The sequence below is a fragment of the Schistocerca cancellata genome, chromosome 5 (assembly GCF_023864275.1).
Source record: "Schistocerca cancellata isolate TAMUIC-IGC-003103 chromosome 5, iqSchCanc2.1, whole genome shotgun sequence".
NCBI lineage: Eukaryota > Metazoa > Arthropoda > Insecta > Orthoptera > Acrididae > Schistocerca > Schistocerca cancellata.
In genome coordinates, this window is record NC_064630.1 from 574,752,397 (window position 1) to 574,824,485 (window position 72,089).

Consider the following 72,089-nt stretch of genomic DNA (forward strand, 5'->3'; position numbering starts at 1 on the left):
GTATTTTGACAACGTAGCTTGTTGGCATCATCTGGTTCTGCCTGAAACACTGAAGCTTCAGGAGAACTGTTCTTATCTTTTATACGTGGCACGCATATGAAAGAAGAAGTAATCACCATGTATATAAAAATACGCGCCCCCCCATGAACCATGGACCTTGCCGTTGGTAGGGAGGATTGCGTGCCTCACCAATACAGATAGCCGTACCATAGGTGCAACCACAACGGAGGGGTATCTGTTGAGAGGCCAGACAAACGCGTGGTTCCTGAAGAGGGGCAGCAGCCTTTCAGTAGCTGCAAGGGCAACAGTCTGGATGATCGACTGATCTGGCCTTGTAACAATAACCAAAACGGCCTTGCTGTGCTGGTACTGCGAACGGTTGAAACCAAGGGGAAACTACAGCCGTAATTTTTCCCGAGGGCATGCAGCTCTACTGTATGGTTAATGATGATGGCGTCCTCTTGGGTAAAATATTCCGGAGGTAAAATAGTCCCCAATTCGGATCTCCGGGCGGGAACTACTCAAGAGGACGTCGTTATCAGGAGAAAGAAAACTGGCGTTCTATGGATCGGAGAGTGGAATGTCAGATCCCTTAATCGGGCAGGTAGGTTAGAAAATTTAAAAAGGGAAATGGATAGGTTAAAGTTAGATATAGTGGGAACTAGCGAAGTTCGGTGGCAGGAGGAAAAAGACTTTTGGTCAGGCGAATACAGGGTTATAAATACAAAGTCAAATAGGGGTAATGCAGGAGTAGGTTTAATAATGAATAAAAAAATAGGAATGCGGGTAAGCTACTACAAACAGCATAGTGAACGCATTCTTGTGGCCAAGATAGACACGAAGCCCACGCCTACTACGGTAGTACAAGTTTATATGCCAACTAGCTCTGCAGATGATGAAGAAATTGAAGAAATGTATGATGAAATAAAAGAAATTATTCAGATAGTGAAGGGAGACGAAAATTTAATAGTCATGGGTGACTGGAATTCGGTAGTAGGAAAAGGGAGAGAAGGAAACGTAGTAGGTGAATATGGATTGGGGGTAAGAAATGAAAGAGGATGCCGCCTGGTAGAATTTTGTACAGAGAACAACTTAATCATAGCTAACACTTGGTTCAAGAATCATAAAAGAAGGTTGTATACATGGAAGAAGCCTGGAGATACTGACGGATTTCAGATAGATTATATAATGGTAAGATAGAGATTTAGGAACCAGGTTTTAAATTGTAAGACATTTCCAGGGGCAGATGTGGACTCTGACCACAATCTGTTGGTTATAAACAGTAGATTAAAACTGAAGAAACTGCATAAAGGTCAGAATTTAAGGAGATGGGACCTGGATAAACTGAAAGAACCAGAGGTTGTACAGAGTTTCAGGGAGAGCGTAAGGGAACAAATGGCAGGAATGGGGGAAAGAAATACAGTAGAAGAAGAATGGGTAGCTTTGAGGGATGAAGTAGTGAAGGCAGCAGAGGATCAAGTAGGTAAAAAGACGAGGGCTGCTCGAAATCCTTGGGTAACAGAAGAAATATTGAATTTAATTGATGAAAGGAGAATATATAAAATGCAGTAAACGAAGCAGGCAAGAAGGAATACAAATGTCTCAAAAATGAGATCGACAGGAAGTGCAAAATGGCTAAGCAGGGATGGCTAGAGGATAAATGTAAGGATGTAGAGGCTTATCTCACTAGGGGTAAGATAGATACTGCCTACAGGAAAATTAAAGAGACCTTTGGAGAAAAGAGAACCACTTGTATGAATACCAAGAGCTCAGATGAAAAACCCAGTTCTAAGCAAAGAAGGGAAAGCAGAAAGGTGGAAGGAGTATACAGAGGGTCTATACAAGGGCGATGTACTTGAGGACAATATTATGGAAATGGAAGAGGATGTAGATGAAGATGAAATGGGAGATATGATACTGCGTGGAGAGTTTGACAGAGCACTGAAAGACCTAAGTCGAAACAAGGCCCCGGGAGTAGACAACATTCCATTAGAACTACTGACGGCCTGGGAGAGCCAGTCCTGACAAAACTCTACCATCTGGTGTGCAAGGTGTATGAGACAGGCGAAATACCCTCAGACTTCAAGAAGAATATAATAATCCCAATCCCAAAGAAAGCAGGTGTTGACAGATGTGAAAATTACCGAACTATCAGTTTAATAAGTCACGGCTGCAAAATACTAACGCGAATTCTTTACAGACGAATGGAAAAACTAGTAGAAGCCGACCTTGGGGAAGATCAGTTTGGATTCCGTAGAAATATTGGAACACGTGAGGCAATACTGACCCTACGGCTTATCTTAGAAGCAAGATTAAGGAAAGGCAAACCTACGTTTCTAGCATTTGTAGACTTAGAGAAAGCTTTTGACAATATTGTCTGGAATACTCTCTTTCAAATTCTGAAGGTGGCAGGGGTAAAATACAGGGAGCGAAAGGCTATTTACAATTTGTATAGAAACCAAATGGCAGTTATAAGAGTTCAGGGGCATGAAAGGGAAGCAGTGGGTGGGAAGGGAGTGAGACAGGGTTGTAGCCTCTCCCCGATGTTATTCAATCTGTATATTGAGCAAGCAGTGAAGGAAACAAAAGAAAAATTCGGCGTAGGTATTAAAATCCATGGAGAAGAAATAAAAACTTTGAGATTCGCCGATGACATTGTAATACTGTCAGAGACAGCAAAGGACTTGGAAGATCAGTTGAACGGAATGGATAGTGTCTTGAAGGAAGGATATAAGATGAACATCAACAAAAGCAAAACGAGGGTAATGGAATGAAGTCGAATGAAGTCGAGTTATGTTTAGGGTATTAGATTAGGAAATGAGACACTTAAAGTAGTAAAGCGGTTTTGCTATTTGGGGAGAAAAATAACTGATGATGGTCGAAGTGGAGAGGATATAAAATGTAGACTGGCAATGGGAAGGAAAGCGTTTCTGAAGAAGAGAAATTTGTTAACATCGAGTGTAGATTTAAGTGTCAGGAAGTCTTTTCTGAAAGTATTTGTATGGAGTGTAGCCATGTATGGAAGTGAAACATGGACGATAAATAGTTTAGACAAGAAGAGAATAGAAGCTTTCGAAATGTGGTGCTACAGAGGAATGCTGAAGATTAGACGGGTAGATCACATAACTAATGAGGAGGTATTGAATAGAATTGGTGGAAGAGGAGTTTGTGGCACAACTTGACTAGGTGAAGGGATCGCTTGGTAGGACATGTTCTGAGGCATCAAGGGATCACCAATTTCGTATTGGAGGGCAGTGTGGAGGGTAAAAATCATAGAGGGAGACCAAGAGATGAATACACTAAGCAGATTCAGAAAGATGTAGGTTGCTGGGAGATGAATAAGCGTGCGCAGGATAGAGTAGCATGGAGAGCTGCATGAAACCAGTCTCAGGACTGAAGACCACAACAACAACATAAAAATACGCAGCAACAAAAGACAACAATCTGGCAGCGTAGCTGCGAGAAAATTATACATCATCAGCGTCTTTGAAATGTAAGATCTTGGACTCAGTCACCACTAAGACACCGTAAACTGGGTATACTTTGACTGCTACAGTTACTTTGACCACCCACACACCAAACGCTTTACAGGTCTCTGGTGGCTCTCAATTGGGTGTTCAGTGCATGCTGTTTGGAGGTAAAGTTCCATCAACTTATGTTAGATGGCGCCATGTCTTGTGCAACGGTTGACGAACATGTTACGACTTATAATTGTATACGAAAAAGTGTGTTAAAACCTGGTTGTGCAAAATCCACCAATATTATTTAACTGCAAAGCCATCGCTGTTTTCAATTGTATCATGTGCGTTACTCGATTAATTCTGTAAACAGGCAATTGATTAGTTTTTGTTGACATGAATATATCTGCCACTATGAATGTAACTGCCAGTATATTATTATTTCTGAGGTAATGTGTATAATTTTTCTCTTTAGGGGTTACTTTGACCAGTGGTCATTGTGACATAGAGTTACAGATACACAATTTAGTAAACAGTGTTGACGCCATGACATTGTGGAACTAAGGAATACAAACGTTGATTATCAGTATATAGACGAAGGCTCATTTGTAATTATTAATGTGCATACAACTACAAGAATTAAATATTATTCACGTATTGCTCACTGCAAGCTGTTGTGGGTCAGGCAGTGATTGAGGTACAACATATAATGTCAGATATCTTTGTAAACAAGGAATGAAGTTTGTTAGGCCACAAGTGCCGCATACTGACTCAATAAATGAACAACAGATAACCTTAGTTCTGAGTGCAATGGACGTTTTGAAAAGAGGATTTAGGTTTAAGATGAATGAAACTGAAGGTATTATGCTGAACTAAATTTCGAGATATGTGTGTAGTACTCCATTCTAGAACCTTTCATTACATTTGTAATATTAATTGTGGATCACATAGGTCGATTTATGTACTACACTAGTTTTTTATTTTATGTGGGTTAATAAAGCACTTAAGAAAATTTTAGGTCAATGTATTTAATTTGTGGATGGTTCAAGTTTCATTGTGTTTTTGAAAGACTGACAACAAATGGAATGATAGTTGACAGTTGTGGTGTGAGTATAGGCTGGTTACTGTATCCCCAAATCCATGCTTTACCACCTACAATTTTTTTTATTACTTCCTCTGCATTTTATAAGATGTAATGTACTAATTAGTATTTAACCCTCTCATACGAGCCCATATGCCGGCCGGTGTGGCCGTGCGGTTCTAGGCGCTTCAGTCTGGAACCGCGTGACCGCTACGGTCGCAGGTTCGAATCCTGCCTCGGGCATGGATGTGTGTGATGTCCTTAGGTTAGTTGGGTTTAAGTAGTTCTAAGTTCTAGGGGACTGTTGACCACAGATGTTAAGTCCCATAGTGCTCTGAGCCATTTGAACCATTTTTTAGAGCCCATATGTTGACTGACTTAAATATCACAGAAGTTGAAGAAGAGTCAATCACAGTTGAATCTGAAAATCGGTCAAAGTGTGCCCAGTTTACGATGTCACAGTAAATTAGTAAGTGGTCTCATATTTCGAGCTTTGTAACCAAACAAGTGCCAATGACCGCAAGGTGAGGAGAATTAGATATTATCTTGTGCCATCGTCAGAACCGTCACAGAGTGGGAAATGGATTTTTTATTTATTTATTGTTGTGTCTATTAATCACTTGACTGCCATACGGGGACGAAAGGATCGAGAAGCGTTTTAAAGAGAGTGTTCGTCTTGTCCTACAGGTGAGGGAACTTTGGCCTACTTTGAGCTGCGCTCTTGTGCTGTGAAAACTCTTATCAAGATCTGTCCGCCAAGTGCCAGTTGAAAAGTAGTTTACTACAGGCATGACTTCGCGCTCCAGAGGAAATTAAAAAAATCAGTGGGGCTCCTGCTTAGACAGAAAAAGACATACAGAAACACTTCGACCAGTGAAAGGAAGAAATGTAGACTGGAGGTGGGTCGTTCATGGAGCAATGGATCGAAAGACATGGTTCACTAAACAGGACAGATGGATTGAGGAATTGCTGTCAAGGAGCGATTGTCTGTGGTTCCCTTTAGGTTGGTCTCATTCCTACTTCGATCTCGTTCAGTCCATATAGTTCTTTCCCGGATAGTCACTTGCTCGAGTTACACTGTCCCTCGTTCTCTTTCAGTCAATACCGTTCTTTTTCGGTCAGTCACTCATTCCAGTTCCTTCGTCCCTCGTTCCTGCCTTGGTCTTCTTCAGTCAGTGTCATTCTTCCTCAGGTGGTCAATCGCTCCATCTCCACCATCCCTAGTTCTCACTTCCGTCTTTTTCATTTAGTATTGATCTTTGTCGAGTGGTGATTCGTTCCTCTTCCATTGTCCCTCGTTCCCACCTCTGTCTCATTCAGCCAGTATCGTTTTTTTGTCTGGTGGTCACTTGTTCCAGTTCTACTGTCCCTCGTCCCCACCTCGGTTTCGTTTATTTGGTTTCGTTCTTTGTTAGGCAGTCACTTGTTCTAGTGTCACCAACACTCATTCAGTCAGTATCGTTCTTAACGTCAGTCGGTCACTCGCTCCAGTTCCATTGTCTCTCATTCCCAACCCAACCTCGTTCAGATGGTCTCATTCTCATTTCAGGTTCATGGTCTCTCGTCCTTGCCTCATCCTCGTTCTGTTGGCCTTACTTATCCCATTTCTGCATTAAGTACCTTGTGATTGGGAATGGCAGATGGAGGGGAGGGGGCGGGGGACACTATCCGCTCCCCACTAAGAAAACTGACCTTTACAAATCAGACTCGCATGAAGCCTCACCACACATGCTACAGACGTATAGTATTAATTGAGTATCTAATGTAAGGCAGAATATGTAATAAATACTGAGTAGTAGGAAGTGTACCCAGAAGTGTTTGTCATAAAATCTCAAATCTATATCGACGTTCATTGTAAACCTAATGTGTTGCCCCCTCTTAGCTCTGATCCCAGGCACTCTCTTGTTATTGTGTATAGTAGTTCTAGTTTCCATTTTGACTGTTTTAAATCCTGTACAGCATTCCAGCAATGGGATCCGAAAAGGACTAGCCATCAATGAAGTAGTCCACAAAGGTCAAAGAGTTTGCCCATTTCTAACGCAGATGTGTGTGGACTCAAATGGTTCCTAGTATCAAATATTCAAATTTTCAGTATCTATTTCATCCTATTTTTGTACAACCATTTGGTGGTGGACAGCTATAACTGGTCCTCTTCCTCTGTTTTGGTTGTTTTTGATGCAGATTGTCGCAGTGTAAGAGCACTATTCAAAACCAAAAATCAGTCTGCAAGTGCACACTACGACAAGTAATTCCTTAGGGACATTGTCAGTCCCACGTCTTTTTTGTAGAGTATTTAGTAACTTGCATATCTACATTGAACAGATAACCGACTGTTTAATACAACATGACATCACATACAGTAAATATCATATGAAACTTGAAATACTGACGTTACAAATATACACAGATCTTCAACAATTACAAAATTTAAATTAAGAAATTTGTAAAAAATGTATAAGTAATGTTAAAACTTATTTCAGAATAATAGTAAGACAATAATCGATATGTAAGATCAACATGCTGTTATTGGTTACACGAAAACATTTCATAAAATAAAATATTGTAATTATTAACATGTGTTACTTCCAGACAGAATGTGGAAGGAGCGCCGTTCATATTGTGTCCATGGAGCCTTTCATGATGGCATTCTAAGAAAAAAATCTTATTGGTTTACAATTCGCATCACTTAGAATAAAACACTCGAGATTTCGATAGCTGCTCCAACCATCGTCATCATGAGTAAAAAAAGAAAGGTCAGTGGTGTTGCTTTTTTTACTCCTGATAACAATGGTGGAGACAGTTACCGAAAGCAGCAGTGTTTTATTCAAAGTGACGTGGCTTGTAAGCTGAGAAGATTTTTTTTCACTGTGCACCTTCATTCTCAGTTTGCTAAACTACACATGAGAATGGAAGGCCATTGGAACCAGATTAAAATGGGCGAAAGAAGCAATGATGGAAATGTGAGAAAGGTTCGCTGATGACATTGCTATTCTCTTTGAAGCGAGAAGGAATTGCAAGGTTTGATAAATTGAATGATGGGAACATAGAATATGGAGTTAAAGTAAATCAATGCAAGGCGAAGATGAGAAGCAGAACAAATAGGATTAGTGACATATTGTCTGATTAACTCGACGTTGACAGAACATTGAGCCCTAGTTCTCTAATCCTGCAATTGATATGTTCACCTCAACATTTGAGCCACATAGCAGATGAGTGAAATCGTTCTGGTAGTTTGGAAGCAAATTAGTCCATGGCGGATGTAGCGAGGTGGATGCGAGAAGACTACCCACAGCAAAGATAATTTTAGTCGCCGAAAGAAAGCTGCTTGTAACAAACACAGGTCTTAATCTGAGATGATTTCTCAGAATTTATTTCTGGAACAGCGGTACTTAACCACTGACTGTGGGAACACCAGGAAAGGAGGGACTCGAAACGTTTGAGATGCTGAAAATTTTGGGTCTGGTTAGATAAGAAATGAAGACAATTGGCAAGAAAATAAATGCTGTTAATTAATCTGATGTAAATACAGGGCTATTACAAATGATTGAAGCGATTTCATAAATTCACTGTAGCTCCATTCATTGACATATGGTCACAACACACTACAGATACGTAGAAAAACTCATAAAGTTTTGTTCGGCTGAAGCCGCGCTTCTGGTTTCTTCCGCCAGAGCGCTCGAGAGCGCAGTGAGACAAAATGGCGACAGGAGCCAAGAAAGCGTATGTCGTGCTTGAAATGCACTCACATCAGTCAATCATAACAGTGCAACGACACTTCAGGACGAAGTTCAACAAAGATCCACGAACTGCTAACTCGATTCGGCGATGGTATGCGCAGTTTAAAGCTTCTGGATGCCTCTGTAAGGGGAAATCAACGGGTCGGCCTGTAGTGAGCGAAGAAACGGTTGAACGCGTGCGGGCAAGTTTCACGCGTAGCCCGCGGAAGTCGACGAATAAAGCAAGCAGGGAGCTAAACGTATCACAGCCGACGGTTTGGAAAATCTTACGGAAAAGGCTAAAGCAGAAGCCTTACCGTTTACAATTTCTTCATGCCCTGACACCCGATGACAAAGTCAAACGCTTTGAATTTTCGGCGCGGTTGCAAAAGCTCATGGAAGAGGATGCGTTCAGTGCGAAACTTGTTTTCAGTGATGAAGCAACATTTTTTCTTAATGGTGAAGTGAACAGACACGATGTGCGAATCTGGCGGTAGAGAATCCTCACACATTCGTGCAGCAAATTCGCAATTCACCAAAAGTTTACGTGTTTTGTGCAATATCACGGTTTAAAGTTTACGGCCCCTTTTTCCTCTGCGAAAAAAACGTTACAGGACACGTGTATCTGGACATGTTGGAAAATTGGCTCATGCCACAACTGGAGACCGACAGCGCCGACTTCATCTTTCAACAGGATGGTGCTCCACCGCACTTCCATCATGATGTTCGGCATTTCTTAAACAGGAGATTGGAAAACCGATGGTTCGGTCGTGGTGGAGATCACGATCAGCAATTCATGTCATGGCCTCCACGCTCTCCCGACTTAACCCCATGCGATTTCTTTCTGTTGGGTTATGTGAAAGATTCAGTGTTTAATCCTCCTCTACCAAGAAACGTGCCAGAAATGCGAGCTCACATCAACGATGCTTTCGAACTCATTGATGGGGACATGCTGCGCCGATTGTGGGGGGAACTTGCTTATCGGCTTGATATCTGCCGAATCACTAAAGGGGCACATATCGAACATTTGTGAATGCCTAAAAAAACTTTTTGAGTTTTTGTATGTGTGTGCGAAGCATTGTGAAAATATCTCAAATAATAAAGTTATTGTAGAGCTGTGAAATCGCTTCAATCATTTGTAATAACCCTGTACATTTTGCTGGTGACTTATTTAGTCTCAACTTTATCTTCAATGAGAATGGAAACTGAAGTAATGAATTAAAATTTGTAGCACAGCCAGAAACTGAACCCAGGTCTTCTGCTTACTAGGTAGGTGTGTTATCCACTACTCCACCCTGGCACTGTGCCTGACACACTTTCACGATTTACCCTATTCCAATGCTGGGCTGCTGATCGAATATTGGAGAGCCGTGGCAGTACTGACGATCTGAGAAGGGGGAAGTAGAGAGGGGCTGAGATATGAACTGAAGTTTGTGTTAGGGAGGGCACTGGATTAAGGTATTCCATGCAAGCGTATTGCCACAGTGCCTGGGGTGTGTAGTGGGTAACACATCTTCCTAATAAGCAGGAGACCTGCTTTCAAGTTCCGGTCTTGCCACAAATTTTAATTCATTACTTCAGCTTCTGTCCTTCTCGAAAATACCGAAAACTCTAACTAGAGAGACGACAGAATGATAGGACACGGCGGAACCACAGAGGAAAAGAATGAAGAGTTTGGTTCAACGTTCTGCTGACGATGAGGTCATAAGAGACAGAGTACAAGTTTTGAGTGAAGAAGGATAGAGGAGGAAATGGGTTGTGCCCTTTCAATGGAAACTTATCGGCGTTTACCTTAAGTGATTTCAGAAAGTCACGGGAAACTTAAATCTGGATGATCAACTGCAGTTTTGAGCCGCCGTCCTCCCGAATACGACTCTCCTGTCTTATTGATGTGCCACCTAGCTTGATGGGAACCGTAGGCGTCAAGAGTTGCGGGAGAAGATAGACATTACAGGTAACAAATAATTGAGGACGCTGCGTGTAATGCTGCCCTGAGGTGAAAGGGACGATACAGGAGAAAATGTCGTGAAGAGAGGCATCAAATCAGCAAAAGATGCGAGAAACCTACAGTCTGCATCGATGTGGAGATTAAGAAACACTTTTTGTATGTTTATTTATTCTCAATGCAGAGAATTCCTCGCTGTTTAAATATTAATTTATAGTCTGTAATATATAGTCTAATATATATTATTATTATTATAACGATTGTTCCCCTTTAGGAGAACGATTGAACTTGAATTCATAATTTCATCTTCGGATGTTTCTCTTCTTTGCTTCCCAAAACCTCCTCATCCTCTCAGAATGCTCCTTCTTCCGTTCCTCTGTCCATTTTTTACCAGGCTGACGCGATGTTCTTTTCCCAAACTTCACACTTGCGATTTTATGCTGGCACTCGGTGCGATCTTCGAGACTTTTTATGTTGATCTGCTGTAGATCCCTCTGGACTTCTTTCAGCCATTCTGTGCCACATTTACTCCTTGTTATAATATTGAATAATTTCTTTGCTGTTCTGGAGTCTTCCATCCTGTAGATGTGTGTATAAAATTTGGCTCGGCGCTTTCTGATTTCATCTGTTACTATGTTGATCTTTCTATAGAGCTCGTTTTGTGGTCTCTTCATCCAAATGCCATTTTTGTTGATTGGACCGTAAATCTTCCTGAGAATTTTTCTTTCCTGCTTTTCTATTTCCTTAATTTTAGAATGACCGTCAATCACCATTGTTTCAGCTGCATAGATTGCTTCTGGAAGAATCACTGTTGTATAGTGCCTTAATTTTGCGTCTGTCGAAATGCACTTCTTGTTGTAATGCGTCCATGTTAGCTTGTAGGCTTTCTGGAGCTTGGTGATTCTTTGTTCATTGGCAATTCGGTTTAATCCTGAGGATTGTATAGTTTCACCGAGGTTTTTAAAATGGCAGACTTGTGCAATTTTACCATATTTTGTTATTAAAGGGGATTTATTTTCTGGCTGCTTTTCCATATATTGGTTTTTTTCATAAGATATCTGTAGTCCGGTTTTTTTGTGAAATTTCATGTAGTTTTTCCACTGCGTGAATCGCTTCTGTTCTGTTATTGGTGATAATTGCAATATCGTCAGCGAAAGCAAGGCACTTGACTTTAATTCGGTTCTCTTTCTTGATACCAATTTGGATACCCTTTACGTGAGGTTCCCATTCCCTGATTATCTTTTCTAGAACAATATTGAAAAGGATTGGGGATAGTCCGTCCCCTATATATATATATATATATATATATATATATATATATATATATATATATATATATATATATATATATATATATATATAGTCTAAAATATATAATATATAGTCTATAATATATTTATAGTCTATTTATACTCTGACAGATTGGAGTCATTCATTTGTTTCTTTCGTGCAGAGCCAGAAAAATGGCTACTTTATCTCTTCGTCTTCTTCACCCTCAAAGTGCCGTGTGATCTCGACGAAGGTGCGGCCCCTGGTCTCCGGTACAAAGAAGAAGGTGAAGACGAGACCGACGACGGCGCTGGCCATGAAGAGGAAGAAGACGGAGTAGATGCCCGCTGCGTCGCTGATCACCTGGAAGAGCTTGCTGAGAGTCGTGGTGGTGACAGCCAGAGCCACAGACACGATCCCGGTGGCGACGCCCTTCACCTCCGAAGGGAACACCTCGCCCACGATGGCCCACGGCAGCGGGCCGATCCCCAGGATGTTGAACACCTGCACCGAGGATCGCACTCGTCAGCCACAGCCATGAACGACTGCAGAAAATCGCGCAGCAGGAGGCAAAACTACAAAGTTGTCATTTTTTATATGGGCTGTTCACTTGAGACCTCCCTGAACTTCAAATGAGATTAAAAAAAATGCGGTTTGCAGCATCATGTAAAGTAACTTAAAACGTTTTATGTAGATTCATTTCCAAACAATTTCTTTTATTTTGTTTCATTTGCTAAATATTTACAAGAAATGACTACACCTCAAAAAAGTGCCCAGTGCGTAGTGTGGTATGTGGAACCAAAATATCCCATTGCTATTCAGAGAACCGTTCACTGTAACTTTCAAAGGGAGCCACCTCATATTAATACGATTAGGGCCTGTTATGACCAGGAAAGGCAAACCTACATTTCAAGCATTTGTAGACTTAGAGAAAGCTTTTGACAACGTTGACTGGAATACTCTCTTTCGAAATCTGAAGGTGGAAGGGGTAAAATACAGGGAGCGAAAGGTTATTTACAATTTGTACAGAAACAAATGGCAGTTATAAGAGTGGAGGGACATGAAGGGGAAGCAGTGATTGGGAAGGGAGTGAGACAGCCGATGTTATTCAATCTGTATACTGAGCAAGCAGTAAAGGATACAAAATAAAAATTCGGAGTAGGTATTAGAAACCGTGGAGAAGAAGTAAAAACTTCGAGGTTCGCGGATGACACTGTAATTCTGTCAGAGACAGCAAAGGAACTGGAAGAGTAGTTGAATGGAATGGACAGTGTCTTGAAAGGAGGATATAAGATGAAACATCATCAAAAGCAAAACGAGGATAATGGAATATAGTCGAATTAAGTCGGGTGATGCTGAGGGAATTAGATTAGGAAATGAGACACTTAAAGTAGTAAAGGGGTTATGCTATTTGGGGAGAAAAATAACTGATGATAGTCCAAGTAGAGAGGATATAAAATGTAGACTAGCAGTGGCAAGGGAAGGGTTTCTGAAGAAGAGAAATTTGTTAACATCGAGTATAGATTTTAGTGTCATGACGTCATTTCTGAAAGTATTTGTATGGAGTGTAGCCTTATATGGAAGTGAAACATGGACGATAAATAGTTTGGACAAGAAGAGAATAGAAGCTTTCGAAATGTGGTGCTACAGAAGAATGCTGAAGATTAGATGGGTAGATCATATAACTAATGAGGAGGTATTGAATAGGATTGGGGACAAGAGAAGTTTGTGGCACAACTTGACTAGAAGGAGGGATCGGTTGGTAGGACATGTTCTGAGGCATCAAGGGATCACCAATTTAGTACTGGAGGGCAGCGTAGAGGGAGACCAAGAGATGAATACACTCAGCAGATTCAGAAGGATGCTGGTTGCAGTAGGTACTGGGAGATGAAGAAGCTTGCACAGGATAGAGCAGCATGGAGAGCTGCATCAAACCAGTCTCAGGACTGAAGACCACAACAACAACAATGACCAGCTGCTAATCACTGTAACTGTAAACTGTCAGGTTTTGGCAGAAAACGCACATCTGATGAACTGGCACAGGAAGTCAGAGAGACCTACCAAAGAAGCCGATCAAAGTCCTTTATCTGAGCATCACGAGAGCTAAACATTCATCATTCAACAGTTTACAAACTGCTCCATAAACGACATCACTTGCATTCTTACAAAGTTCAAACTGTGCAAGCACTGAAACAAAACGAGTTGCAGTTTCGTCACGTATTTGCTATTAAGATAGAGGACTGGATTGGACGAAAAAGCCTATTATCTGGAACTGTTTTCCCTGACTAAGCAATCTTTCACACATATGGGTAGTTTAGTCTGAGCAACATGTCAAAGACAACGAGATGATGAGTGTGCGGTGTGTGCTCATGAAAACAGGATAATTCAATCACGTTTCCCCATCTAGCAAACAGTAACAGAAAAAGTTTATCTGGACATGCTTGTGCAACTTGCTGTCCCTCAGCTTTTTGTCCCTCAGCCAGTAGGAAGACGCACCACTGCTCTGGAGTTTACACGTTCGTCACTTCCTGGACTGAAATTTTCCACAGCAGTCCATAGCACTTGATCACCAAATCAGGGGGCCGCCACACGAGACGCAACCCCTCTAGATTTCTTCCCAATGAGTTAAGTTTAAGATATTCTGTATGCTCGGCTACACGTGATCATGGCGATCTGCGCAGAAGAATTGTAGATGCAATAGCTTCCATCACGCCAGACATGCTTGTGCTCACACGGATTCAAATAGAGTATTGTCTTGTATTTTATGAGCTACAAAAGGAGACCGTGTGGGAGAGTATTAATTTCTTGCACATAACTTTTTGAGTTATTTTATATGAAGCCACTAACTACTAGGTCCCATGGTGCTTCTCCTTAAACTGCATTTGGAAATCAGTGCTGCTTCACGTGGGGATCCTGTATAGCGTGATTTTCTCCACCGGGTACAAACTTTCGGGATTGATGGATGAGAGGATACGAAAAAACGGTCTGATGAACTTACGTTCGAAAATGCATGGTTTCCATGCTAGAGACCATTTATTCAATCAAACTTTGTTGCAAACACTGCGGTCTAGGTGTACCATGCTGTACCATGCAGTCACAGACATATACAGGGTGTTACAAAAAGGTACGGCCAAATTTTCAGGAAACATTCCTCACACACAATGAAAGAAAATATGTTAGGTGGACATGTGTCTGGAAACGCTTACTTTCCATGTTAGAGCTCATTTTATTACTTCTCTTCAGATCACATTAATCATGCAATGGAAACACACAGCAACAGAACGTACCAGAGTGACTTCAAACACTTTGTTACAGGAAATGTTCAAAATGTCCTCCGTTAGCGAGGATACATGCATCTACCCTCCGTCGCATTAAACCCCTGATGCGCTGATGCACCCCCGGAGAATGGCGTATTGTATCACAGCCGTCTACAATACGAGCACGAAGAGTCTCTACATTTGGTACCGGGGTTGCGTAGACAAGAGCTTTCAAATGCCCCCATAAATGAAAGTCAAGAGGGTTGAGGTCAGGATAGCGCGGAGGCCATGGAATTGGTTCGCCTCTACCAATCCATCGGTCACCGAATCTGTTGTTGAGAAGCGTACGAACACTTCGACTGAAATGTGGTGGAGCTCCATCATGCATGAACCACATGTTGTGTCGTACTTTTAAAGGCACATGTTCTAGCAGCACAGGTAGAGTATCCCGCATGAAAACATGATAACGTGCTCCATTGAGCGTAGGTGGAAGAACATGGGGCCCAATCGAGACATCACCAACAATGCCTGCCCAAACGTTCACAGAAATCTGTGTTGATGACGTGATTGCACAATTGCATGCGGATTCTCGTCAGCCCACACATGTTGATTGTGAAAATTTACAATTTGATCACGTTGGAATGAAGCCTCATCCCTAAAGAGAACATTTGCACTGAAATGAGGATTGACACATTGTTGGATAAACCATTCGCAGAAGTGTACCCGTGGAGGCCAATCAGCTGCTGATAGTGCCTGCACACGCTGTACATGGTACGGAAACAGCTGGTTCTCCCGTAGCACTCTCCATACAGTGACGTGGTCAACGTTACCTTGTACAGCAGCAACTTCTCTGACGCTGACATCAGGGTTATCGTCAACTGCACGAAGAATTGCCTCGTCCATTGCAGGTGTCCTCGTCGTTCTAGGTCATCCCCAGTCGCGAGTCATTGGCTGGAATGTTCCGTGCTCCCTAAGACGCCGATCAATTGCTTCGAACATCTTCCTGTCGGGACACCTTTGTTCTGGAAATCTATCTCGATAGAAACGTACCGCGCCACGGCTATTGCCCCGTGCTAATCCATATATCAAATGGGCATCTGCCAACTCCGCATTTGTAAACATTGCACTGACTGCAAAACCACGTTCGTGATGAACACTAACCTGTTGATGCTACGTACTGATGTGCTTGATGCTAGTACTGTAGAGCAATGAGTCGCATGTCAACACAAGCACCGAAGTCAACATTACCTTCCTTCAATTGGGCCAACTGGCGGTGAATCGAGGAAGTACATTACATACTGGCGAAACTAAAATGAGCTCTAACATGGAAATTAGGCGTTTTCGGACACATGTCCACATAACATATTTTTTCTTTATTTGTGTGTGAGGAATGTTTCCTGAAAGTTTGGTCGTACCATTTGTAACACCCTGTATGCATGGTTTCCTCCCAGAGGGTGGTACTGTACCTCATAGGTCATGCCGTAGCGCTCTCTCCTGCCTTAGTAACTGGTAATGTTGTGTCCGGTTCAGTTCTGTTGCTGACTCACCTTCACAGTGGACGTGATACAGCGTTGTACACATACACCGACATGGTGTTTATTTACGAAAGACAAAAATGGCAGCGTGCGGCAGGCAGCAAGTTTGAATCAGGAGACCTACCCCTGCCGACAACAACCACAGCATTCAATATTTTCAACAGTGTTTCCCCATTTGTATGAGACTGGGTCGTTTCAGGAAGCAGGAAATCATGAAGGACGTACTAGAAATGTTCGGATACCAGACTTGGAGAAAAATGTGATTAGCACTGTGGAAGGCAACTGCCGTGTCAGTGCCAGGCAGTTGGCTCGCCAGTACAGGGTAGTCCACGACAATTGTTACTACCCTCATCAGTTACAGCGAGTGATGGGCTTACTAGCGACAGATTTTCCTAATTGGGTGCAGTTTTGTCACTGGTTTCTCCACCATGCAACCACGATTCCGGGATTTGTGCAATCCATCCTACTCACAGATGACGCCACCTTTATACGGAGTGGTGTCTTTAACTTTCATAACAGTCATCTGTGGGATAGTATACAGGAATTTCATGGTATGGTGACAGCGAATCATCAGTACAGCCGGAATGTGTGGGCCGGAATAATGGGCGACCGTATTTTGAGACCAGTCATCCTTCCCAGTCGCCGGAACTACAGGCGTTTCTTGCTGATTTCTTTGCCTCCCCTGCTGGAAGAAGTGCCATTGATGATTCTAAGGGTTATGTGGCTCCCACATGATGGTTCTCCAGGCCACTTCACCGTTAACGTCTGGACGCATTTCAGTCGTGTCTTCCCTGGTCGACGGTTGGGACGAGAGGTTCAGTTGCATTGCCTGCTCGTTTACCGGATTTCAACCTGGGCGATTTATGGTTATGTGGCCATCTCAAAACTATCGTGTATGCAGAGACCATTCCAGATGTGGAGACACTGGAGCAGCGTATTCATGTTGCCTTTGATAGTGTTTGGATGCAACCTCGCCATGTGAACGTGTGAGGCAGAACATCTAACAAGTCCGTTGGCATAGGTGTTGGATATAGACCAATATTAGATTGAGCATAAATGGCGGATTTAAGGTCGCCAAAAATTCAAAACAGCATAGACCGAGCGATGTGGCGCAGTGGTTAGCACACTGGACTCGCATTCGGGAGGACGACGGTTCAATCCCGCGTCCGGCCATCCTGATTTAGGTTTTCCGTGATTTCCCTAGATCACTTCAGGCAAATGCCTCGATGGTTCCTTCGAAAGGGCACGGCCGATTTCCTTCCCCGTCCTTCCCTAATCCGAGCTTGTGCTCCGTCTCTAATGACCTCGTTGTCGACGGGACGTTAAACACTAATCTCCTCCTCCTCCTCAAAACAGCATATGATTCTACTGATAAAAAAATTTATTTCAGATTTTAGAGCAATTTTGAACTGATAGAAAAACAAGGCAAAACCTAAAACATACAGACATCATCTCTAAATTTAAGTTCTTTGGAGAAATCTCTGAGCCTCTTGAAATAAAGGCAGTGATCAGGTAAGGATACGAATTATCACCAATTCTTTCATGTGGCCCTGGAAGAAACTCTGACTTTGGAAGGAATAACTGTAATACATCTTGTGAAGAAAGGAAACAAGCAGAAAATGAAGTGTTGGCTTTTGCTGATGACCTTGCTCTTTTAGCCAGAAACTGAAATGGTGCACAAAGAATGCTGGAGATCTTTACCGCTGGAAAAAAGTTCTTAAAGAAAGACAGAATGTATGAAACAAAGGCACCAAAAGGAGATATACTTGGAGGTTAAATATGCCAAGATTAAAATTAGAGATATATTATCTAAATGCTTAGGAGAACGGATCCAACCCAGTCGTCTGCGTAAAGGGACAGTCTAAGGAAAAGGCCAGCAAACTTGATCTTTCTTAGAAACTACCACAGAACAGGTATAAAAAGTGACGGCACCTTACAAGGCCAAAATCAGGTGCTGTAATTCAGTTATAAAACCAGAAGGACTATATACGTCAGAATGTCTTATTTTAAATATAAAAAGATATTTGGAACAATCTGCAGAAAAGAAAGGTTGCCCCCAAAAATTCAGGGAACCCAGAAGACTAATGATGGCTCTTAAAAGAAAAAGAAAACCGAAGAGTTCTACGAGTACATCGAAAAGATAACAGGCACTAAGTGAAAACGACGTTCGAAATTTTTAAATATTAAATTTTTTGGATACCTAAGTAAGAATAGACGAAAACTAGCTGAGCAAAAAGACCTTCAGTTAAATAACATATTAAATTCCACGTCTAAGTGGATGTAAAAGCTCGAAAAAGATGCACATAAACGTACTGCACTAGAGATTATCCAAAAAAGGCTTTCACAAGTCACAGTTGTTGATATTAATTATTACACACACTGTACGTAAATGACATGAACGGCGAGGATTTCAACATACGTCCCTACAGCTACATGTGTCGATGAGTCTCCACTCAAGACACGTGGGTCACTCCAAAAGAAATGCACACAATCTTTTATTCTACACGTTTTAAAGTTCTACAGTGTGTAGATAAATCCTTTAGCAACAATATTTTCATTTCTCCACATAATTTCCATCCCTGTCAACTGCCTTACGCCATCTTGGAACCAGCGCCTGTATACCCTCACGGTAAAATTCTGGACCAACCTGTTGGAGCCACTATTTGGCAGTGTGTACAAGGGAGTCATCATCTTCAAATCTTGTTCCACGAAGAGAGTCTTTCAGTTTCCCAAAGAGATGATAGTCACATAGAGCCAGGTCAGGACTGTAAGGCATGTGTTTCAGTGTTGTCCATTCGAGTTTTGTGATCGCTTCCATGGTTTTTTGACTGACATGTGGCCGTGCATTGCCGTGCAACAGCAAAACATCCTGCTTTTGCCGATGTGGTCGAACACGACTCAGTCGAGCTTGAAGTTTCTTCAGTGTCGTCACATATGCATCAGAATTTATGGTCATTGCACTTGGTATGATGTCCACAAGCAAGAGTCCTTCGGAATCGAAAAACACCGTAGCCATAATTATTCCAGTGTGGTTTTAAATTTTTTTTTCTTGGGTGAATTTGCATGATGCCATTTCATTTATTGCCTCTTCGTCTCTGGTGAAAAATGATGGAGCCATGTTTCATCACCTGTCACAATTATTCTAAGAAATTCATCTCCACCATACTTGTACTGTTCCAAAAGTTCGCTGCATACCGTTTTTCTTGTTTCTTTGTGAGTCGCTGTCAACATCCTGGTAAGCCACCTGGCACAAACCTTTTTTAACGCCAACACTTTCAATATTCTGCAAACACTTCCTTCCCCTATCCCAACGTAGCGTGACAATTCGTTGACTGTGATGTGTCTGTCAGCAGTCACCATTTCGTTAACTCTCTGCACATTGTCTGGAGTGTGTGCAGTATGATGCCGCTGCGAGGACAATCCTCAATACTGCCGTGCCCGCTTTCATCACGTAACCGGCTTGCCCACCGACTAACTGTACTGCGATCGCCAGCAACATCTCCATACACCAGTTTCAACCTCTTGTAGATGTTTCCCATTGTCTCGTTTTCACAGCACAAGAATTCTATGACAGCACGTTGCTTCTGACGAACGTCAAGTGTAGTAGCCATCTTGAAGACACGCTGTGACGCCGGGCGAAGTGGCCGTGCGGTTCTAGGCGCTGCAGTCTGGAAACGCGTGACCGCTACGGTCGCAGGTTCGAATCCTGCCTCGGGCATGGATGTGTGTGATGTCCTTAGGTTAGTTAGGTTTAACTAGTTCTAAGTTCTAGGGGACTAATGACCTCAGCAGTTGAGTCCCATAGTGCTCAGAGCCATTTTAACATGCTGTGACGGCGCCACTCATGGGAACAGGTAGAACTAAGTTTGAAAACAAGCAGGAAGGATGTATCCACACACTGTAAAACCTTCACACATGCAGAATGAAAACTGTATTTTTACAAAAATAGTGTGCATTTGTTTTGGAGTGACCCTCGTAACATGGTATGCCTGCTGGAAGTCAGGGAATGGATCACGAAACTGAGTCCTGTTGCGTATGATGCCATGATCTCATGGGTGAACAGAATTTGGTTTTGTTGTTGGCCTAATGTAGGGGCGCAGTTTACATATTGAGATGGTACTCACGATAAAAGCAGCCATGGCGGCAAGTGGCAGCCACTGCACTGCAGTGAGGTCTGCACGCACCACGTCCTTGAGGTAGAAGAGGGTGGCGAGTGTGGCCATGGTGAGGCCGCAGCCACTGAGCGAGAGCAGCAGCAGTGGCCGGCGGCCAGCGCGGTCTGCCAGCAGAGATGTGGCGACGCTGCTCACAGTCTGCACTGCTGCTACGATGATGGAGCACACATCTGCATCCAGTGCCACACCCGACTGCTGGAAGATCTCAGTAGTGTAGCCCATGAGCACACTTAGCCCCGCGAACGACTGTGTCAGGATCAGCACCACGCACACCACCAGAGCCCGCCGGCTGCCGCGCCGACGCACCAGCTGGCCCAGCCGCTCCAGCCACGACCGCTGGGTCTCTGTCCCAACAACACATTGTCAGCCATTTTATTGCAATCAAATCATAAACAGTACATGTAATGATCTCCACTTCCCTAGACTCTACCTTACACTCTAAGACATCCAAATGATCCCTCCAACTCCTCATAAATCGAATTACATCCTGAAGTATTCAATGTTTCCTCAAGGTAAACTCTTCAAAATCTCTGGCAATACTTCTACAATGAACCGCCGCCACTCCCATCGTTACATATCGCACCTATCGTATTAGTTAACGCAGTAAACTACCTCATCCTTAATGCTCAACTGGCAACGAATACTGCAATCCCACCTCTATATCATTCAATAGGAAGGTCACAATGGATAGTAACTACTGACTGGTTGAACAGGAAATCGCACCCTATGCCATTATTGATTGGTTAATTGCTCTAATGTAATTCTCTCAATTCTTCCAACTGAATTTACACCATCTTCCCTGTCCTGCATTCTGCATCCATTTGTCTACCCCCTGTCCATAAACTCGACTCCAACAACTACAATGTTTCATCTCTAATATATGATCCTGATTTCTTGTTGCTCCTTTACCCTTGCATCTCACCCATCCTCCAACTACACATACTCTGCATCTCATCTCCTGACTTCATGACTGCATCCAACTCCCTGTCCTAGAGAACGAAATCTGTCTTGACATTTATCCATCCTATCAAATCCATATCATCCTTCCAGTCCTATCCTGTATCACAGCTCCCTGCCTCCCTGCCTCCCTCTCTTCACTGCCTCTTTGCTCATGATATCACAGCTGAGTCTACAGCCCAGTCCCTTCTCTATTTCTGCCTTGTAGCATCCACTCCCGTTCTGCCGTTACATCAACACCTCCAACCCACCAGACCCTTCTGTTACATAACCACACACTACGACACTACGGAATATCAAAACTTTCCAAAAATGGTTCAAATGGCTCTAAGCACTATGGGACTTAACATCTGAGGTCATCAGTCCCCTAGAACTACTTAAACCTAACTAACCTAAGGACATCACACACATCCATGCCCGAGACAGGATTCGAACTTGCGACCGCAGTAGCAGCGCGGTTCGGATCTGAAGCGCCTAAAACCGCTTGGCCACAGCGGGCGGCCAAACTTTCCTTTTTAACTATGAAACGTACCCTTTGAAAAATTATGAAAGACTGTGCTGGTAAACTTCTGCGTTATTTGATACAGAAACAACTAAGTAAAACACAACGTACTCAGACAGTTTTTTCTTTACTTATTCTGATCATCACTGAACTGACGTACAATATTTTTAGCGCAATGTAGTCTGACTTTCAATAATCCCTACAAAAGAATGGCCCTGACTAACAGTACCCTATATCTTTCATGAATCACTTACCTTACAAAAATCTTCGTTACTCCAACTACTGCAATACAGCGAGCGCCAATACTGCCAGCTAAATAAAATATTCTAACTACTGAAGGCACTAACTACTGATAGCCATAGTTAGCAAATGAAAGATTTTGATAGAGAACAAAAAATGTATTTACATTAGTAGTGTTCAAAAGTCATCATATATATATCTATCAATTCATGACATCCATCTTTACAAATCTCCTTTTTCTGGCGGACATACGTCCAGATCGTCCGCTTATAGTAACTTCTCAAAACTCTGGCATCTCTCTGTGCACATCCACCACTGCTGGCGGCTCACCTCCAACTGCCCAACGCTACGCGCTGTTCACATCCAACTGCCCAACACTACACAAGCGAATATTCCAACGATGAGTCCAACCAGCCACAGACTGCACACAGCGCAGTCAGCAATTTTCATACAGAGCACTACGTGGCGTTACCAACATAAAGACCTAAACATCTTACTTACAACTATCTCTTGTCTATGCACATCCTTCAAGTTTGTGTGAAATGTTGCCATTCCTCTTAAGACTGTCACCTTCCTGCACCATCTTATTATTTTTATTTGTATTTCATTACATAGGTTTCTTAACTCAGAAAGTGAAGCGTGACAAATACATTTTAATAATTGTAAAAGCCTATCTAAAATTATGTCCTTTTTAATCACGTATTTTAATATGGTTTTGGCTAAAGGGAGAGACGCTTCTATTGCTGAGGCAAGGGGGATGAAACAACAGTTAAGAGAAAGCATTTTCAGAAGCATGACGTTTACAACTACTAGCTCATGTTCTATGATAGTGGGAAGAACTTATTGCAACTGAAAAAAGATTAATGTTACTTTTCAACGAAAAAGGGATTAAATTTATAAAAAATGAATCGTTTAAAAAGTACGGACCAGTGGCTCTGTCGCTAAAGTTTACCTTGAGTCAAATTGACTGAGGAGCCCACATTCCTCGAACTTCGGACGATTCTCACTGATGTCAGTTATCTGTACGATTACAGAACATATTTGTTATAATTACTTTCTTGTAGATTCAGTGCTGATGACTGCATAATTTGCACCAATTCTTACACACTGTTGATGATAGTCGTAGACAGAGAGTTAGAACAGTTAACTATAGATAATAAGCTGTGTATGACTGCGATTGTTGTCCAGGTATGATATTTAATGTACGTAGCATTGAAGCCACCAGTTCCTCGATGCTAGCACATCATCCTGGCCCCATTTGGTAGTCAGCAATAATTAATTTTTTTAAGAATAATTACCATCAATGGTTCAGAAGAGATAAAGTTTGTGGAAGTAAAAGCAGTTATTGTGTACTTACAGTTGTGATACCTAATTTCCTCATTGACTGTTGATTGCTAAAATTCAAGTGAAATGGATCAGTTGTAATTAGCAATTGCAATAAACGTTAATAAGCTCTCCAAGAACAAAATCCTTCACTACATAAAATAGCCACTCCACATAGAAATAAGCTACTGGCCATTAAAATTGCTACAGCACGAAGATGACGTGCTACAGGTGAGAAATTTAACCGACAGGAAGAAGATGCTGTGATATGCAAATGATTAGCTTTTCAGAGCATTCACACAACGTTGGCGCCGGTAGCGACACCTACAACGTGCCGACATGAGGAACGTTTCCAATCGATTTCTCATACACAAACAGCAGTAGACCGGCGTTGCCTGGTGAAGCGTTGTTGTGATGCCTCGTGTAAGGAGGAGAAATGCGTTCCATCACGTTTCCGACTTTGATAAAGGTCGGATTGTACCCTATTGCGATTGCGGTTTATCGTATCGCGACATTGCTGCTCGCGTTGGTCGAGATCCAATGACTGTTAACAGAATATGGAATCGGTGGGTTCAGGAGGGTAATACGGAACGTCGTGCTGGATCCCAACGGCCTCGTATCACTAGCAGTCGAGATGACAGGCATCTTATCCGCATGGCTGTAACGGATCGTGCAGCCACGTCTCGATCCCTGAGTGAACAGATGGGGACGTTTGCAAGACAATAACCATCTGCACGAACAGTTCGACGACGTTTCCAGCAGCATGGACTATGAGGTCGGAAACCATGGCTGCAGTTACCCTTGACGCTGCATCACAGACAGGAGCGCCTGCGATGGTGTACTCTACATCTACATCTACATCTACATCCATACTCCGCAAGCCACCTGACGGTGTGTGGCGGATCCTGGGTGCACGAATGGCAAAACGTCATTTTTTCGGATGAATCCAGGTTCTGTTTACAGCATCATGATGGTCGCATCCGTGTTCGCACACTGGAAACGTGTATTCGTCATCGCCATACTGGCGTATCTATCGGCGTGATGGTATGGGGTGCCATTGGTTACACGTCTCGGTCATCACTAGTTCGCATTGACGGCACTTTGAACAGTGGACGGTACATTTCAGATGTGTTACGACCAGTGGCTCTACCCTTCATTCGATCCCTGCGAAACCCTACATTTCAGCAGGATAATGCACGACCGCATGTTGCAGGTCCTGTAATGGCCTTTCTGGATACAGAAAATGTTCGACTGCTTCCCTGGCCAATAGAATCTCCAGATCTCTCACCAACTGAAAACCTCTGGTCAATGGTGGCCGAGCAGCTGGCTCGTCACAATACGCCCGTCACAACTCTTGATGAACTGTGATATCTTGTTGAAGCTACATGTGCAGCTGTACCTGTACACGCCATCCAAGTTCTGTTTGACTCAATGCCCAGGCGTATCAAGGCCGTTATTACGGCCAGAGGTGGTTATTATGGGTAGTGATTTCTCAGGATCTATGCGCCCAAACTGCGTGAAAATGTAATCACATGTCAGTTCTAGAATAATATATTTATCCAATGAATACACGTTTATCATCTGCATTTCTTCTTGCAGTAGCAATTTTAATGGCCAGTAGTGTAAGCGTTCATTGCAATGTTCTATGTCTGTCACATACATGTCTCTCAATTTATGGTCTGCTATTTTCTGATGGAGTGGGAAAATTAATTTTTGGGTAATTTTCATCGTATGTTTAATTAATGATGACATATAATTTTATATTAGCAAGCAAAACATCCATTATCAGTACAGCTGTCTGACGTGAGATCCAAAGTAAGGTGCAACCGCTCACCTCGCTGCTCCCTGACGTACTTCTGCACAATGCCGAGCTCCTCCTGGATGGCTTCCTCAGACACGTCTCCTCGCAGCCGCCTCAAGGCGCTCTCGGCTTCCTTGTCCCTGCCACGCAGAGCCAAGAAGTATGGTGACTCAGGCATCCAGAGGAAGCCCAGCATGAAGAGGACTGGTACGGCAGCAGACACAATGGCCACGGCCGAGTAGGACATGTAGGGGCCCATGCTGTAGGAGACGAGGAAACCGACACTCATGGCGAACTGGAAGACAGTGCCGAGCATCCCGCGCACCTTGGCCTCGGCCACCTCCCCCACGTACATCGGTACCAGGCAGATGCTGGCCCCAATGCCCAGACCAGCCACCAGCCGTGATGCTATCAGCATACCCGCCGAGCCAGCAAACAGCACCTGTCGGCCAACAACAAATGGTTCAAATGGCTCCAAGCACTATGGGACTTAACATCTGAGGTTATCAGTTCCCTAGACTTAGAACTACTTAAACCTAACTGAAATTAAAGAAAAGACGTTCTAAGATATCTCAATAATTTTATTTTTACATGAAAGCCTGCACCTTAATCTACTTTTCTACATAATTTCCGTCAATACTGAGGCACTTGTCATAACGTTGTACCAATGTTTCAACACCCTCCTCATAGACGTCTGCCACCTGATTTGCTAACCACTGCATCACCACTGTTTTGACTTCGTCATCGTCCTGAAGACGCTGACCGCCCAGGTGTTTCTTCAAGTGCAGGAACAGATGGTAGTCACTGGGCGCAAGATCGGGGCTGTACAGAGGATGATCTAGAGTTTAGCATCGAAAAGATGTGATGAGATCTTTGGTCTGATTCGCCACATGCGGACGGGCATTGTCTTGCAGCAAAACGATGCCCTTGCTCAAGTTGCCACGTCTTTTGTTCTGAATTGAACGCCACAGATTGTGCAATGACTTACAGTAAGCGGCTGCATTGATTGTCTCATTACGAGGCAGAAATTCCACAAGCAATACTCCTTTTCTGTACCAAAAAACTGTGCACATGACTTTCCGAGCAGAAATTGTTTGCTTATACTTCACTTTTCTGGGTGAATCTGAATGGCGCCATTCCATGGACTGTTGCTTTGATTCTGGTGTGACGTAGGCCACCTATGTTTCATCGCCCATTACAATTTGGCTTACGAAATCATCACCGTCGTTGTGATACCGCTCAAGGAAAGTCAATGCACTGCCTAAACGTTTGGTTTTGTGCACATCCGTCAACATTTTCGGTACCCATTGTGCGCACGATTTTCGGTAATTCAAGTGCTCGGTCACAATGCCATACAAAACACTATGATAAACATTAGGAAAGTCATCCCGCAAGGAGTAAATCGTAAAGCATCTGTTTTCTCTCACCTTATTGTCTACTTCCGACTGCAGCGCTGCGGCTGCGGTGTGGCAAAAAGGTACTTATTTAAAAAACACGCCTCGTAACATATATGGGCCCGCATCTCGTGGTCGTGCGGTAGCGTTCTCGCTTCCCACGCCCGGGTTCCCGGGTTCGATTCCCGGCGGGGTCAGGGATTTTCTCTGCCTCGTGATGGCTGGGTGTTGTGTGACGTCCTTAGGTTAGTTAGGTTTAAGTAGTTCTAAGTTCTAGGGGACTTATGACCACAGCAGTTGAGTCCCATAGTGCTCAGAGCCATTTGAGCCATTTTTTGAGTAACATATATGGACTGTGCGTTATCTTTCCTAAGTGCTATGGCGTACGTAAGAATCAGAGACATCGTTAAGTGACAGTGTTGTGAACCAGAGACATTATTAGAGAAGAATACCTTGGACTGCGTACTGGGGAATATGGCAGCAAAATAATGGAGATGAATTTTTGTTCTGTATATTAAACACGAATTGGAGAATAAATTTCATTAACGACCGAAGGACGCCCACTCAGTTGTTCATCATGCACGTTTGTGCAGCCATCTATAAATGCTCTCACCCACTTTCTTACCATTCCATCACTCATAATGTTTTCTCGGTAAACTGCACAGATCTCACGATGAATATCGATCGCTTTTAGGCCTTGAGCACTAAGAAATCTTATAACAGCCCGTACTTCAAAGTCGGCGGGACTCACGATTATCGGAGGCATCTTAAACACTCAGTACACAACTCAAACAAGGAAGAATCAGATTGTAATGGCGTCAGTGCGTAGACAACAACCCAGTGCGCATGCGCAGAACGCCGACCGCAGCACTGCGGCCGCAGTGTGGCATAACGGTACTTACTTAAAAAACACGACTCGTACCCTAAAGACATTACACACATCCATGCCCGAGGTAGGATTCGAACCTGCGACCGTAGCAGCAGCGTAGTTCCGGACTGAAGCGCCTAGAACCGCTCGGTCACAACGGCCGGCGGCCAATAACAACAGTCAAAAATTTGTTACCTTTTACCATGTTTCCTCCTCCTTCCACCTACTCATATGAACGAACACTGTCAGAGTTTATGTGCTCCAAATGATTGTTACATCACTTAATTAGTGCATGATGGATCTTAAACCACGTAATATTCATCTATACCCCCTGAATATTCGCTCATTCATCGTCTTCTGTAAATATTAGGTTCGTACGTAAGTTTGTAGCATTTCTCCACAAGTTTAATAATCACAACAGATACACATAACAGAGACTTTAGTCATCAATAATACGTTCTCCTTCATTATCTACACCAGAATGGCAATGGTGAGGTAGCTTTTTGATTTCACGACTGTAGAAATGATGTAGCTTTGAGGCGAAAAACTCGTGGAGTCATGAACGGAGCATATTTTCTTCCAGAAAGGAAGGTCCTTCAAGGTTATTTATTAGGGAGCAAAAAAATGGTTCAAATGGCTCTTATAATTGAATCCAGACATTCAGAAACTTTGTAAAAAGCTGCCTAATAAGAAATTTTTTTTTCAATTCTCAGTTTCATGTTTTATTGTAGACTAGAGCTTGTTGAATACTTTCCCAAGTGAGTTGTAGCACCATTTCACAACTTAGACAAGGAGATAGAGCATAGATGAAAATTATTTTCGTGTCTTTTATTGTGGCTGTGTAAACCAAAATTCAGCCGAAACCAATTTTTGTTGTCAACAATGACAGCATTAAGGAACGACTGAACTGTATCAATTACAAGAGGGTTAAAAAGATTTCTGCAATGGGTACAGTTATGTATTTTACACAGTATTCCTATTGCTCGCTTCTGCTGAATAAACACTTCATTTGCTCTAGATTCACTCCACAGAATACCATTCCATAGGACAACCACGCTTCTAAAGGTATAACACGCTGAATTGTTGACTCCGTTTTAATTTGGTATCCAGCTGGAGAAAATGATTCAAATAGCTCTAAACACTATGGGACTTAATATTTGAGCTCATCAGTCCCCTAGACTTAGAACTACTTAAACCTAACTAACCTAAGTACATCACACACATCCATGCCGAAGGCAGGATTGGAACCTGCGACCGTAGCAGTAGCGAGGTTCCAGACCGAAGCGCCTAGAACCGCTCGGTCACAGCGGCCGGTCAGTATCCAGCCGGACACCAAGTTATTTTTCACAATGTGTTTCATTGGCGTATGGCCATTAACGCCTACCTACGGTACTAACAGGTCACGACTGATGTTTTGAAATTGCACGAGTCTTTGCGAGAATAAAGCACGAGCCACTTATATGCGTCTCCAGCTGAAATCTAAGCTGTGTCTGCTGAGGCTGACTTTGGACCCTAGATTACGGCACACTGTGTTAAGAACTGGTCTACTAACACTAGTTTGATACATTAAGCCCCGATTTGTTGAAGCTATGCCTTTTATAGTAACGTTTATGACCCAACAAACAATTTCATAACTCCATCAGATCTTAAATAGTGAGAAAGGGAGCAGTCATAGTAGAATGCACCTTACAATAAAACAAGCAGCTCGAAATTTACAAGTGTAGCTTATGTGACTTTCAGAATCACAAAGTGTGGATGTGGTCGGCTTGTAACCAAACACAGTACTTCAATCTGCAAGTGTTCTACCACTGAAATTGCCTCATCAAAGCGACTTGAGTTACAGGACAAAATCTGCATATACTATTTGTAAGTAGGCTGTTTAAGTTTTCTTTATGTAAGTTTGATGTTTATGTTTTCTTATTGGCAACGTTACGTAGCGCTCTCTGTATGAAAATCACTGGCTGTGCTGTGTGCAGTATGTCGCTAGTTTGCATTGTTGCCTGCCATTGTTGTCATGAACTGCTATAGCTGGATGTGAACAGCAGATAGCGTTGGGCAGTTGGAGGTGAGCCGCCAGCAGTGGTGGATGTGGGGAGAGAGATGGCGGAGTTTTGTAATACTGGATGTTAATTATGAATATTAAGGTAAATACAGTGTTTGTTCTCTATTAAAATCTTTCATTTGCTAACTATCCCTATCAGTAGTTAGTGCCTTCAGTAGTTTGAATCTTTTATTTAGCTGGCAGTAGTGGCGCTCGCCGTATTGCAGTAGTTCGAGCAGCGAAGATTTTTGTGAGGTAAGTGATTTGTAAAAGGTATAGTTTAATGTTTGTCAGGGCCATTCTTTTGCAGGGATTTTTAGATAGTCAGATTGCGTTGCGCTAAAATTATTGTGTGCCAGGTTAAGCACAGTCTTGTACAATTGTTCTAAGTGGACATTTCATATGTATAAATTGTTCTAAGGGGACGTTTCATATGGTGACCCTGCCAGGATACCTCACTGGAATCTTCTGATTTTTTCTTGTAGTTTGTGTATTTAGTGTAGCTTTTGTTTATTGCTAGCGCGTAATTGTAGAGAGAATCTCCTTTGTAGTTGCAGTCTTTCATTGTTGTAATGTAAAACAGTTGTGGCATGCATGTAGATTTGCAACAAGTATTTCGCAGCTGCGCTTGTAATTAACTACATATTATTTTCAGTGCTATGTTAATGTGTTCTCTTATTTTTGCTATTCAAATTGTGCTTTTCTGTGTTATCGTGTGAAATATTGTCACAATAATGGCGTGTGAAAAACGTAACACTCGGCTCCAAAGTAAACTAAGAAACGACAGTGAAGACGAAAGCAATGTGTTAGCGCCACTGTGTAATGAGTTAACTAATGTTCAAAGTAGTAATTTGGTAACTGTGCATAGGGAAATGGAGCGGGCGTCAAACAATGGCGTAGACAGTCAAACAGGTAGTGAACAGGGAAGCATTATCGATCGATCGGTCGGCAACAGCTCGCCTCAGGAATCCGAAATGATAGGACACAATTTTGCAAATACTGTAGATTCAGGTTTTGCGTCCTCACCGTTTTCTCAAATGAGTCAAGACACATTTTCTGCTTGTCAAAATGTGAATGTTGCTGGTGCAAATGCACTGCCGAAAAGCGTAGAGGAACAGATTCCAGACACTAATGCATTGTTATTACAATTAATGCAACAAATGGGACAAAATCTTCTAAAGTTAGACACAATGGAACAAAATCTTAAAAAGTTAGACACAGTGGAACAAAATCTTAAAAAGTTAGACACAATGGAACAACACCAGAAACAAACACAGCAACAGTTACACACAATGGAACAAAATCAGAGACAAACACAACAAAAGCTTCAAAAGTTAGACACCACACTTGAACAAACACGTGAAGATTTAACTACTGAATTACATAACATTGAATCGAAATGTCAAAAAGTCTGTAATGACGTAAAAACACAAATTTGTGAGCATTTCCAACCTATTTTTTCGCGGCATGAAAATGCATTACAGAATCACGAAGCAGCCATAAAAGAGCTGCAAACCATTGTTCATGAAAATCATGAGACCTTGTGGGCTAAAATTGACTCAGTTGCATCTACCGATTCGGTTACGCAACTGGCAAAAACTCAGGAAAACTTAAAGAACACAGTAGATTCGATTTCAACACAAATGGACACTCTGAAACTTGGTTCAGAAAAACACACTGAGGAAATGTGTTCACTATCGGAGAAAGTAGCTGAACTTTCGGATCAGGTCACTAACTTATCTACAAAGGTAGATGCTGATCTGAATGACACAAGACCCGTAGCCTTCACTGACACAGAAGAGTATGAACAAATAAGAAAATTCAAACAAAATCAGAATCAAATTAATACGCAATACAAAAGAGAAATGCGGGAAGTACAAGATCAGCTGACACAGGTAATACAAGAATTACGTATTTCAGAGGACACTCGCGCCCCAATAAGGGAAGAGGGACATATAAATACGGAAAAGCCACAAAATAATAACACAGGGCATTTCGGTAATTATGAAAGGAATTGGCAAGGTGCACCGAATTTTGAGATGGAACCGCCGACACGACGTAACAATGACCGATATGTGACTCGCCGACACGATGACTTTGACTATAAGCTGTTCATTACTACACGTAAATTCAAAACATTTAAGAATTCTGGCAACGACATTCATCCACAAGCATGGCTCCATCAATTCTCTCATTGTTTTCCTCCCAACTGGTCATTGGAGCACAGATTAGAATTTATGTGTGGCTACTTGGAGAATGAACCAGCTGTAAGAATGCGATCGGTCATTCACGATTGCCACAGTGAAGGAGAATTTTACCATGCCTTCCTCTCAGCATATTGGTCTCAAGCCACACAAGACCGCGTAAAACATAACATCATAATGATGAAACGTTTCGAACAATCTGAATTTTCCAGTCTTGTGAAATATTTTGAAGACATGTTGCACAAGAATCAGTACCTGTCAAACCCATACAGCCCCTCAGAACTCATCCGCATTTGCTTAATCAAATTACCTGAACACTTACGGCATATTATTTTAGCAGGACGTTGCAAAGACGACATTGAAGCTTTTCAGGGACTGTTACAAGAACTGGAAATTGACACAGACAGTCGCGGGATGCGAAAACAGGAAAACAATCATTACAGGTCACATCCGTCACAATTCCGTGACGACAGAAACAATAAATGGCCACGACAAACCTATTCTTACAACGTAAATCGTGACCAAAACAGACACCACCCATATGACAACCACTGGCAGAGTAATAGTTACAGGGAAAGATCACCTCTCCGCAGTAATGACTATCACAGAGACAATCAGAGAAACAGACAATATGGAAACCAAAACAATTATTATCAAGGGAGACAGAATAACTTCAGACGTAACGGTCCAGCACGCAGTTACGACTCAGGCAGAAATTCTCCACCACGTAACAGACAAGAAAGAAACTATCGAAACTACCGACATGACGACAGACGATATGATCGTAACGACAGACCTGAATTGCATCAGAACTGGCGAGCTTTAAACAGAGCTGGGCCCTCTCGGCAAGGCGAATTTGTGGAAGTTAGGCCTCCTAATCCCAGTAACGGCGCGCGCCAACAAAGAAACAGACAATGACTCGCACCGCAGGCAGCTGCGTGCGCCGGCTGGCTCCGAGAAAAATGACATTGACGCTAACCTTGAGCAAAATTCCCGTATTCTTTACGGACGTATACCACATAATAATTGCGTTAAAGTTGAAACTCTGCGTACTAGGAAGAGTAAAGGTTTACACCACATTTCTCATGTAAAACCATTTATTGACAGATAATCTGCTTTTTAACTTAGTCTTTGCAATTTTCACTTCACGCTACTTGTACAATTTGTCACACTGAGAAACTGTTAACATGCAACTATGTTTTAAAGCTAACTAACCATCCAGTCAAGAACCAAGAGAAATTATTTAAACAGAAATTACGAATGCATTGTTATTGCGAACAGACGACACAGTGTAATTGTGTGTGTACATTCTTGCTTGTTAGTTGCACGATTAGAACATTTACCAGCACTGCTAATGAAATTTTCATGCAACATTTTGGTTTGCTTGAGAGTGGATTCAGGATTTGAAGTACTTTCTGTGAGATTCAAGATGACTTAGTATTTGGTTTCTTTGACAGCTACACGATTATATCACGATGTTACTAATGAGTGACAATTTACAATGTGCTTTTGCGGTGTATCTGTTTTATATCTGCACAGTTTTTCCTGAATTCTTCTATAAAGTGAGACATGTTTTAGTGGTGACTTTTGTGCTATTGCTACAAGGAGACAGCCTTTTCCGTAGGACAACAATACGTTACAGCACAGTACTTTCCTCATCACGGCAATAAGCGTAATAACTAAGTTATCTATACGCAAAGCATTTCACTTTGTTTATCATGAGGTAAGTACATTGACTTCTGCAGAACTTAGCTTTCGGAGGACAATAACTACGACACTTCCCAGAGATTATCTTACAGCAAGACGCACATTCAGCGCTACAGGACACGTATTTAAGTGATTAATTTTGTACTTAAAACATTTATTTTTAAAGATTTTTGAATTACAAAGAAAGTTTTTCGCAATACATTTCATTCCATTGCTGTAATCTGTAACACCTGAGGGTATAATTACAATAAACCTCAGGGGGGTACACGCCTACTTTGTGTACCATGTGTTTGGCAAGCACAAGGAGCCCTAGCTAATATGGTATTTGCTTATACAATTTAACACATCGGTACCATATTTCTCTAACACATAAATTACACACCTATCTGATCATTTAACAGAGAAACAAACATCCTTTTACTACGTCAGTGACACATGTTTACGCCATTACAGAGTTGGATTACTTCACACTTAAGAAATTGTACTTTGTCTGTACTTTGTGCACTGTTCATATTTTTTTGGTACCATTGTGATACTATGAGAGCTTTGAATGATGTATTTTGGTATGAGATCATAATTTTTAAAGTACGTTTGAGGTAGATGACACTACCGAAATGAGCAGAGAATTTTCTTTAGGTTTTGAAGTCATTGGAAGAAGCTACGACGTTTTTGACATTTGACTGAGGTGTTATGATGTTATTTTTACGACGACGATGTGTATTATGCTGTTGAGGTATGTTTATGTCAATAAAATTCTTGACCTGTGAAATGTTTTTATATGAGACTGTCACTGTAGCGGAAACTACTGTCGTAAATATTTCCGTAAGAAAGTTAAGTGACCACCTGCACATAATGTGACGTGGGCACCCAGGTGTGTCAGACACATGGAGAACAAGCCTTTTCAGACGCTCAGGTAGTAAAGAAAGCCATTAGGGTGTGCCAGAGGCACAGGTGGAAGAGAAGGACAAAGAGAGGCCTATACCACTGTTAATGACATTCCTTTGTAGAGGACATCGCTAATGCGACACGCTCGCTACTTGAAAACATATGATTTTTGTAATGCGTTGTGGGCACACAGCTGTGTCAAACACCTGGAGAATAAGCCATTAGGATGTGCCTTTCATCGCTAATGCGACACCCTCGTTACTTAAAAATTTATAATATTTACTGAAATGCCTAACAAAATGACAAGAAATATTTTTACATCTGCACACCTGATTATGACAAGAGTCTTTGTACGAGAGTTGAGAGCAATTAACTTATGAAATGAAATGTCACATGACTACTGAATGACATTTTTATGCTTTGGTTTGCGTAATTGCTTATTTCATTTGATATCTGGTTTCCAGCTGTGTTGCAGCATTGCTTTTATAAAATGAAATGCATTTGCTAATGTGAACTCTTTCTGTCAACAGATTTATTAAATAATTATTTTATGATCCACATTCTTTAAAAAAGGAGCACTTGGAAAGGAAAGAACAATAAGAAGGAACTAGCAACAGTAAAACAAAATTTTCTTTTCAAGTACATGGTAATATTTTTTTTACAATAAGTTGTTATGGTGCACCACTTTAATTACATAGACATTAAGATGACCACTTTAATTACATAGACATTAAGATGTGAATATGCATTTCCCTTGTCTGCATTGTTGTTTTTACTGTAATATTTTTTCTGCTTGAGCTATGTCATGTTTAGGTATAAGTTGCTGCTGTTTGCCAGGCATAGTGTTATTGAATTTGACTTTTGCTAATTTATGCTGCTAGCTTTGCCAATTTGCATTTTTTGTCATTTTTGTTTGTGTTGATTTGTTGTGATGCTGCATTGCCTCATCCCTTGGTATATATATCTGAGCTCAGTAGATTTAAGTTAGCTTAAGAGGGGGTAGACTATATAAGAAACTGACTATGGAGAATAGGTAAAGAATGCATTGCGAAGAAAGATTTGGGCCCCAATGAGTATTGTACAATCAGAAATAATTATTTTGAAAGAAATATGAATAGAATACAGGAACGAGGTATAGGTAGGATTTTCTTGGAAATAAATGATGAGGTAAGCAATGTGTGAACATATAAATACAGAAAGCATGCTTAGATAGAATTTTTGGTGGAAGCAAAGGTTGAAATAAGACGAACGATCTATGGAATGAAGGGAGATCTCCAAGCAAAATACTGCAGTAGAAGAAACCCTGTCCTTTCCTCTTTGCTGCTTTTTCCCAATATGTAATTGTGTGTTGTCCTTTCCATTTGTGTTATCCCACTATGTGTTTGGGTACCCGTGTGTATTTGTGTTTTTCCTGTCTTTATGTGTTTAGCTGATGAGAGCTATGTTGTAGAATTTTTCTAATACTCTGTTATTTTCTTTGTAAAGATGCTTAGACTTTATTTATTCTGTTTTGTTTTAATGCTCATGTGTGAAGTTGACGTTTCAAAAGTTATTCTGATCTTTTATGTATGTACTCATGTCATCATTCCTGTAATACTGATATATATGTTTATTTCTATTCTTTTGTAAAGCCTGTACTACAAATATTATCTGTATTGTTATGTTTTTAATTATGTATTTTGTACCTTTGTCATTGTATTCTTATGTTATAAAATTGTAATTGACAGCAGTTCATCAAATTAAGTAACTTGTAACTTCCATCTCACTGCACACATTTCTGTTGGTCATAGTATATGGACAATATGTGAGAAGTAGGGACTGATAGTGTTTGCACATGTGTTAATAATTCAGCAAGGGACTGGATAACAGCATTGCTGGTTCTAAGGACAATTCCAAAAACTTTGTGAGTGCACAAGTGGTGGTTATGGACTTGTTATATTAACTGCAAGACTCTTCACTGGTGATTGTGCACCCGCACAGTCGCAACAGATGGCTGCTGGCCGTCTCTACAAGGACTACAGTGGGTCTGCATCTCTGGTGGCCCACCAATACCACAATCTCTACCAGGACTACAGTGGGCCTGTCCACACTTTCTACAAGGACTGCAGTGGGTCTGCACCTCTGGTGGCCCACCAATACCACAATCTCTACCAGGACTACAGTAGGTCTACTCTGTGATGACCTATCAACCAATCTTCTTCAAAACGTCGAGTGACTCTGCTGTGGGTTTGCTCTGTTGTGGCCCATTACCTGTCTGCATGTCAAGAGTCAGCACTGTCTTTCCGTTGGAAGGACCACACTACTTCTTCAAGACTGCATGGAAATCCACTACTTCTGTGTGCAATTTTTTTTACTAATGAGACAATCTGAAAAAAAAACTGTAATTACTATTGTGATGAACGATCAGGACTGTCTTTATGGACTGTGAGAAAATTTTAGCTTTTGACCAACATTGTATCAATAAGTGTGTGCATTGGATATCTTTGTTAGTGTAATTATGAAAAATTTTATCAAATCATTATTGGCCACTGGCCAAAAACATTTGTAAAATTTTTTGTGGGGAGCATGGGGGCTATGTAAGTAGGCTGTTTAAGTTTTCTTTATGTAAGTTTGATGTTTATGTTTTCTTATTGGCAACGTTACGTAGCGCTCTCTGTATGAAAATCACTGGCTGTGCTGTGTGCAGTATGTCGCTAGTTTGCATTGTTGCCTGCCATTGTTGTCATGAACTGCTATAGCTGGATGTGAACAGCAGATAGCGTTGGGCAGTTGGAGGTGAGCCGCCAGCAGTGGTGGATGTGGGGAGAGAGATGGCGGAGTTTTGTAATACTGGATGTTAATTATGAATATTAAGGTAAATACAGTGTTTGTTCTCTATTAAAATCTTTCATTTGCTAACTATCCCTATCAGTAGTTAGTGCCTTCAGTAGTTTGAATCTTTTATTTAGCTGGCAGTAGTGGCGCTCGCCGTATTGCAGTAGTTCGAGCAGCGAAGATTTTTGTGAGGTAAGTGATTTGTAAAAGGTATAGTTTAATGTTTGTCAGGGCCATTCTTTTGCAGGGATTTTTAGATAGTCAGATTGCGTTGCGCTAAAATTATTGTGTGCCAGGTTAAGCACAGTCTTGTACAATTGTTCTAAGTGGACATTTCATATGTATAAATTGTTCTAAGGGGACGTTTCATATTTAAAAAGCTGAAGGCCTCACTACCCTGTCCTGAACAAGTTATTATGGTGTTACATAAATGCACATTCTGGAGACAGTGCCTACAATCAAAATTACACTGACGTGACAAAAGTCATGAGATACCTTCTAATGTCGTGTCGGACCTGCTTTTGCCCGAAGTTGTGAAGGCTGTCGGCCACTGTATTGTCCGTGGTGAAAGGTATGTCTGAAACTTGATATTCTCGGCAGCATCTCGACGTGGCATGGACTCCACAAGTCGTTGGAAATCCCCTGCAGAAACACTGAGCAATGTTGCATATACAGAATGCAGCCTCTACAGCCGTCTGTAATTGTGAAATTGTTGCCTACGCAGGATTTTCTGCACGAGCTGACCTCTCGATTACGTCCCATAAATGTTAGATGGGATTCAGCTGGGCGATCTGGGTGTCCAAACCATTCGTTGGAACTGTCCAGAACGTTCTACAAACCAATAGCGAACAATTGTTGCACGGCGACATAGCGCATTGTCATCCATCAAAATTCCCTCGCAAATGACTGAAAATGGTCTGCAAGTAGCCGAATATAGCAATGTTCAGCCAATGATCGGATCAGTTGGAAGAGAGGATACAATCCGTTCCACGTATACACAGCCCACACTATTATGAAGCAACCAGCTGTTTTCTCAGTGCCTTGTTGACAACTTGGGGTCTGGGCCACCCTCGAACCCTACCACCAGCTCTTACCAGCTAAAAAACCGTCGTGTGGCTAGGGCCTCCCGTCAGGTAGACCGTTCGCCGGGTGCAGGTCTTTCGAGTTGACGCCACCTGCGGCGACCTGCACGTCGATGGGGATGAAACGATGATGATTAGGACAACATAACACTCAGTCCCTGAGCGTACAAATATCTTCTACCCAGATGGGAATCGAGCCCGGGCCCTGAGGATTGACATTCTGTCGCGCTGACCACTCAGCTACCGGAGGCGGACTCTTACCAGCTCATCGGACCAGACCACGGTTTTCCAGTCGCCTAGATTCCAACCAATATGGTCACGAGCCCAGGAGAGTCGTCGAAGGTTACGTTGTACTATTAGCAAATGCTCTCGTGTGGGTCGTCTGCTGTCATAGCCTATTAACGTCAGATTTCGTCGTACTGTCCTAACGGATACGTTCGTCGTACGTCCCACATTGATTTCTGTGGTTATTTCACGCAGTGTTGCTTGTCTGTTAGCACTGACAATTCTATACGAATGCCGCTGCTCCTGGTCGTTATGTGATGGCTATTGGCCAGTGCGATATCCGTGATAAGAGGTACGCTTGAAATTTGGTATTCTCGGCACATTCTTGACACTGTGGATCTCGGAAACTATTTCCGAAATAGCATGTCCCATCTATCTAGCTCCAACTACCATTCCGCGTTCAGTTAATTCCCGTCGTACGGCCGTAATCACGTCGGAAACGTTTTCACATGAATGAGCTGAGTATACATGACAGCTTGCCAGTGCACTGTGCTTTTTATACCTTGTGTACACAGTACTACCACCATTTTGTATATGTGCATATCGCTATCCCATGACTTATCACCTCGGTGTAGTCACGCAATAGGACGGGATATTTATTACTGATAACGCAGGAGAGAGCTTCATGACTGAGATTTTTCATTCTCCGTACCATGAATAATCATTGAATAGACAAAGGCGATGTTGCCAGCAGGTGTGCTTAATATGGCGCTACACAAACCGTGCATCAGTATTGCATACGAAAATTAAATAAATGGCTTGGGAGAACAGACATGAAGGACTGTAATAGTTAGCTGATACTCTGTATCAACTTGAAAGTGGGCTAACAGGAACATGCACTGCTTGAGAATCGCAATACACATGGACTTGAATCGAATTTCTAGCAGTCGTAAAATTACACTACTGGCCATTAAAATCGCTACACCACAAAGATAACGTGCTACTGATGCGAAATTTAACCGACGCGAAGAAGATGCTGTGATATATAAATGATTAGCTTTTCAGAGCATTCACACAAGGTTGGCGCCGGTGGCGACACCTACAACTTGCTGACATGAGGTAAGATTCCAACCGATTTCTCATACACAAACAGCAGTCGACCGGCGTTGCCTGGTGAAACGTTGTAGTGATGCCTCGTGTAAGGAGGAGAAATGCGTACCATCACGTTTCCGTCTTCGATAAAGGTCGGATTGTAACCTATTGCAATTGCGGTTTATCGTATCGCGACATTGCTGTTCGCGTTGGTCGAGATCCAATGACTGTTAACAGAATATGGAATCGGTGGGTTCAGGAGGGTAATACAGAACGCCGTGCTGGATCCCAACGGACTCGTATCACTAGCAGTCGAGATGACAGGCATCTTATCCGCATGGCTGTAACGGATCGTGCAGCAACGTCTCGATCGCTGTGTCAACAAATGGGGTCGTTTGCAAGACAACAACCATCTGCAGGAACATTTCGACGAAGTTTGCAGCAGCATGGACTATCAGCTTGGAGACCATGGCTGGGGTTGCCCTAGACGCTGCATCACAGAGAGGAGCGCCTGCGATGGTGTACTCAACGTCGAACCTGGGTGCGCGAATGGCAAAACGTAATTTTTTCGAATGAATCCAGGTTCTGTTTACAGCATCATGATGGTCGCATACGTGTTTGGCGATATCGCGGTGAACGCACATTGGAAGCGTGTATTCGTCATCGCATTACTGGCAAATCACCGGGCGTGATGGTATGGGGTGCCATTGGTTACACGTCTCAGTCACCTCTTGTTCTCATTGACGGCACTTTGAACAGTGGACGTTACATTTCAGATGTGTTACGATCCGTGGCTCTACCCCTCATTCGATCCGTGCGAAACCCTACATTTCAGCAGGATAATGCACGACCGCATGTTGCAGGTCCTGTATGGGCCTTTCTGGATACAGAAAATGTTCGACTGCTGCCCTGGGCAGCACATTCGCCAGATCTCTCACCAATTGAAGACGTCTAGTCAATGGTGGCCGAGCAACTGGCTCGTCACAATACGTCAATCACTACTCTGGATGAACTGTGGTATCGTGTTGAAGGTGCATGGGCAGCTGTACCTGTACCCGCCATCCAAGCTCTGTTTGACTCAATGCCCAGGCGTATCAAGGCCGTTATTACGGCCAGACGTGGTTGTTCTGGGTACTGATTTCTCAGGATCTATGCAGCCAAATTGCGTGAAAATGTAATCACATGTCAGTTCTAGTATAATATATTTGTCCAATGAATACCCGTTTATCATCTGCAATTCTTCTTGGTGTAGTAATTTTAATGGCCAGTAGTGTAGATGTTTTCTGTACCCCTATCCCAGTAAGACAATGAATAATCTAAAATGTAGGAAAGAATGACGATAATGCATCGGATTGAGTAAGTACGACAAGATCCTGTAATAAACTTCCATTTTATGGAGAATAAACTACCTCTGTGCTTGTGCAACATCGCGTGACTAGATAGAAGATCGCGTTTGCAGTTCATCATCAGTTCAGCATTCGGAAAGTTTGAAAAATACATGTGTCAAAACGAGTATCACATGACTTAATTGTATTAATTGTTGACTACTAGCAGCCTCTGCAAATAACTGGAGCAGTGTCACCAGAAGATCTCTAGAACTGGAACTACCACCTCCAAACTGCTTCGACTTCCTCGCTTTGGCGTGGGGAATAGAACACCAACTCAAACACTCTCAGCCACATGGACAACTTGACAGCACGCTACTCTCATTGGCTGAAAGCAAGTTGAACTCGCCAGAGGTGAAACACATTACTTCAGGAGTGTCTCAGAGAGAGATGACTGGGAGAGCTTGCAAATGGGTCAAATGGCTCTGAGCACTATTGGACTTAACATCTGAGGTCATCAGTCCCCTAGAACTTAGAAATAATTAAACCTAACTAACCTAAGGACATCACATACATCCATGCCAGAGGCAGGATTTGAACCTGCGACCGTAGCGGTCGCGCGGTTCCAGACTGAAGCGCCTAGAACCGCATGGCCACTGCGGCCGGCGAGAGCTTGCACTAGCTGCCCATTACTTTTCTTTGCGAAAAAGTGTGCAAAGACCATTTCGTAATCTAAAGAAATCAAAACTGTGATTAAATTGAGAGTGCAATTTACACTGATCACCCAGAACATTATGATTACAAACATGCAATCAATATATGAGGGTGAGTCGAATGTAAACCTTAAAATTGTAATAACAAATCGAAATTTCGCGCCGTTATCCTGTAAGTTGGTAAGCATGCTACAAACAGCGTGCAGAATGGCCTGTAGGTGGCGGCATAGTGCAGATGCAAACATACCGTCGCAGTATCAGTATAAAGATGGCCGCCCAACTTGCGACTTGCACCAGGGAAGAACAGCGTTCTGTTATTCGGTTTTTGCGTAGTGAAGCTGTGAAACCCATTGAAATTCATCGACGAATGGAGGTTCAGTACGGTGATGAATGTTTGTCACAGCAGCAAATCTACGAATGGAGTAGGAAGTTCGCAAATGGCGTGACTTCAGTGGAATATGCTTCTCGTCCAGGTCACGCACAACGAGTTGTGACTCCACAGAACATTGCAGCAGTTGAAGCCATAGTGAAGGAAAACCGCAGAGTGACACTGAATAACACTGCAGAATGTTTACAGATTAGTCATGGGTCAGCACACCACATTGTGCATGATGTGCTCCAGTTTCACAAAGTGTCTGAGAGATGGGTGCCACGCCAGCTGACTCCTGATAAGAGTGAACGACGTGTTGATGCTTATGAAGAACTTCTTCGGCGCTTTCAACGAGGTGATGACTTCCTTGCAAGAATCCTGGGATCACTTCCAACCAACCGGAAACGAAGAGAGCGAGCAAGGAGTGGCGCCATTCCCCATCACCAAGTGATTTCCATATGTTTGGACCACTCAAAGACGCAATGGGAGGAAAGAAGTTCCGTTCTGACGAAAAGGTACGCCACGCGGTGCATGAGTGGTTGCGCGGACTACCAAAAGAATTTTGTTCTAAAGGAATTTATGCGCTTTGTAAGCGCTGGAGGACTTTCATTGAGCGTGAGGGAGATTATGTTGAAAAGTGATACAGCTTAGAACCACTTCTGAACGATAAATAATATTTAAAAAAATATTTAAGGTTTTCATTTAACTCACCCTCGTAAAACCGTACAGGAGATAGCAGCGTCGCTTGACAAGGAATGACTGCTAGTTAGACACAAGCACGGTGCATGTAGTATCAGTGAGCGTGCTGTCTGTGTGTAGAATGGGGAAGGTGCTCGCTCTATCGTTGTTTGACCGAGGGTAAATTGTAATGGCCCGGAGGCTCGGCACAAGCATTTCGGAAACTGTACGACTTGTCGGGTGCATGAGGAGTGCTGCGGTGAGTTGTCTTCAACACGTGGCGAAACCAAGGTGAAGCCACGTCCAGACGTTGTGGTGTTGGATGGCCACCTCTCATTACAGATATCGGACGCCGTAGGCTGGGCAGACTGGTACCACAGGACAGGCGGCGAACTGCGGCGAAACTATCTTCAGAATTTAGTGCTAGGAAGAGTACAAGTGTGTCTGAACACATAATGCACCGAGCACTCCTAACGATGGGCCTCCACAGCCAACGACCCATGCATGTGCCAATGCTAACACCACGACATAGGCAACAGCGACTGAAATGGCCAGGTGGCCATAGGCTCTGGACGTTGGTGCAGTAGGAGAGTGTTGCAAGGTCTGATGAATCACGATACCTCCTCCATCCTGCCGATGGGAGGTAGAGATGGGCAAAACTGTTCTTTTCAAAGATCGGATCAGAACTGTTCACTCCCTGAAATGAACTAGCTCTTTTTCATGACTCACCACTCATTCACAATAGAAAATAAATGGAAGGCACATTGCCCTTTAAACTTGGTTTATTCCAGTACTATACCTGTATTTTGATCTTATTTGGTCCTATTTTGAAGTAACACAGATAATGATTAAGAATTTTGTATTGTTTATTGAAATTTCCACGATATGACAAAGTTTTTGATTATTGATTTATTTTGCACTATCGTGGTTTTTTGGGTGATCGGAAAATGTTGTAACTTGAGATTTACATTAACAATATATTTGGCTATAATGTATTATAATTTCATTAACCTCGTACAAATACATCGCAAGCCATATATTTTTAAAGTGAACGTTTCCTTCCGAAGACGCCTAAAATCGCAAAATCCGTACCAGAATAAGAAAAAAAAATTGACTGTAAGACTAAAGTGCTGCATATAGCCTTACGCAGAATAAAACAAGGAAAATATTGATGTATCACATTTTGCAATACCTTTATCGGTTCGCTCATAATTAAAGCGTAAATTCGAGTGTCCATAATAAAAATCCTATAGTAAGAGGAGTCGTCAGGAACCTAATCTGATCAGTTTAAACTAATAAAAATAAAATAAAAACAAATGATGTATACATAACATAATAATGTAATACACATAGCGGTATTACTACGAAGAACAATATCCAGTAGAGACGAACTCCGATGCAGAGGCGCTGAGTCAAGCAGGTCGAGCCCCGAGCTGAATTACTGCGTGAGCTAAGACCGCAGAGACCAGAGTGACACCTGAGTTGCTTTGTTCAACGCTCTGGCTAGAGTCGAGAACGGTGGGATGAGCGTTGAGCGGGCGAGTTCCGAGGGTGGGGGGAGCGGTGAACGGCCACCAGTAACCCTCTCCGAGACAAATCGTTCTCTTGCGAGCAGGTTGTTGCAAGTAGTTATTATGTTCTCCGCTAGGAGGCTCTCTGTCCTGTTGCTCGCATCAACTGCCCAGAGGGCAGGACGTGCGACTGAAATGATCGCCGACGGAGTGCGATGCTAAGTTAAGCTGCGCCAGACACTGCATGCGGCAGAGGAAGCACAGAGAGGGCACGGCATATGTGAAACACAAAATCCAATGGGGCACTGCACAATGCAGGCAGCCAAGGCAGAAGCAGGGCAGAGGCCAGCGCTGGCTGTGTTGTGTGGCGTGCAGTGTGCTCTGACCAGCGAAGGCCCCACTGATCTGCTCCGACTCTCTCTCTCTCTCTCTCTCTCTCTCTCTCTGCTGTGGTAAACGTTTGGAGCTACCGTTCTTTTTTTCTGAATCACTGATTGTTCACTCCTTTGAAAGATTCAAATCTATGAATCAGTTCAGGAGCGGATCCTCCGTCTCTAATGGGAGGGCACAAATCCATCGTCTTCCAGAGGAACAGTTCCTTGACAGCTGCACTGCGGGAAGGAGACAAGCTGGCGGCGGCTCCATTATGCTCTGGAGAACATTCACCTGGGCATACAGTGGTGATCGTACAAGGCACCATGATGGCCAAAGAGTATCTATCGCTGCAGGCGACGTACGTCCCTTCATGACGATCATGTTTCCTGGTGGCGGTGGCATTTTTCAACAAGATAATGCGCCATGTCGTAAGGCCACGAGTGTGATGGAGTGGTTCGAGGAACACCGTGACGTGTTCCAATTGATGTGCAGCCCCTCCCCCCACAACTGACGAGATTTGAACCCGATCAAACACAGCTGGGAAAATCCTCCCCCTCCAGCAATTAATGGGAATTTGGTCATTTGTGTTTGCAAACGTGGTGCCAACTCGTTCCAACGACCTACCAAGGCATTGCTTCCTTGCTTATCTCTGTCGACATACCGGCTATTAGGCAAGTGGTCATAATGTTCTGGCTGATTAGTGTAATAAGCATCATTCAGTTAGTATGCCTATGTCACCAACAAATATTACAGTCTTTGGAAGATCATTATGTACCTTAGAAATAAGAGTGGGCCCAGTACCGATCATCGCTGCACTCCATATGTTATGTTCTCCTTTTACGAGGATAGTTCCATACCTGAGACACAGTCTGTCACTGAGAACCTCTGTTTTCTGTTACGATTCCGTTTACGCAAGAGGGATCCCATTAACGACTTAATGCTTTAATGTGCCAAGCAGAATTTTGGGATCCACACAATAATTAGCGTCTACAGGAACTTATACAGAGAGTGGGCGAGAAGCTAAAATTGCCTTTTTTGATACAAATGAGTTGGTCAGTTTCGAGACATGTTATACCACAATAATTAAATTTTGTAGTCAAGGCACAAAACTTCTTGTATCCTTGATAATTAATGGTTATCCACTCCGTATTAGAAGTGAACCAGATTTTTTTAAATTAAATAAAACGCTGTACTCCAGATTTCATGGGGGAGGGCAAGTGTTCCATCTTGCCCCCACCTAGTGGTCGCCCATTCTCACAATCAAAGATTCTGGTAAGGTCACAGAATATACCAAGAGTAAAATTTTTAGTTCTGCTATCATGCCATTTGTGAAGTCTTCTATTGCTTTCTCTGTGTAGATCCCTTGTTTTTGTCGAGCTCTTCAGTTCGAAGATTTGTCTGATGGAGCTCTTCATGCTAGTCATCCTTTGCAAGCCTGTGCAAGCCTATTCGTTGTGCATAACTTCTACAAACTGTATTTATTTCCACCTGCTTTCTGTTTTCAAGCATTGCTCTCCCCCTTTGATTTTTATCTCCCAGTTTTCTTCCATTAGCGAACTGTCAATTGTTTGATGCCCCAGGACGTGTCCAATCAACCAATCCCTTCTCTTAGTCAAGTTATACTGTAAACTTCTTTGTCCCCAGTTCGATTGAGTACCTCCTCATTTGTTAATTGATCTACCCATTTCATCTTCAGCATTCTTCAGAAGCACCACATTTCAAAAATTTCTATTCTTCTCTTGTTTGAACTGCTTATCGCCCAAGTTTCACTTCTGTAAAAGACTACAGATCAGACAAATACTTCAGAAAAAGCTTACAAACATTTAAATTTATACTAGACTAGCTACCCGGTCTGGCTGTGCACGGTTGGGGGTTAAGTACCTACAGCCATACGACTTGTCTGACACAGCGTATTTTGTTTGTGGACCATTAATAAAATTCACGGAACAACTTTAAGTTAGTGAATATCATCACTTTGACAAAACTTACGCGATGTAAGCAGCACACACCACAAAAGTTTTCTGGAGGCATCAATAATACGTGTTCCATATTGAATTAGCAGCTGGCGTGACAGTGATGAGAGCAAATAGTGATGTACGTAATGTGTTTACAGGCACTGTATATATTATATGCGAATCATGGGTCTATGTCTGTCAGTGAATGATACAATATGAATTGAAGGCTGGCTGAAGTGGGACAACTATAAAAAAAAAAAAAAATAAAAAAAAATCACACACACACACACACACACACACACACACACACATGATCTACATGTTTAGCTCAAGTTACAGCACTCCTCTTGCGAAGGAGAGTAAGCACTGAGATGCGTTGTTGAGACTCACTGCCGCAGTTCCTTGTCGTAGACTCTTTTACGGCAGACTTCTCGCCGTGAAACGCAAGTAATTGTGTTTACACGTAGGTTTCAAATGGTTCAAATGGCTCTGAGCACTATGGGACTTAACTTCTGAGGTCATCAGTCCCCTAGAACTTAGAACTACATAAACCTAACTAACCTAAGGACATCACACACATCCATGCCCGAGGCAGGATTCGAACCTACGACCGTAGCGGTCGCGCGGTTCCAGACTGTATCACCTAAAACTGCTCGGCTACATGTAGGTTTGATTCAAGGAAAGCAGAAAGATGAAAATCGAGTCATCAGCCACGCTGCTGATAGCACTTACTGTACGTAAACCAAACAAAGTTACTGAAGTAGTATTTCGAAAAAAAATTTACTTGAGGCATAAAAAGTAAAACCCCCCTTATATTTTGGATTTGCGTGTTTTTTGGCTAGGAAATTGTTCTCAAACTGGTGCAGGGGAATTACTGATTAAAAAAACTGATTATTTCAAATTGTAAGTATCACATCGCAGTTTAATAATGAGGTGGTGATGTTCGTGTTATTACTTGCATTTATTGCGATAATTCGAAGTTGAGTAACTCGTTGCTCTTTGTGCGAAGAATTTGCAGTGAGTTTCGACTGCGAATTACGACTGGTAATCTAAGTGTTCGAAATCATCGCTTTATTTAGAAATTGTATCCATAAACCATCTATAGAAGTATTTGAAACCTTATGCGTTCATCCGCAGGAAGTGCCTGAATTCCATGCAAGAAGATCGTGTCCAAGTCTTTACGATTTTCCGAAGACTAAAAGAATAAGATCTTTCGCTGCAACCAGCAGAAAATCGAGTTCGCATCTATGTTTGATTCAAGGAAAGCAGGAAGTTTAAAGTTAAGTCATTTGCTGCGCTGCTGTATAACGTTCTTCAATAAGGAAAGTAAAACTGCACCCCATGCTGCTTTTATTCTATGCATATATAATTGAAAATCGCAGGTTTTGGACTCGCATAGTTTTTCGCTGTGCAGTTGTTATGACACGACTGCAATCAGTTCTGTGTCACTAAGGCAACTTGCACGTCCGTAACTAGTTACCAGACGGGAGAAAGATCAGCTACATCTTCCAACTCTAGATACTGCTGTTCCCTCAAGTTAAGGCGCCTAGAAACGCTCGGCCACTCCGGCCGGCGATTAATTTGCAATGAACGGTGTACGTAATGCCAATCAGTTATTTTTATTCAGCCTGGAGCAGTATTTTATTTTTGTGGACATTTCAAGTCAGGAATTGCATTTCATGTCACGCAGCTTTCATTATGTACTTCACCACTGAGTTTCAGTTAAATGCTTTTCACTGAGTACGAAATTTGTTACTTTGGTTAGATTTGTTTTCATTATTTCAAATTTAGTACTTCAGTGAGTTAATGTTTCTGTTTCAAGATTCTGTTCATATGCGCAACACAGAGCCAACCAACAGTCAGTAATGTTTAGCAGCTGAATACGATATCTGAAGCAAACGTTACACTAGGAGTTAGTTTTTGAAAAAGGATATTCAGGGTTTTCATTTACAGATACATTTTTATAGAAATCTTACAATATCAGCGCATCGCTCCGCTGCAGAGTGAAAATTCATTCTGGAAACAGTCCATCGCGCTGTGGCTAAGCACCTCTTCGCTAAATCCTTTGTTCCAGAAGTGCTATTCCTGCAAGTTCCATTTCATAAAAAAGTGAAAGAAACTATGAACCTGCGGTGTACTTCAAGGTAGGACACAACTGCAAGGTCTGAACTCAATGAGATTGCAGTATAGTCTGTGCGAATATTTAGAACGAACATCTGGAATCATCTTTACGTAGCCATAGATGCCACGGCAATTAACTGAAAAAATCTGACGCATAATCTTCACCGTAGAAACTCCGAACCACCTCGCATCGATAACGGAAAGAAGCGAGAAACGGATCAGACGAGACTTCCTCCCAAACAAAAAACAGGGAACAGAATGGCGAAAACTCATTCGAAACTATACTGAAGAGCCAAAGACACTGGTACACCTGCCTATTATCGTGTGGGGCCCCCGCAAACACGCAGAAGTTTCGCAACACGACGTGGCATGGAGTCGACTAGAGTCTGAAGTAGTACTGGAGGGAACTGACACCATGAAGCCTGCACGGCTGTCCATAAATCCGTTTAAGAATACAACGGCGTGGAGATCAGTACGATGCAAGGCATCCGAGATATTCTCAATAATATTCATGTCCGGGGAGCGTTGCGGCCAGCGGAAGCGTTTAAACTCAGAAGAGTGTTCCTAGAGCAACTCTGTAGCAATTCTGGACGTGTGGGGTGCCGCATTGTTCTGCTGGAATTTCCCAAGTCCGTCGGAATGCATACTGGACGTGAATGGATGCAGGTGATCAGAAATGATGCTTATGTGCGTGTCACCTGTCAGAGGCGTACCTAGACACATCAGGGGTCACTCCAACTGCACACGCCCCACACCATTACAAAGCCTCCACCAGCTTGAACAGTCACCTGCTGACATGCAGGGTCCATGGATTCACGAGTTTGTCTCCATATCCGGACACGTCCATCCGCTCGATACAATTTGAAACGTGACTCGTCCGACCAAGGAAAATGTTTCCAGTCATCAACAGTAAAATGTCGGCGTTGACGGCCCAGGCGAGGCGCAAAGCTTTGTGCCGTGCAGTCATCAAGGGTACACGAGTGGACCTTCGGCTCCGAAAGCCCATATCGATGATGTTTCGTTGAATGGGTCGCACGCTGACACTTGTTGACGGTTCAGCATTGAAATCTGAGGAAATTTACGGAAGGATTGCACTTCAGTCACGTTGAACGATTCTCTTCAGTCGTCATTGGTCCCATTCTTGCGGGACATTTTTCCTGCCGCAGCGATGTCGGGGATTTGATGTTTAGCCGATTCCTGATATTCACGGTACACTCGTTAAATGGTCATACGGGAAAATCTCCACTTCATCGCTATTTCGGTGGTGCTGTGTCCCATCGCTCGTGGGACTACTATAACACCATCTTCAAACTCCCTTAAATCTTGATAACCTGCCACGGTAACAATAGTAATCGATCTGCCAACTGCACTAGGCACTTGATGTCTTATATAGGCGTCGCCGAGCGCAGTGCCGTATTCAGCCTATTTACATATCTCTGTATTTGAATACGGATGCCTATACCAGTTTCTTTGTCGCGTTAGTGTGTAACGCCTGGTGGTCCCACACACATGAACGTTTCCCATAGGCTGATGGTCCAAACAGGCCTCCAAAGACAACTCTTTGAGCTAGCTCTTTGTGTCTCCACTAATAAATTTATCGCTGAAGACACAAAGGGAGAGCTTAAATTGATTCCTCCGGCTAATAGAATTTAACCACAGTATTAAACTCGCAAAGCATTGCAAAGATAAACTAGCTACTTAAGGAAAGCAAAACTACTGTGTGCAAAAAATGAAAGTGCAAATAGACATGCAACTTTCAGCTTCCTTTCAAGACGTAATTCATTCCCATGAACTGCTCTTTCAATTCTTTTAACGTCTCTCACAGAACGACAATCTCATGAGCAGATATAAAGGTTTTTATATCTTCACTCTTAATATTAATTCCCTTTCCCAATTTCTCCTTGATTTCTTCACATTTTCACGGCAATTCTATCTACAAATTTATGTGAAATAAATTCCACAAAGAATACCTTTGTAAAAAGTGACAGTCTTGCCTTAGTCCCCAAACTGAAAAGAGATACTGAATTCAGTACAGACCATGATCCAGCTAACAAACACCGGCAGCGCGGATGCGATGAGCAGCCGCTTGCGGCCGACGACGTCGACGATGAAGGGCACCCCTATTTTGGGAAGCACGGTCGATATGGTGAGGCAGGAGATGATCCAGGAGGCTTCGTCCGCAGTCAGCGGCAGCCACGACCCCGGCTCCTGCAGGCGCGGCAGGATGGGCGACGCCCAGCCGGAGACCATGCCGCTCATCAGGTACGTCAGAGTCGCTGTGGGAACACCCTGCAGTCACTCACCCGCAGCCACTGGTACACACAGTGTCATTTATTTATTGTATTTACGATACTGGCCATTGAAAATTGCTACACCAAGAAGAAATGCATATGACAAACGGGTATTCACTGGACAAATATATTATACTACAACTGACATGAGATTACATTTTCACGCAATTTGGGTGCATAGATCCTGAGAAATTAGTACCCAGAACGACCACCTCTGGCCATAATAACGGCTTTGATACGCCTGGGCATTGAGTCAAACAGAGCTTGGATGGCGTGTACAGGTACAGCTGCCCATGCAGCTTCAACACGATACCACAGTTCATCAAGAGTAGTGACTGGCGTATTGCGACGAGCCAGTTGCTCGGCCACCATTGACCAGACGTTTTCAATTGGTGAGAGATCTGGAGAATGTGCTGCCCAGGGCAGAAGTCGAACATTTTCTGTATCCAGAAAGGCCCGTACAGGACCTGCAACATGCGGTCGTGCATTATCCTGCTGAAATGAAGGATTTCACTGGGATCGAATGAAGGGTAGAGCCACGGGTCGTGACACATCTGAAATGTAGCGTCCACTGTTCAAAGTGCTGTCAATGCTAACATACCATCACGCCTGGTGATACGCCAGTATGGCGATGACGAATGCACGCTTCCAATGTGCGTTCACCGCCATGTCGCCAAACACGAATGTGACCATGATGATGCAGTAAACAGAATCTGGATTCATCCGAAAAAATGACGTTTTGCCAATCGTGCACCCAGGTTCGTCGTCGGGTACACCACCGCAGGCGCTCCTGTCTGTGATGCAGCGTCAAGGGTAACTGCAGCCATAGTCTCCCAGCTGATAGTCCATGCTGTTGCAAACGTCGTCGAACTGTTCGTGCAGATGGTTGTTGTCTTGCAAACGTCCCCATCTGTTGACACAAGGATCGAGACGTGGCTGCACGATCCGTTACAGCCATGCGGATAAGATACCTGTCATCTCGACTGCTCGTGATACGATCCAGCACGGCGTTCCGTATTACCCTCCTGAACCCATCCGTTCCATATTCTGCAAACAGTCTTTGGATCGCGACCAACGCGAGCAGCAATGTCGCGATACGATAAACCGCAATCGCGATAGGCTCCAATCCGACCTTCATCATGTGATGGTACGCATTTCTCCTTCTTACACGAGGCATCACAACAACGTTTCACCAGGCAACGCCGGTCAACTGCTGTTTGAGTATGACAAATCGGTTGAAAATCTTCTTCATGTCAGCACGTAGTGCGCCAACGTTGTGTGAATGCTCTGAAAAGCTAATCATTTGCATATCACAGCATCTTCTTCCTGTCAGTTAAATTTCGCGTCTGTAGCACGTATCTTCACGGTATAGCAAATTTAATGGCCAGTAGTGTATTCGTTCCTTTAACCTGACCTGATTAGGGTGTTACGACCTTCTCTTCCATCACAGTAGCGTCTCACGAGTATTTAACCTTTTACATAACAGTATTATAATTTCAGAGATACTGGGTGATCTATTCAAGAAAAGGAGCTTCGCAAATCGAGCAGCCCAATTACACATTGGTCCTTCTCCTGGTCCTTATGTAAACAGTTATTCGGATTGGCACTGATCGATAGAGTTATTGGATGTTCTCCTGAGAGATAGCGTGTCAAATTCGCTCCAATGGCGCGTTATATCGTCAAAATCTCGGGCTGGCTGGAGAGCCCTGTCCATAATGCTCCATATGTTCTCAACTGGAGAGAAATCCGGTGGCATTGCTGACCAAGTTAGGGTTTCGCTGAAACGTAAGCTCAGGATGGTTTGCTATGAAGGGCAACGAAACGGGGCGTAGATATCGTCGGCGTACCACTGTTCTGTAAGGTTTCCGAGGATATCGACCAAAGGGGTCCTACTATGAAAAGAAGTAGCACCTCTCCCCATCACTCATGATTGTCGAGCCACGTGGCAATCGATAGTTAGGTTGGTACCTGTTCCAGGCGTATCCAGACACGTTTTTGGCTTGTAATCTTACGCACTGGACTAGAACTGTGCCCAGTGACGAGTCGCGCTTCGAACTGCGCCCCGATGAACAGCGACGATGACGTCTGCAGACACCTTGGACGGCAGTGGAATACCAACCCGACTGTCGCTCGACATATGGCCCGACATCGGGGAGTGATGGCCTTCAGTGCCATTTCTTTTCATAGCAGGATCCTTTTGGTTGACATTCGTGGAACCCTTACAACGCAGGTGTAAGTCGACAGTATTCTACGCCCAGTTTTGTTGCCCTCCATGACAAGCCATCTTCTGCTTACATTTCAGCGATATAATGTCTGCCTGCACACGGCAAGAATTTCTTCTGCATCTCTTTGTGCTTGCCAAACCCTACCTTCGCCAGCCCTTTTCGGGATTTTGACATCTAAGGCGCAAATTGGACAGAATTCGGCACGATATCCCTCAGGAGAACATGCAACAATTCTATCAGTTAATGCCAAGCCGAGTAACTGCTTGTGTATGGGTAAGGACTGACCAAGACTGAAGCTCTTAGTAATGTACGAGGCGTGTTTTTTAAGTAAGTACCGTTTTGAAATTAAAAAAAGGCGTGCTAAGATATCTCAATAATATTATTTTTACATGAAAGCCTGTACCTTAAAATTCTTTTCTACATAATTTCCGTCAATATTGAGGCACTTGTAATAACGTTGTACCAGTTTTTGAATATCCTCCTGATAGAAGTCTGCCGCCTGACTTGTTAACCACTGCATCACCACTGTTTTGACTTCGTCATCGTCCTGATGACGCTGACCGCCCAGGGGTTTCTTCAAGTGCAGGAACAGATGGTAGTCACTAGGCGCAAGATCGGGGCTGTACGGAGGATGATCTAGAGTTTCCCATCGAAAAGATGTGATGAGATCTTTGGTCTGATTCGCCACATGCGGACGGGCATTGTCTTGCAGCAAAACGATGCCCTTGCTCAAGTTGCCACGTCTTACGTTCTGAATTGAACGCCGCAGATTGTGCAATGACTTACAGTAAGATGCTGCATTGATTGTCTCATTACGAGGCAGAAATCCACAAGCAATACTCCTTTTCTGTCCCAAAAAACTGTGCACATGATTTTCCAGGCAGAAATTGTTTGCTTAAACTTTACTTTTCTGGCCGGCCGAAGTGGCCGTGCGATTGTAGGAGCTGCAGTCTGGAACCGCGAGACCGCTACAGTCGCAGGTTCGAATCCTGCCTCGGGCATGGATGTGTGTGATGTCTTTAGGTTAGTTAGGTTTAAGTAGTTCTAAGTTCTAGGGGACTGATGACCACGGCAGTTAAGTCCCATAGTGCTCAGAGCCATCTGAACCATTTTTACTTTTCTGGGTGAATCTGAATGCCGCCATTCCATGGACTGTTGCTTTGATTCTGGTGTGACGTAGGCCAACCATGTTTCATCGCCCGCAATAATTTGGCCTAAGAAATGATCACCGTCGTTGTGGTACCGCTCAAGGAAAGTCAATGCACTGTCTAAACGTTTGGTTTTGTGCACATTCATAAACATTTTCGGCAACCAACGTGCGCACAATTATCGTTAATTCAAGTGCTTGGTCACAATGCCATACAAAACACTACGAGAAACATTAGGAAAGTCATCCCGCAAGGAGGAAAAAGTAAAGCGTCTGTTTTCTCACACCTTGTCCACTTCCTGCACCAAACTTTCATTAACGACCGAAGGACGCCCACTCCGTTGTTCGTCATGCACATTTGTACGGCCATCTTTAAATGCTCTCACCCACTTTCTTACCATTCCATCACTCATAATGTTTTCTCCGTAAACTGCACAGATCTCACGATGAATATCGATCTCTTTTAGGCCTTTAGCACAAAGAAATCTTATAACAGCCCGTACTTCGCAGTCGGCGGGACTCACGATTATCGGAGGCATCCTAAACACTCTGTGCACAACGTAAACAAGGAAGAATCAGACTGTAATGGCGTCAGTGCGTAGACAACAGATGTAGGTACCCAGTGCGCATGCGCGGAACGCCCGACTGCAGCGCTGCAGCCGCGGTGTGGCAAAACGGTGGACTGTGCGTTATATTTTCTAAGTGCTATAGCGTACGTAAGAATCAGAGATATCGTTAAGTGACAGTGTTGTGAACCAGAGACATTATCAGAAAAGAATTTCTTGGACTGCGTACTGGGGAACATGGCAGCAAAATAATGGAGATGAATTTTTGTTCTGTATATTAAGCAAGAACTGGAGAATAAATAGGTGCTCACCACAGAATAATGGTGAACCTGGATTTCAATTAAAATCTTATCAAGTTATTTTTAATCATATAGACCAGTTTCAGAAATTCTACGAGGATATGGTGTCAGGGAGAAGCTAAGTTAATCGCAACAAATCAGTACTACAAGCGTGGCGACTCATCACGAATTCCGATGACTGCGGGACTAAAACTTTTTACCTCTTGGCCGAGATAATGCCAGTCGACACTTGTTGAGGACATTCACTTGATCTTCCCAATATGCTATACGACGAGTTTAGATGGGTGGATTTTAAGACAGATTGTTCAGCACTGCAAAATACAACACCAAATACAATACGTAACACTGAATAAAGAAAGAAATAACAGGAAATGTTTTAACTTAGCCACCAGTGACAAAATGCGTATTTGAATTCGTGAACAGCTGTCGACAGGCGTTGATATACATCAACGGGGACAGTTGAAAATGTGTGTCCCGACCAGGACTAGAACCCGGGATCTCCAGATCTCCAGCTTACATGGCAGACGCTCTATCCATCTTTTTTCTTTTTTTCTTTTTTTTTTTTTTGTTCGTTGCGTTTGGTCTGGGCGGACGTCACAAGACAAACGTTCAAGTTGATCGTTGATTCCTTTACTCAGTTTTTTTATTACAGAGGGCCACCGCCTGTCTGGCGGAACACACTAAGCTACCGCACCGGCTTTTTGCATGTCATTCTTGCGCAGGGGCCATGCTAATCTTCTCTGTATCGTTCCAATTTTAGTATATGTACCGCCGAACGAGTACAAAATAATTAAGAGTCTGGCTTTCAGCGAATCTCGAAAGGGCACTTGGGAGGCAAGCACATCACCTCGGAGCTAGTGAAGAGGTGCGCCATCTGAGCCACCGAGGACACAGAGGAAAGTGCGACTGCAAGGATTTATCCCTTGCACGCTCCCTGTGAGATCAACATTCCCTACTTAATGTCCACACAATACATTCGTAGTGCCCCTGCCCATTACACTCATTACTCGCGTCAGACAATCTTACCGAGTCCCATAAGAGTTCGGGCAATGCATGTGCATCCACCACAGAAGAAGAAGGTCAATGGCCAGTTAGCCTTAACTATGTGGAGATGGTATCTGTTCTTTCGGACTTGTCTTCATATTACAATAATTTGTCTGAAAAATTTTCTTTTACGGGTACTGAATTTATGTTTAGTGCAAGTGACTAATTCTGTGTTTCTTTTTCATGCACAGTTACTGGAGATGAACTGATGTCAAAACTAAATCCGTTTTGATGTGTGGGCTGGTAAAGGTCTGTAATGCGATCTGATGACCACACGGGTGTCTAAGGAAAGTGAGATGTACAGTTCCATTTCTGTGTCCGGTGGTTATTCTGTGGGTGTGAAGAATATTTATTAGCAGTAGATGGGCATTTTCATTTCGTAGTCTAGCAGTATTAGCATAGTGAATTTTTATGTGAATTATATGGACACAGTCGACAGCAGACTGGATCGTCGTTTGATTGTTTATCTTGCATACAATACATGTCTAGGTACCCTGTGAAAGAACTTTGAGAGATATCATAACAAAACCAAGTATCTGTCAGAAGAGATCTCTAAAACACCTTGTAAGAACACTAAAAACAAAGATGCCACTTCACATCCTGGGAAGATACTATATGTCAATGACATTAATTTTGAAGAATTTTTGTGTACAGTAAATGCTGTTTGATATGCTAATGGAAGACGTCAAAGCGAGAGGTGTCAACATCAGGGGGCACAATGGTCGAAGCATGCCAAATTATTCTAACCGTGACATTCAGGACTACCAGTTGCAACAGAACACTAATAATAAACAACAAGGAGATTCTATTGGTATGTTTAATAATGTGAGCAGACCACGAAATGGCAGCAGGGGTAACAATGGGAACAAGTACCGAAGCAAACGACATGATAGTTGTTACAATAACGGGTACCAGCAATGTCTAGGACCCTCACACTGGCAGACAAACCGAAACCAACCGAAAGCTAACGAAGCAAGTAACGATTAGAGCAGCCACCCCACAGCTATCACTCACGTAATTAATGAGCAGTCTACACCAATGAACCAAGTGCCATTAAAATAGATGTGGTTAACTTTAGCCTAGAAGGCTGGTTATCAGGAGTAAATGAGGCTGTGAAAATGAAATTAAAATGATCTGTTACAATGATGGAGCTGACATTATGGGTGAATTATTGCAAGATGATCAACCTTGTAACTGAAATCCCACAAACGTACTACAAGCATCTATCAATGTCAGCACTGGAGAGTTTAATATTTTAGGGATTGCTGCGAGTGTGAATGCTATCTCCGCGGCTTTTTTCAGGAATCTGCAGGAAGGAGCAATGTTGCCGACCTTCGCCGTGGTGGACTGTGGGATATTAGATACGGTCGGAGGACGCTCTTGTTGCATCAGACTACATACGAGTACAAAGTTAAAATGGATCTCAGTAACGGCGCAATTGAATGCAGCTGCCTAGCTGTGCCAAATATTATTGCTGTCTTGATTATAGGACGCGATTTACTGAGGGAGGTGAATGCAGTGGCAGAGTTCTCCTCCAGTAAACTCATATTAATGAAAGACAGAGCTCCCATAACATTTAACTTCGTTCAAAAAGACAAACCACATGGACGCTGCTGTCAAGATATCATGGTTAAAATGATAACTCGTGACACAACATTGCTTAAACCCCTCTGCGTGCAAAGTAATTAGTCTGATCTTGTAGTTCGATCTCTATGGAAGCGATAGTAGGCAGTTGTAATACATTCCTAGATTCATTGTCTAAAGTGTTTCCTAAACCTTTGTACATAGGCTTCCTCTGAATAATGTAGCGGCACCACCGTTTGGTATAGGGAAAGTTAGTTTTGTGCGATATTCTGAGCCCAAGTTACAGCCAGGTGTGGGCAGGATTGCAGTAAGTTACGCTGACCAGCGGTTGTGAAGTGGAATGGAAGCCACAGGGCCGTCGAACTGCTGAAAAGAGTAAACGCAGCGGTTCACAAGGCGCAAGCTATAGGCAGAAGGGGCCCCACTGGTGCAACCGGGGTGTGGTGCATACATGACGCAAAGTGACGCGTTAGCGAAACAGAGGCACGCAGCCGAGTATAAATTGGTGTTGTTTTCTAATGAGAGTCATTCAAGTGGTGGCAGCTCTCCTGGATGGCGGGGCATGTCACTCTGCAGGGCTACACGCAGCAACAGATCGGGCGACAGCATCTCAGTCCACGACAGGTTGTTGATTCGACTTTCTGAGGCCTATGCAGGATCAGCAGGCAGCCAGGGTGGTCCAATCTTTGGCTCCCTACCGCGGACAGTCGTCTCGGCTCCTGACACACGCCAGAGACTTCCGAGGCAAGGGGCCACAGATTCGGACGCTGGATCGTGGCAGTCGTTGCCGCCACGTTCCCAGATACACCAGCTGAGAAAGAAGCAGCAGCAGGGCTGGCCTACGGCTCCTGGAGGAGCAGCGCGGAGAAATGAGGACAGCCATCCTGATGTAATTGGAACTCTGCAGCTGGCATACAAGGCCGGCTCGACACAGCGTTGTGTGCACAGGCCGCTGGGGTGCTACCTCAGCAATGTGGGGCCTTGTGATGCAGACTGAGATGAACAGAGCAATGTAGTGGAAACAATAAATCATTTGGATAGTTCTCGCCGAATTTTAATACGGCACCTCCTGGCACTCACCCTCTACATTTGGTGTCAATATGCAGCATTTGGCGTCTGATGCCGCAACATTTGGTGTCAATACGCCGCATTTGGCGTCTGATACCACAACAATAGTTTGCTTCTGGGTTCAGGCGTCTCTTAGTTCAGTTTCTACAGAATTTCCCTAACACGCTACCACTGCTCAGTTGAACCTGTAACTGTTCGTGCTGCTGTTCTCTGTATACGTTGAATATCCCCTGTTAGTCCTATTGGAATGGGTCCCAAATACTTAATCAATATTCTTAGAAGCACTGCACGATTCAAAAAATGGCTCTGAGCACTATGGGACTTAACATCTGAGGTCATCACTCCCTCGGAACTTAGAACTACTTAAACCTAACTAACCTAAGGACATCACACACATCCGTGTGGGAGGAAGGATTCGAACCTGCGACCGTAGCAGTCACGCGGTTCCGAACTGAAGCGCCTAGAACCACTCGGCCACTGCAGCCGGCTACTGCAAAAATCTTTTGTAAGCAATCTCCGATGTAGATTGACTGCATTTGCCTAGCATTCTACCAAGACTATCGCCTGCTTCGCTTACAACCGTTCGATTTCATATCCCTACAAAATGTTTAACTCAGTTACTCGTATTAGGTGACCAACTCCAGCAGTGACTCGTTGACTATTGTGTTCGTAAGATACTACGTTTTTCGTTTTTTGAACTGCACAATGTTGCATCTCTGAACGTTTAAAGCTAGTTGCCGCTTTTTGCACCATTTTGAATTTTTACGAAGATGCAGCGTTTTTCAGACAGTATTTCGTTATACATATCATATGCGATAAATCTTACGTTACCGTTAATATTATTGTTATTTAACATATAACACGAACAGCAAGGGTCCAAACACACTACACGGGGGGCACTCTCCATCCAAGGTAATATTCTACTTTCTCCCTACTAAGAAATTCTCAATCCAGTCACAAAGTCCGCTTGATACCCTGTTCGATCATATTTTCGATAATAAGCGAATTGCACTATTGAGAAAAACGTTGTTCTTAAATCAAGAAATACTGCATCTACCCAACTTTCCATGGATTTGAGAACGTCATCTAAGAAAAGTGCCAGTCTGGCTTCGTGTGATCGGTGTTTTCAGAACTGATGCTGTGTAGCAAAGAGGTTAATCTACGACAAATAGTGTATGCAGGGATGCTTAACAGAAGTTCTGCTCATTATTTCTGCTACCCTTTTTGTAGACTGCTGTGACCTATCTTTCTTCCAATTACTCAACAAAGTTTATGTTCGAGGAATTTGTGGTGGATTTTGGTTAAAACGTCTTGCTGGCATAAGTTCGGACGCGTTTTCGAGTACAGCACCTACAAGTCCGGCATACTATCATTTCCTGTAACATACACTACTGGCCATTAAAATTGCTACACCAAGAAGAAATGCAGATGATAAACGGGTATTCATTGGACAAATATATTATACTGTAACTGACATGTGATTACATTTTCACGCAATTTCGATGCATAGAGAATGAAAAATCAGTACCCAGAACAACCACTTCTGGGCGTAATAACAGCCTTGATACGCCTGGGCATTGAGTCAAACAGAGCTTGGATGACAGTTCATCAAGAGTAGTGACTGGCGTATTGTGACGAGCCAGTTGCTCGGCCACCATTGGCCAGACGTTTTCAATTGGTGAGAGATCTGGAGAATGTGCTGGCCAGGGAAGCAGTCGAACATTTTCTTAATCCAGAAAGGCCCGTACAGGACCTGCAACATGCGATCGTGCATTATCCTGTTGAAATGTAGGGTTTCGCAGGGATCGAATGAAGGGTAGAGCCACGGGTCGTAACATATCTGAAATGTAACGTCCACTGTTCAAAGTGCCTTCAGTACGAACCAGAGGTGACCGAGACGTGTGACCAATGGCACCCCATACCATCACGCTAGGTGATACGCCAGTATGGCGATGACGAATGCACGCTTCCAATGTGCGTTCACCGCGATGTCGCCAAACACGGATGCGACCATCACGATGCTGTAAACAGAACCTGGATTCATCCGAAAAAATGACGTTTTGCCATTCGTGCACCCAGGATCGTCGTAGAGTACACCATCGCAGGCGCTCCTGTCTGTGATGCATACGTGAAGCCATGGTCTCCGACCTCATAGTCCATGCTGCTGCAAACGTCGTCGAACTGTTCGTGCAGATGGTTGTTGTCTTGCAAACGTCCCCATCTGTTGACTCAGGGATCGAGACGTGGCTGTACGATCCGTTACCGTCATGCGGATAAGACACCTGTCATCTCGACTGCTAGTGATACGAGGCCGTTGGGATCGAGCACGGCGTTCCATATTACCCTCCTGAACCCACCGATTCCATATTCTGCTAACAGTCATTGGATCTCGACCAATGCGAGCAGCAATGTCGCGATACGATAAACCGCAATCGTGATAGGCTACAATCCGACCTTTATCAAAGTCGGAAACGTGATGGTACGCATTTCTCTTCCTTACACGAGGCATCAGAACAGCGTTCCACCAGGCAACGCCGGTCAACTGCTGTTTGTGTATGAGAAATCGGTTGGAAACTTTCCTCATGTTAGCACGTTGTAGGTGTCGCCACCGGCGCCAACCTTGCGTAAATGCTCTGAAAATCTAATCATTTGCATATCACAGCATCTTCTTCCTGTCGGCTACATTTCGCGTCTGTAGCACATTATCTTCGTGGTGTAGCAATTTTAATGGCCAGTAGTGTAATATAGTGCGTCCGTTCTCAGAAACGTCAGGAGCTTTCTCTGGTGTTTCGGCGGATATGTGCAATTTCGTTTTTTCAAAGCGTGGCTAGTCAGGGAAAACAAAAAAAAGTACTCGTCACGTCTTTTATGCCACGCGTAGTGGCGACAGAAACAAAACGATTTTCGAAGCGGAATTTGTATGGCCATTCGACAGAGCGGTCCCTAATTAGTTTAGTGCTATATTCGTTTTATCGGTGTTTGTTCTCGAACACTAGAGCACAAAGAATAGCCAGAACTGTAGCAGTGGCAACCTTGCTCTAGCCTGTTTAGACTGCTTTTGCCATGCAGCAGCGCAACTCGGTCCCTGTTGGAGTACTGGTTATTCTTTCTCTGTTACTGTCCTCTCAATACATACCGATAAAACAAATACCCCACTACGCTAGTTAGGGACAGCGCTATCGAATAGTCACATAAAATTCCGCTTTAAAAATCATTTTCTTTCTAATGGGAAATAAACCGACGCTTTCCGCCGACACTGGATATCGCATGGAAGACGCGATGGACAGTGTTTGTTTTGGTCTGACGCCAGATACTTATTTCAAATTACGAAATCCGCCGAAAGATCAGAGAAAACGCGCCTGACGAGTCTTAGAAGGGCCACCTGTTGTATACAGAGTGAAACAGAGCTCCACTGACAAAACTACAGAGATTATTCATTGATATTTTCCGAGTATTTTGGTACAAGGGACCCATTGTCTCCAGTTGTTCATTGCGGAGTAAAGGCATTTCGTTTGGACAACAATGGTCGTTTGAACCGGTTCTTAGCCGCGGCCAGTTCGATGGCCAGACATGACACCAATGGAATTTTCTTCTTCTGAGACTCGTGAATGAGCTTAGATTATGATAATTCAGTCGATAGTCACATGGACTTGACTATTGGCATTGTCGCCGCCACGATAGTAATACGCCAAACTCGTAGGATTCTTGAGCGTGCAAGACAGTCGATCGCAAACATCCTGTTGTTATCATGGTTAATCATACACAGTTAATGTTCCTGAGACATACTGAGTTTCACATTTATCCATAATAATGACATAGGCTGAAACAGGGAACTAAAATTTTTACCATCCATCTGCCATTGTTGGACAGCGGTTAGCGCATCTGCCTAGTATGTAGAAGACCTGGGTTCGAATCCCAGCGCTGGTACAAATTTTATTTATTACAAAGGGCTTTCAGAAAGTTTTGCACAGTCGTCTCTAATTTTTTTATTTTTTGCAGGAGGAGAATGAAATTTTTTGTGATACTACTTGGAACATATAGCTATAAACTGTGCCTACTCAATGAAGCCTCCATCAGCTGTGACGCATCTGGCGCAACGTTCTTTCCATGATGTAAATGCACTTTGGTAAAATTCTGGGGACTAACTTTTATACCATCGCTTAACACAGGAAATAAGATCTTTCTCACTATGTTTTACCCCTCAGGTGGGCCTTCAGACGACCAAAGAGGTAAAAATCAGACGGAGCCACGTCCGGAATGTAGGGAGAGTGAGGAACAATTTTACAACCCATTTTTCCTGATTTTCTCCTGCGTCATAAGGGCTGTATGGGGTTTGGCATTCTCATGGTGTAGTCTGAAGAGTTGACCCTAAAGCTGTGGTCTGTGGGTCTTGATGACACGTCGCAGCTTGTCCAGTGACAAACAGCAACGGTCCCGGTTAATTGTGGAACCAAGTTCCAAAAATTCAATGAAAATAACACCACACTGATTCCAGAAGGAGTCCATCACCTTTCGGCCTACTGCTCGTGAAAGTCTTGGTTTCTTCTTTCGAAGGAAACCCGGCTATCGTCACTTCATGGATTGGCTTTTGCTCTCAGGTTCGGACAAAAACAACCATGTTTCATCCTGGGTAATGACACTGTTTCCACTCTTCAGTAAAAGTCTTCATGAGACCCTCACACACATTCTTCTTCATCGTTTTCATTTCTCTTGTCAATAATCTAGGCACCCAACGTGCACAGATTTTTCTGTACCCTAGTGACTGTACCAGTGATACCACACTACCCAACGACAAACGAGTGATTTCAACAAGCTGTCGTGTCGTCACACATCTGTCATTTTGGATGATTTGATCAATGGTCTCCTTATTCACATCACTCACTGCCGTCGATGGTCTACCGCGTCGTGGATTGTCAAGTAGAGAGAAATCACCTTCTTTAAACCTCTGCAACCACCGTTGGAAACTGCTGCGATCCACTGTGTCCTCCCCATGAACAGGGAGTAACTTCCTGTGAATGGATGTGGCACAGTCATCGCCGGTTTTGAAGAGGAACTCCATCACCGACCTTTGTCGTAATCTGCCATCTACTTCACGGTCCATTATGGCTCACCTGTAAATAAACTAAAATACTTCTGTGCACCAACTTATAGCTAAATGTTCGAAGTATGTTCACAAAAAAATTCATTGTTGCGTACTGTACTGTTCACTGAGAGATCAGAGTGAACACACCGTGATAAAAGTGTACGTGTTTCATCTGATAGATGTTGTGTTACTGTGCGTTTTGTGTTGCGTATTACACGCTTCTTCAGTTCTATGTATTACATTGTCTAGAAGTGGCTGGATATTGTTTCCTACACTTCGTACATCAACTGTAGCGAATTGTCTCCTATCGATGACTCAGGAGGCATATCCCGTTGCTAGGATGAAGGCGACTGTTTTTCTTTTTTACGCTGAACTTATTTTGTTATTTCTTTACTCGCATTTACGCACACGACATTCAGAAAAGCCATTTAAAGAAATAAAATGCAGAGTGGCAAACTCACCCCAAAAGGCAGCAAGGTACTGCAGGTTCGTGGTGATGAACGGAATCCGCATCGTGATCTGTAAAACATAAACGTATTTGAGATAGTTCACTAAATGGGACTCATTAGGGATGGTGTATATATGATTTTATTTTCTTGGTAGGAGGTTGAATAAATGAAAGGAGTCACAATTTCCTCAAGAATACAATTGAAAATTATTGTAAAATTGTTCATCATCTAACACAGTGACCACTTCATTACATGTACCTACTGCCTACAGCTATAGACAACCAAGAAGCCACTATTATGTGGTTTTTGGACCTCAACATTTCAAGCCGTCGACTTTGAGATTCTTCTTCATAACCTCACAAGCAAAAATCTTCCTTAAAGGGACGTACGAGGGTTCCGCTCATGTTTTACATCCTGTCAACGGCGTGTAATTATCGGAACAAAAAGCTCACAAGAGACGAATATAATATCACAGTTTCAACAAGGAGCGGTGTTGGGTCTATTATTTTTCTCATTATATTTTAATGATAAGTCGACTATTCTCTCCCATTACAAAATCACGGCCGGTGGAGGTGGCCGAGCGGTTCTAGGCGCTTCAGTCCGGAACCGCGCGACTGCTACGGTCGCTGGTTCGAATCCTGCCTCGAGCATGGATGTGTGTGATGTCATTAGGTTAGTTACGTTTAAGTAGTTCTAAGTTCTAGGGGACTGATGACCTCAGATGTAAAGTCCCATAGTGCTCAGAGCCATTTGAACCATTTGAACAAAATCACGTACACACTGACGACCTTCAGTTAAACCTTAGCGCAATGCATTCCCAACAAAATTGTGCACATCCATCCAGCACGTAAACGTTGACTTACTTGTCTTGTCATAGTGTGCATTTAACATCTTATTGTTCACAAGACTTGTTACCCCTCAATTCAGAGAGCCTCTTCCACCCTTAGTCTCAAACGGTACACGGAAAACTTTATCCCCTTTTGAATGGACGTCGGCTTCCTTCTAGGCCATCACTTAGACTGAACTGAACACATAGCTACAACCTCTAAAGTGTCAAAATCACTTCATACACTACAGAAATATAAAAAAAAGGATTTCGTAGTATCCTTCAAGGACTTTCCTATGAGAACTAACGCCGACTGGAACTAGCGTTGAATGCTTCTCTGCGATACATTTCTGACATACATTGTGTCTGCCATATTACTCCTGACTACGAACAGATATCATGGCTGTGTGCCGACAAGCATAGAGACTGTCGTACACTGTGTTTGCTGTATCGTTCTCTAAGCCATTGCACTCCCTCTTATTTATCTTCTGCTCTTTCTGTACAGCGGAAATACTCGTTCTCAATAGAGTTAAATCCTGTATACCGCTTCTAAACATAGCCGTCCTCTCAAAATCATTTTCTGAGAGCAGCCTCAAAGTACAAAACGGCATTATGGAATGGGAGAACCCCTCCTGGGGGTATTGGGCCGTCTCTCCATTTTACACCACTTCGGTGAACTGCGCTTCTTTGTGACGAAGATCAGGTAATTTGGACGATGCAACAGAACAAAGAAAATCTCCGACCCGGACGAGAATCAAACCCGGGACCACACGATTGACAGGCAAGCTAACGAACAGAACCGAAGCTGCAGACCTCACAGTATATTTACTCCAATATGAAGTTTGTTGTCAACAGTCAATGACAACTAGAAAACAGAACCATTCATAAAAACAGCTAGCTGAAAAATGCTCGTGTCGAAGTACCTCCTGTCGTTAAAAGACTCTGAAAAAAAAAGTGGGAACCAACTGCCTTAATTCTCATTCCGCCTTCCCCACTATCCATAAAATCCTTTTACGCAGTCTCCCTTTGTAGCAGAGACTTCATACTCAGCGTCACTGCCACTGTCTATACATGTCTCTGTCCCACTGTCTAGTTTTTCTCTCACTGGCTCTTTATCCTGCCTGTCTGTCCCAATATCCGCATCCCTTTCTCTCAGTCTTCCTTATCACTTGTCTGCTACCCTACCACTTTCGCTGTCTGTCTATCCCACTAACATTGTATTTGTCCCACTCTTTTTCCCTCTCATATCCACTGTGTCTATCTTTCTCGCTTATAGTCTGCTGTCTTTCTCTTCAGCCACCATTGCTTTCTCTCTGCACGTATCCTTGTGGAAGCTCTAACACGTGGGTGTAGGGAACACAAAGTGAGCAAATTTTTTCGTATGTAAGTTCGCCAGTCTGTCCCAATATCCGCATCCCTTTCTCTCAGTCTTCCTTACCACTTGTCTGTTACCCTACCAGCCTGCATATCGTCTCCACTCATCTGTCTTATTCATTTGCACTGCATTCTGTCTCTTTTGCTCCAATTGCTGCTATCTCCATCCATCTCTTTTTCTCTTTTCCTGCCACCATCTCTCACTGACCATCAACACCTCCTCCCTCTTTCTCTTCCACTGCCATTGTATTCATCCATCTCTCTCTTCCACCTTCCATCATTACCTCTCCACTCTTTCTCTGCCACCAGCACCATCTCGTCTCTCTTCCACTGTCAAGGTCTCACTGCTACTCTCGTTCAGCACAAAAGGTGCGAATATTTTCGCATGCCAGAATTTTTGTAAGTGAGGCGGAATGAGAGTTGAAGTTGTTGGTTCCCCACTTCTCTCAGTCTTTTAAAGAGATGTGCATATTCGCCTTTTTTGTGGTCCGACAGGATCACTTTTCAGCTGGTTCTCTTCTTTTCCCTGTTACAGCAGGGTATGCTGCTTATATAAAACGAATTCTGTAAATCAGTAAAGTCTTTATAGTTTATTTATACTTCGGCACATTTACATACTTTGACACAAATAAACAACAAATAACTATACATAAAATAACGTTAAAACACAATCGTTTGCCTTCCAACACACATTCACTTTACACTACTTTACATAAAAATGCAAAACATTTTTAGGTTACAGCTACCGTAGAGCAAAAAATGCGCTGTTTGATTTGCAACCACAAAGAATTTCATATGACGAAATAATTTTTTGTAATGTGCTTGAGCTATCAGGTGGTATTATCTAGTAATTTCCAGTTCAAGACAGCCTGTATAGGCGTGAATTACCCATTATACAGAGATAGCGCATTGTAAAGTTTTATTAGCGAAAAAATGGCTGATAAAGATATAGTTTGGAGACCTCAGAACCTTTGGGATGACTCAAAGACCCTTGTCATGTGTTCACTACGTAATTCAAAACTACGTTTACGTCTCAGAACGTATATTACGTGCATATTTTCTACATCTACATCTACACCTACATGACTCCTCCGCAGTTCACATTAAGTACGTAGCAGACTACTTCTCTGCCGTTCCGAACTCTAACAGCGCGTGGGAAGAGTTAACACTCGAATCTTTCTGTACTAGCTCTGATTTCTCTTTTTTTTTTATTGTGATGATCATTTCTTCCTGTGTTTACATGTTAAAAGTTGGTGATAGAAATTTCGTGAAAAGATCTCCCCGCTTTGAGAAACACCATCGTTTTAATGATTACCATCCCAACTTGCTTACCACATCCGTGATACTCTCCCCTATTTCGCGATAACACAAAACAAGCTGCTCTTGTTTGAACTTTTTCGATGTCCTCCGTCGATCTTATCTGGTAATCACAGCGCAGCAGTACTCTAGCAACAGACGAACACCTTAGTCTCTTTAGTAGACGTTTACATCTTCTAAGTGTTCTGTCAATGAAACTTAGTCTTTGGTTTGCTTCTCCACAACATTATCTATGTGACCGTTTCAACTTAAATAGTTCCTAATTGTAAATCCCAGGTATTTAGTGGAATTGACACTGTTTAGATTTGTGTGATTTATTTTTCACCGTTCAGATATCACGTGTAACTCATTTTGCGATTAGGTTTCATGTGCTGATGACTTTACCAGATGGTAAACGATAGCATCACTTGCAAACGATCTAAGAGGGCACATTATCTCCTAAATCGTTTATGTAGATTAGGAACGGCAGAGGGCCTACAACACATCCTTGGGGAGCGCCGGATAGCACTTCCGTTTCACTCAATGATTTTCCGTCGACTGTAACCTTTCTGAGAGGATATCGCGGATCCAGTCGCACAACCGAAGCGGTGCTACATAGGCACGTAATCTTATTAGAACTCACCTATGAAGAATGGTGGCAAAAGCCTTCTGGAAATCTAAAAATATGGAATCAATTTGAGATCCCATGTCGAAAGCACTCATTATTTCGTGTGAATAAAGAGCTAATTGTGTCTCACAAGGATGATATTTTTTGAATCCGTGCTGACTGTCTATCAATAGACTGTTACCTTTGAGGTAATGAATATGTTTCAAAACCCTACTGCAAATCGACATTAGTTATATGGGTGTGTAATTCAGAGGATCACTCCTATTTCCGTTCTTTAGTATTGGTTTGACCTGTGCAACTTTCCAGTCTTTTCGTATGAGTCTTTCGTCATGCGAGTGTTTGTATGTGATTGCTAAGTGTGGAGCTATTGCATCAGCATACTCTGGAAGGCCCTTATTGCTATTCTGTCTGAACCAAAAAATTTGCGTTTATTAAGTGCTTCAAGCGGTTTCGCTATACTGAGGATATCTGATGAAGGAATTTCTGAAAACTATGTTCAATAACTCCGCTTTAGTGGCACTGGCATCGGTAATATTACCACTGGCATCACGCAGTGAAGGCACTGCTTGTTTCTTACCGCTGGTGTACTGTACAGACGACCATCGGTGACCATGCAGGTCGTTAGAATGAGATTACAACGAAATGAATACCCCTAGCTGCATACAGGCATGATATAATTCAACAGGGACAGTTGAAAATGTGTGCCCCGACCGGGCCTCTAACCCAAGATTTCCTGCTTACATGGCAGACGCTCTATCCGTCCGAGCCACCGAGGACACAGAGGATAGTGCGACTGCAGGGACTTTCTTCTGGTACGTCTCCCGTGAGACCCACATTCCCAACTTATTGTCCCGCACTATATTCATGTTGCCCCTGCCCATTATACCATTACTCGCCGCTTTTTGCTGATTCCCGTATGAGTTCGGGCACTGTTTGTGCATCCGCACAGAAGAAGATGGCAAATGGCCGGTGAGCCTTAACTATATACAGGGTGAGTCACCTAACGTTATCGCTGGATATATTTCGTAAACCACATCAAATACTGACGAATCGATTCCACAGGCCGAATGTGAGGAGAGGGGCTAGTGTAACTGGTTAATACAAACCATAAAAAAATGCACGGAAGTATGTTTTTTAACACAAACCTACGTTTTTTTAAATGGAACTCCGTTATTTTTGTTAGCAAATCTGAACATATAAACAAATACGTAATCACTGCCGTTTGTTGCATTGTAAAATGTTAATTACATCCGGAGATATTATAACCTAAAGTTGACGCTTGAGTACCACTCCTCCGCTGTTCGATCGTGTGTATCGGAGAGCACTGAATTACGTAGGGATCCAAAGGGAACGGTGATGGACCTTAGGTACAGAAGAGACTGGAACAGCACATTACGTCCACATGCTAACACCTTTTTATTGGTCTTTTTCACTGACGCACATGTACATTACCATGAGGGGTGAGGTAAACGTACACACGTGGTTTCCGTTTTCAATTACGAAGTGGAATAGAGTGTGTCCCACTGGAAACGCGTCGACGTATGTGGTATCAGCATGATGGTGCACCTGCACATTCCGCAATTAACACTAGGCTGACCCTTGACAGGATGTTCGACGGGCGTTTCATAGGACGTGGAGGACGCATAAATTGGCCAGCCCGTTCTCCTGATCTTACACCTCCGGACTTCTTTCTGTGGGGTACGTTAAAGGAGAATGTGTACCGTGATGTGCCTACAACCCCAGAGGATATGAAACAACGTATTGTGGCAGCCTGCGGCGACACTACACCAGATGTACTGCGGCGTGTACGACATTCATTAAGCCAGAGATTGCTATTGTGTGCAGCAAATGATGGCCACCACATTGAACATCTATTGGCCTGACATGTTGGGACACACTCTATTCCAGTCCGTAATTGAAAACGGAAACCACGTGTGTACGTGTACCTCACCCCTCATGGTAATGTATATGTGCGTCAGTGAAAAAGACCAATAAAAAGGTGTTAGCATGTGGACGTAATGTGCTGTTCCAGTCTCTTCTGAACCTAAGGTCCATCACCGTTCCCTTTGGATCCCTACGTAATTCGGTGCTCTCCGATACACACGATCGAACAGCGGAGGAGTGGTACTCAAGCGTCAACTTTAGGTTACAATATCTCTGGATGTAATTAACATTTTACAATGCAACAAACGGCACTGATTACGTATTTGTTTATATGTTCAGATGTGCTAACAAAACTAACGGGGTTCCATTTAAAAAAAACGTACGTTTGTGTTAAAACATACTTACGTGCATTTTTTTTATGGTTTGTATTAACCAATTACACTAGCCCCTCTCCTCACATTCGGTCTGTGGAATCGATTCGTCAGTATTTGATGTGGTTTACAAAATAAATCCAGCGGTAACGTTAGGTGACTCACCCTGTATATATATGAATATAGTGCGGGACAATAAGTTGGGAATGTGGATGTCGGCACGGTAGCTCAGCGTGTTCGGTCAGAGGATTAGCTGCCCTGTGTAATAAAAAAACTGCGTTAATGGATCAACGACGAAGTGAAACGGGTGTTATGTGACGTACGAACGTCCGCAGCGAGCAGATGCAACGAACTAAAAAAAAAAAGAAGATGGATAGAGCGTCTGCCATATCAGTAGGAGAGCCCGGGTTCGAGTCCCGGTCGGGGCACACATTTTCAGCTGTGCCCGTTGACTTATATCAACGCCTGCATGCAGCTAGGGGTATTCATTTCATTGTAAGAATATTTTGGGTTTACTTTTGGTGAATTTGTTTCTTGTGATGATTAGTATCGCTACAACGATATGAACCTTTAAGTACATGACTACGGTAGCACTGAACCTCTGGATCTTGGTAGTGGATAACGATATCGAAAAAAACTTCGAAGTCCCCAACAGATTCATCATAAGAAAATATGATAAAAATTTCGACAATTCCCCGTGAAAAGAAATTGTACAAGTGGTCATCGCAGTACTGGTACTTTTGGTACTCAAAAATCGTGATTTTTAGGGGTTTTCCCACCAACCGCCCATGAACAAATGGTGCTTTTGTAAGTCGCCTGAAGCCTACCCTAGACCACAACTAATGCAAAAGAACCAATCGATTTACTTAATTTGACTGGGCTGTAAGAAGCGCGGAATGTATAAATTTACACCCTTACCACAGTATAGCTACAGCATGCTCGCCGTTCCGATAGGTACACACATGATTATTAGGACAAGGACTATCCATACACTTAATCCCTAATATCTGCGACCAACAGAACCAGAGTTATGACCGCCTGAAAAATCCCAGTTTCGCGCGCGGCTTTTTGGATCATATTGGTGCTGTACACTGTCTTGCAAGTAGCGATACTGGCGGGGAGAAACGACACACATTGCGCTTCACGCAACCTCAGACTGGCAGAAAAAGTCTTAAGTATTCAGACAGAAAAACCTTCCACTTCTTACTCACTGATGTAAAGAATGTAACAAATAATAAAATTACTTCATAGACGAACTGAACCCGTAACTACTTGATAACTGCTTCTCCTCCATAGAAGAATTTATGAATGCGTAATAATACGGTGTGTGTTAGG

General features: G+C 43.0%; 1 protein-coding gene and 1 non-coding gene across 2 annotated transcripts; both read right to left on the reverse strand.

Annotated features, from left to right (window-relative positions):
• Positions 1 to 11,667: 11,667 nt before the first annotated feature.
• Positions 11,668 to 50,869, reverse strand: LOC126188685 (facilitated trehalose transporter Tret1-like). Its single transcript, XM_049930292.1, has 4 exons — positions 50,657 to 50,869; positions 25,293 to 25,701; positions 20,386 to 20,780; positions 11,668 to 11,973 (listed from the first exon to the last, which is right to left on the reverse strand). Exons 1-4 carry the CDS (start codon positions 50,867 to 50,869, stop codon positions 11,668 to 11,670), a joined length of 1,323 nt encoding a protein of 440 aa, XP_049786249.1.
• Positions 50,870 to 55,823: 4,954 nt separating this feature from the next.
• On the reverse strand, positions 55,824 to 55,930 carry LOC126189825 (U6 spliceosomal RNA). Its single transcript, XR_007538235.1, has one exon. It is a non-coding gene; the product is annotated as a U6 spliceosomal RNA (small nuclear RNA).
• Between the last annotated feature and the right edge of the window lie 16,159 nt (positions 55,931 to 72,089).

Coding starts and splice junctions, on each gene's coding strand:
- LOC126188685 (XM_049930292.1), bottom strand. CDS start 50,869: ATGGTCTCCGGCTGGGCGTCGCCCATCCTGCCGCGCCTGCAGGAGCCG. Junction 25,702..50,656: donor TGTTTGTTAGCTGGATCATG/GTCTGTACTGAA, acceptor GTTGGCCGACAG/GTGCTGTTTGCTGGCTCGGC. Junction 11,974..20,385: donor CCGCCATGGCTGCTTTTATC/GTGAGTACCATC, acceptor TCCTCGGTGCAG/GTGTTCAACATCCTGGGGAT.